The sequence below is a fragment of the Pararge aegeria genome, chromosome 15 (genome assembly GCF_905163445.1).
Source record: "Pararge aegeria chromosome 15, ilParAegt1.1, whole genome shotgun sequence".
NCBI lineage: Eukaryota > Metazoa > Arthropoda > Insecta > Lepidoptera > Nymphalidae > Pararge > Pararge aegeria.
In genome coordinates, this window is record NC_053194.1 from 16540942 (window position 1) to 16601889 (window position 60948).

Here is a 60948-nt window from a genome sequence, read left to right on the forward strand (position 1 = left end):
TATAAACAATTGACACCACATTCACTTTTCACTGCACTTCATCCTTGCCGAAAACATGTAAATGTATTATTGTATAGAAGCTGTCCACGCGGACGCATCGCTCACTTGCAGATGTCTCTTAAAATGTTCAAAGTTTGTATTAAACGTAAGCTTATAGAAAAGTCCTATTATAATATAAAGGACTACGTAAACGATAAAAAAGCTTGGGTGTAAAATATTGCTCTAACCAGGTTGCTCCTCTAATAATTTAAAATGACATTGTGAGATGGTGATAACAAAAAAAAACACCCGGCTAAGTTTGTTGTGGGCTTCTTCTTAGACCAGGACGTGTTTGGAACCCTCGTAGCTTTAATATAAAGGGCTACGTAAACGATAAAAAAGCTTGGGTGTAAAATATTGCTCTAACCAGGTTGCTCTTCTAATAATTTAAAATGACATTGTGAGATGGTGATAACAAAAAAAAAACACCCGGCTTAATTTGTTGTGGGCTTCTTCTTAGACCAGGACGCGTTTGGAACCCTCGTAGCTTTAGTTTTAAGTTTACGAATGTGGTTATCGCGATCATCTCACTACTGTGTAATGTACGCATCAAAAGTGCCACCTATGGGCCTACTTGAATAAAGATATTTTTGACTTTGACTTTAAGCCTTGAATGGAACGCCTCAGAGTGAGCTAACGCCACATACGTCATGTTTTTTCGTGCGTGCAGCCGGCTCCATCGATTTATAAGACGTTTTCACGTCAAAAATAGTTTGATTATGCGCTGTTACAACCAATTGGACAAAAGCAGGCATTACTTTCCGGGATTCCATGGTATTTTACAATGAATTCTTAACAATTATTTATTGTTAAGTCATATATCCTGAGGATATTTCGGTGACGGACTGAAAGGTACGTCGATCGATATCGTCGTATCGATCGTATCGTCGATTAATACGTCCGAAGTACAAAGATGGAATAAATCACAAATTACATCATACAGATTCTCCGGAGTATAGCAAATTAAGCTAGAAAATGTCATTTTATTTTTGTTTTCCGGTAATAACCGATTAGGTGCAACGAAGTTTCACGGGTCAGCTAGTTTTCATTATGTTACAACTAACATTAACCATGTTTCGATGAATCAATGGATCGTATGGAATTTTATGGGAATTATGCGTTAATTTAGCGATGCGATCCATCACGTTAATCCGGTACATGACGTGAAGATAGCATTCGGTTACAGTTAACATATAAGCTCTAAATGCGGTGTCACCTGCTACCGGATTCGCCACGGCTAGCATGGATATTTGACATTTTTCTCCCCAGGGAGAGGACAAAATCATCCACATTGGGGCATATATAATGGGGTATATGCATGTAATATATACGGCAACGCAAACATGGCTAGGTTAGTCCGTTATCATCTTATCTTCCTAACCACCTGATGAGATTGCAATCAAGGCAAAAATTATAGTAGATTTTTTTTTGTTTTTCATTCCACTAAAATTTTGTCCCAAAGGTACTAACAGTTTAAGGTTTTCTATAAAATAATATTATAACCAGCCCGTTATAATATTATTTTATAGAAAAAAAAGTTAATGTTTTTTTTTTTTGACAACTTCTGATGCGCTGTGATGGTTGGTTGGCTTTAATTTGGGAATTAATAATTTCTAAATTTTCTCTGGTCTGGTCTGGTGGGAAGCTTCGTGGCTAAAGACGCCGCCAAGCGTTCCGGTACTATGTCGCGTAGAAAGAAGTATTAAGGTTTAATATAACTGCCATACACCGTATAAGTAAGCCAGTTACTACCTTAAACTATAACATTATTAACTTCCGGGTAAGATTGCAGTCAAAGGCTAACTTGTAGTGGAATAAAAAAAGTACTTACCTAATTTTACATGTTTTATTTCGAGCCCTACAGAAACTTTCATCTTCAAAACGAATTCTAAGACCATTCAGATACCTTTAGCTCGCTGTTCAACAGATTCCATGATATTTGCACTATTCCCCCACAGAATAAGTGTCATAAGGCTACGCCCACGTACCTATTTACAGTCTAAAGAGAAAAAATCTCTACCTAGCCGATTGAATACCTGTCATTTTCCTGAATGGAATGCATTAAAACGTTCGGCGTATGAAAATTGAAATTTTAATGGACTTAAAAAATTTACTCGCACGCTAATGCGCGGGAGGTTCGTAGCTTCCATTAAGTAAGTTAGTTCAAAGAATTAAGAACCTACAAAATCCTCATTCAGCCATTATTGTATGCAGTGCATTGTGTCCAAAAACAGTGAAAACGCCCCGCGCATATTTCACTTTACATCCGCGGAATGTTGCTAGCTAACAAAGTTTTTTTCATTTTTTTCATTTCATTGTAAACGTTTAGAAAATTAGAGTTAAATATTTACTTTCAACTGCTAAATGGTATAAAGTGACTAACCGTTTGTTCGAGAAACAACTCTAAAGTGAAATGGTTTTTGATGCTTCAATATTAGTCGGTTCGGTGTTGCTTTAACGTGTAATCTATTACACGTTAAAGCAACAACACTGAAAAGGTTTCTCATGGCAAATTCAAGATGTCCTGCGACCGAATTTTCATTTAATTCGTTGGCGACGTAATACGAGAATAAAACGCGATGACAAATCTACATATTTACGAATCCCTGCAGAGTTGAGAAGTAAATTGAATAATACAAAACTCGGCGTCTAATTTTAACGGAGTAGTAGTAGAGGTAGTAGTAGAGCTTTTTTGTGACTGAGCTGGTTATAAGTATTTATGTGTATTATATTTATCAAATATTATCACCCACAAGCTACGCTTACTTTGGGGCTAGATGGCGATGTGTGTATCGTCGTAGTATATTGCACGCCTCATAAGCGAAGCGTTGAGATGGGTATTACTGTCAGTTTACGCACACCGAGTTCTCCAACTTTAAATGTCACTTTTCTTATTTATCTTCATTGCTTTTATAAGTGAATATAAATAGACAAATGTTAAGAAAAAACAATCATTTTAACACTCATGATATTTTTTAATCTCTTTTTATTATTTAAACGAATTAAAAAATTGTTTAAAGAAGTTCTGTCTTTGACGTCCGCGTGTCTGTATGTGCGGATCCCGTATCTTGTGGTAACGATAACGAGCGAAATACTTCACTTATCGAGTTGGTTTTTTTTATAGGCTTCAGTATTTTGAGGAATAGAAGCCTATTACTTTTCACGGCATAATTAGTTGTAGTTTAATTATTATTTACAAATAATAAATATCTTAATTTTATTGTAATGAATGAGATTAAGAGGCGTGGACTTTTGGATTTACCAACTATTTATTTATTTTATACACTATACAAGTCAAGTCAAGTCAAATATTTCTTTATTCAAATAGGCACATAGATGGCACTTTTCATGCGTTGATACATACAAAATGTGTGAGTGAGTAGTGATAACTACATTCGTAAAACTAAAGCTACGAGGGTACCAAACGCGCTCTGGTCTAAGAAGAAGCTCACAACAAGTTAGCTGGGTGTTCCTTTTGTTATGACCACTCACATTGTCATTTGAAAATATTTAAGAAGCCACCTGGTTAAAGCAATTGTTAACACCCAAGCTTTTTTATCGTTTACGTAAACCTTTATACTATAATAGGACTTTTCTATAAGCTTTCGCTTAATACAAACTTTTTAACTACAGTATAGTTATACTGCTAGTAAATTGGCTGGTCGGTTTGCATCCAGTCTACTTATAATCTGGAAAGATGGACATCTGAACCTTTTGAAATATTAGATAAACTTTTATCCGCGGGGCTCTGATCTTTTTTTATGAGCGACTTAACTAACCTAACGTTAAGAAACAAAAAAACGCGGAGTTTTTGTGGATTGTACTTGGATAAAAATAAAATATTATTTACATCATCACTAGCTTCTGCCCGCGACTTCGTCTGCGTGTACTTCAGAATTGGGTGTAAAGCTTCGTTCGTTAACAATTTTTTATTTTACCACGTGAACTATTTGAAAGATCGGTATGGAAACTACATGTCCTTTTCCATTGCATCGGTAACATGTATACCAAATGTCAAAGCTGTCTGCCCGCGGCTTAGCTCGTAAGCAATTTTCGATTTGCCTTCCGGAACTTCTTAAGCCGAATTCGAATTCCGGTTTCTTCTTTTTCTTTCTGGACAAAATGTAGCCTATGTTCTTTTCTATGTCAAAGGCTATGTATGCTAATTTTCATCTAAATCTATTCAGCCGTTTTTGCGTTTGCAAACATCCACACTTTCACATTTATAATATTGGTAGGATAGTAAGTCCTTTAACAGTAACAGAAATTATCAAACATACAAAAGCAAACGTCTCACCAAGTAAAATTTTTTTTTTAATAGTAATGATACATAGACCAAACAACCATCAGTGGCGTGAAGAGAATTATTCACCTCCCGTACGAGTTTAAAAAAAAATTGGGTAGGTAGTGCTTTTGTATATGTATGAAGTGCGCGCAACTGTCATCAACCTTAGGCGTATCTGAGATATTTACACCGGCAACCACGTGCTTCAGACTAGAACACAGCAATGCTGCTTGGAGACAGAAACGGAAGTAGCACTTCCCCGGAAGAGCTCCAAAAATTAAATTTAATAGTGTTATCCTACAGGGAAGAGTAATAATAAATAAAAATAATAAAATAAATATAATAATACAATACACGCATCGCCATCCAGCCCCAAACTAAGCGTAGCTTGTTTTATTTGTACTAAGATGACTGATGGATATTTTTATGAATAATATACATAAATACTTATAAAATAAAGATACCCAAACCCTGAAAAACATTCATGTTCGACACAAAAACATTTTCCAGTTTTGGGAATCGAAACCAACTCAGAAAGCAGGGTCGCTGCCAATCAGCCGTCAAAAATAAATAGAAGTAAAAAATAAAAGAGTAGGAAATGCCCAATTAAATTGAATTTGTCATTTGAAGATTTTGGATTCGGCAACGATGAAGTCAAATAGTTTTCCGAGTTAAATGACGTTTATACGACGAAGCCGTGGCCAGGCGATACCGTCCTTTTCCCCGGACTGTCCGTTTTCACAAACGCATCAATAAATCCATAATTTCCTTTGATCCAATAAAATCCGGCTTCGAAAGCTCCAACGGTTACCTACATTCGCCGAGTCGTAAAATATATTTCCAACGGTTTGTCTGATACCACCTTTGAAATGTACGTATGAAAGTTTTATGACTCTTTTAATATTTATGTGGGCGGGTAGATTTGCCAACGACTCTCTGCGAGTACATTTTTTTTTATATGCAGATGGGTAGGGGGGTTTGACAACCTACCCGGCACAGCGGTGACCGCTGTGGTTTTACTCGTAAGCTGGAGGTCCCGGGTTCGAATCCCGACACGCAGTGGCGTTCATTTCATACATGCACAAAAGCGCTGCATACCCAAATGATTTTATATAAGACGTATTGGAGGGGAATTTTTCCATTTTATGCCATGTACCGGCTTTATGCATACCCTGGTCGAAAACCCTGTGCACGCCACTGCCGACACGGCCAATATGAGAATTTGTAATTTCTACATTTTCTCTGGTCAGGTCTCGTGGGAGGCTTTACCCGTGGCTAGTTATCAACCCATCGATGAAGACATGGGAATTTATAATTCAGCCAGCGCGGTTTTCCTATTTGGCTGGAAGGCTTCCGCCGTTGCTTTTTACCGACAGAAACGTACCGCCAAGCGATTTTTCATTCCGTTTCGATACCATTTGTACACGGTATTTAGGGTTTATTTATTTATACTCTTTATTTGCACACCATAAGAATTGCAAAACAAAGATGCTAGACTAGCAGAGCAGAACTGAACAGAAACTTTTGTAGCGGTCTACAAAATTTTGTAGACTGCTTCTTCTCTTTTCGTTTGTCTATTCTTCTTTTGTTTCTTCAACTTGTAGTGCGCAAATAAAGAGTAAATAGATAAATAAATAAATACCAACAATCAAAGGCTACTTGGTCGTGGAATAAAAAAAACATTTACGTGCTCGCCGAGGTGTTAGGATGTATTTCCCTAACTCCGTTCTGGGCTTCGAGCAACGTAGCACTTTAGGTGCTACGTTGCTGTGGAAGAAAGACAGTCTTATTTAGTCGTGGGAAGTGGTCTGGAAAATTAAACGTCCATTTTGGTCGGTTCGTACCGCGGTCGGAACCTTTTATTTTTTTAAACAAAACAGCCGCATATCCGGTTCCAAACTTCGTTGTTACGGACAGTCTCACGTAGTTGTGCGACGAAGAACCTTTTTTATCAACTGACGCAAAAACGACGACGATGAGGACATATCTGTCTGTGTGTGCGTCTGTCTGTGGCATCGTAGAACCAGAACGGATGAGCCGATTTTGATTTTGTTTTTTGTTTGGAAGGTGAATGCTTCGGGACATAACACAGCTATGTTTGATTAAAATCGGGCAAAGATCGCCGCTGCCACAAAATAGCGGATAACATATTTTTTCACAACTCCTTTAATATGCGTATCAAATGAAAAGGGCTTGATTAGTAGAATTACTTATACTATACTGCACGTATATTTTTAGCTTATTAGCTTTTCTTCCTTCATAAGCATGCTTCTGGAGAAGGTTTAATCGTTAAAATAAGGAGTAAATAGATAAATGTGTGAGATAAATGGTATAATTCAAAAATTCAAAATTTTCAAAATTCAAAATTCAAAAAATTCAAAAATTCAAATTCAAAATTCATTTATTTCAAGTAGGCCTAATACAAGCACTTTTGAAACGTCAAGTCTGTCCGTGTGTAGTGACTCTACCACCGGTTCGGAAGGCAGATTCTACCGAGAAGAAGCCGGCAAGAAACTCAGCAGTTGCTCTTTTCCAACATCAAAAATTTACATTTTATATTTTAACATTCATTTTTCTATCTTGTGAGAGATGAAAGCGGAGCCGGATGCTTCCAAGCAACCTTGTCATTAAGAATAGCTTATAAAGAGTTAACTAGCGGACCTGCGCGACTTCGGCCGCGAATGAGTCGACTTAAAAAAATAGTCGTTATAAATGATTCCAAGATTCCAATATAAATAAATCCTAGCTTGATCAATTTATCGCCCCCGAAACCCCCTGTATACTAAATTTCATGAAAATCGTTGGAGCTGATTCCGAAATTCTAATTATATATATTACAATAGTATATATTAGTATATATTACAAGGGCACATGGCATATATTCATTTTATTCTCGTTTTAATGATAATATATATAAATATATGTCCTTAAAACGAGAATAAAATGACATTTTCTAAAAAATAAACCTTGCTAGATCGATTTATCGCCCCCCCAAACCCCCTGCATACTAAATTTCATGAAAATCGTTGGAGCCGATTCCGAGATACCATTTATATATATACAAGAATTGGTCGTTTAAAGATATAAGATTAGTATTCTTATGCTTTTTTTTCCAATTAAGTTTACATGACGCTTTGTCAATGCTATGTGCACTTGTAATTGACGTGCATATCAGTGGGTATTACTGTGTGTGTGTGTGTGTGTGTGTGCTATATTTTAAAACGCGTAATATTTATTTTGTTATTGCACTTAATAAATAAATAAAATAAATGCTTATACAACGTGAAAATGAAAACCGAAATAATACTTCAAATGTTGGCTTTAGAGGTACATTATTAACTGTCTCTGAGACTCATCAGTAAAACTGAAAAGCTTATAGTTTGTGAGTAAACCTGCCATAGTTTTTACAGAAAGAAATTTGATCCTAACATCACATGTATGAGTAAAATCAAGTGACTTTTGTCACTTTATTAGGTACGCGTCGCGTAGCGTAGGTACTGCGAACGTGTCGGTCTTTTATTTCCAATAGGGTTGTCATAACGCCCTTACAATGTTTTGAATTAGTTAAAAATGTTTCTTTTGGTTTAATATGTTTACAGTGTGATTCCTTATGTAATATACTAATGCACCCTTCAAGTGTGTTTCGTAATTCCGTTACACGTTGTATATCCGGCGTATCCGTTCCGCGGGCAGATTCTATTGTTTTTTATTAAAAATAACAACCACATATCCGCCTCCACCACACAACATCACACACCATAGCGACAACGATCACGCTTCCTGCTCCATCCGACCACAATAATAAAAAAAAAAAAACGAAAAATGTTTACAACTGGAAACTCCGTATCACACAGTGATATTATCGGTGATTAATAAATAACTCGTTCGAAATTCGAAATCCATTTTCCTAGTTATCACTTTTGAATCTATTCAGTATGTTTGTAGTGACTCTACTACTGCTTTGAAAGATAGATTTTACCGAAAAGAAACCAACAACTAACTCGGCAGATTGCTCTTTTCCAACATCGTGCATCACGGGTCTCATTTTTGGTTAAGATCCAACTTAATTAGTTAGATAATAATAATAATTATTATTATTATATAGCTTTAATGAAATTAATTGTAATCTGAATTTTTTTAATTATTTTTAAGTTAAGATTTGCATGCCTTTAAATGGGCAAAACATTGTTCTGTATAACTTTTTGTAACATCTATAATTTGACATGTTTTTTGCAAATAAATGATTATGAATAACAATTTATTAACCACAATAATTAAATTACAACATACTACAAGAGGACAGAGAAAAAGAAAATAAATATATAATAATTTAGGCGTATGTTGCTTCGTTGTGGTCAACGGGTCACCTACTCAGCTCTGTGCCGCAGCACAATGGCAGTAAATGCCAATGAATACTACAACGCCCTTATCTACTCGTGATCCGATAGGTTGGACATTGGACAACATAGTCGGGCCATGGCCCCTAAACGATTACACCATTATAACACATATTATTTCCACTTGGGCACTAGTGCTCTTGGTCATGACTTACGGTGCCGAAACGTGGACACTGACAGCGAGGCTAATTCACAAACTTCAAGTCGCTCAGCGTGCTTTGGAAAGAGCTATGCTTGGTATTTCTTTGAGGGATAAGATCCGTAACGAAGTGATTCGCCAAAGAACTAAAGTAACTGACATAGCCTTTCGTGTTAGCGTACTAAAGTGGCAGTGGGCTGGTCACGTTTGTCGGAGGACCGATGGACGTTGGAGTCGAAAGGTTCTCGAGTGGAGACCGCGTGTCGGTAAACGGAGTGTCGGACGCCCCCCTACTAGATGGAGCGACGACCTCCGAAAAGTGGCAGGCATCGACTGGATGAGGAAAGCCGAAAATAGGAAAAGTTGGCGCTGCTTGAAAGAGGCCTATGTTCAGCAGTGGACGCACAATGGCTGATGATGATGATGATGATGATGATGACTAGTGCTCTAAGAGTGGATAAAGCTGTGGAAGAAAGATACATTTTTATCCTTTCCCCGGGGTGATAATTGTCTCCTGCCCATTCATGCCGTGCTAGGACCGTGTGTGACGGCCGAGTGGCGCAGTTGGCAGCGACCCTGCTTTCTGATTCCAAGCTCGTGGGTTAGATTCCCACAACTGGATAATGTTTGTGTGATGAACATGAATGTTTTTCAGTGTCTGGGTGCTCATCTGTATATTATAAGTATTTATGTGTATTATATTCATAAAAAAATAATCATCAGCTATCTCAGTACCCATAACACAAGCTACGCTTACTTTGGGGTTAGATGGCGATCTGTGCATTGTCGCAGAAAAAAAAACAAAAAAATCCCATCCACTTTTCGCAACGCTTACCTGCACAATCGATACATTTACGCTGTCGCACAAACCAGATACTATAACCACTATTTGCTGTTCGTACCTCGTTATAACTTTGAAATTTCATGTTTCCAAACTATATTGCAAGCCAGGTTACCGCGTAATGTGTCCCTCTGGGATTACACCTTCATTAGGGCACGTTGTTACAACTTTACAAGATAGATTTTGTCACGCATTCGGTCTTAACCTTGTGTATTATAACCATCCATTATATATCACCTGATAGAAGCTCAAAGTTTCAAATTCATATCCTTAAATCATTAATTTTAGGTATGCCTTATACAGCATCATCATTATATCAACCCATTATCGGCAGGTACGGGTCCCACAATTAGAAGAGGTTAAAGCCGTAGTCACGCTGGCCAGTGCGGATTGATGAACTCCACACCACCTTTCAACAGTATTTAGTGATTCCGCCCACAACAGAGCACGGGTGGTTCCACCCACAATGAGAAAGATTAAGGCCGTAGTCCACCAAGCTGGCCCAGTGCGGAAAGGTGGACTCCACACATTATTTGAGAACATTATAAAGAACTCTCAGGTATGCAGGTTTAATCGCGATGTTTTCCTTCACCGTTGAAACCAGTGACATTTTAATTGCTTCAAGCGCACATAACTTACAATAGTTGGACTTGTGTTCTGGCATTCGAAATCGGCTCGCCGAAAGATTCGAAGTCCTACCGACTGAGCTATCACCGTCCATAAGCCTTATGAGCACCCTTGAATAGTCAAATTTAATGGCATCTGTCCACCAACTGGGAGGTGTACCAACGTTTACTGTTAAGGTCAACATTCCATCTCCTTGGAAACGTCGGTTCCGGCTCAGTTCTCTGAGCTATATACTCCGTCCATTGCCACCGCGTTAAGTTATAACAGTGAATCTGGCTCTTCTACGGATCTCCTCATTCCTCACGTAGATAGATACCCTTCGAGCATAGCCTTCTCAGACTCCCGCTGGGTCTTCCATCTTTCATAGCATTCTTATGAGAGCCATAGTTAGTGATCCCCGGCCAAAATTCATCCCTGACCACAAGCCCTGTTCAAAGATATAGAATTTGAAAAAATACTTAAAAATACTTAAAAAGAACCTGGCTTCGCCGTTCTCTGCCAATTGTATGGCAGTTATATTAAACCCTTAAATCTAAAGCCACGGCTGAACCTCCCACCAGACTGGGCCAAAGAAAATCCAGAAAACATTAAAAGCCAAATTGCCTCTGAAGATGATCAAACCCGGTTCTCCCATTTTCAAGACAAACGACTGCGCCAGATAGTCGAAATATATTTTAAAACCGAGAGTGTAGGTATTTGTGACAGACGTTTTTGCGGAGGATAGCGGGTCTTTGTATTGCGTTTGTAGAGCAAAATCCACTTTCTGTGATCAAATAAAACTTTCACAAACTGAATGAATGCACTGAACTAAAACATTGTTCTGCACAGAACAGCTCGATACAGCTATCGAGTTTCTTTGTTTTTTCTAACAGAACCCTTAGTACCTATTACACTCAGGTGCTGATACCTTGGTGGAAGGGGGAGGAGGTCAATGACCCCCGTCTCTGTAACCAAACGCATTGTTATTAGCGTTCTATAATATCTATACTAATCCTTCCTTAATATTATAACTGCAAAAGTGTTTTTTTTTGTCCTTAATATACGGAATTGTTTGAAGTGATAGCGGGTAGGAGCCCGACTTCACTTTCCGGGGGCCGAGTTCAAATCCCAGCACGCACCTCTAACTTTTCTAAATTATGTGTGTTTTAAGTAATTAAAATATCACTTGCTTCAACGGTGAAGGAAAACATCGTAAGGAAACCTGCATACCTGAGAGATCTACATAATATTCTCAAATGTGTGTGGAGTCCACCTTTCCGCACTGGGCCAGCGTGTTGGACTATGCTCGAAACCCTTGTCATTCTGAAAGGAGACCTGAGCCCTCCAGTTTGATGACTTCCTTGGCGCAGTGACGAGCGCTGTGGATTCAACTGGGAAGACCCGGGTTCGACGCAGGGGATCATTTCTGAAGTTTCTCTGGTTTGTTCTACTGGGAGCCATCTGCCGTTGCTAGTTACAACACTACCGACCAAGACGTACCGCTAAGCGATTCGGTCCGGTACGATGTCGCGTATAAACCGACTAGGTTTTAACTGCTATACCCCTAACTAGTTAGCCCGTTACCATCTTAGACTGCATCAGAACTTACCAGAATGTGTGATTGCAGTCAAGGGCTAACGTGTAGTGGAACATAAAAAAAAACTAAAACGTGGCTCGGTAGGGAATGGGTTAACAATGGTTATGATAATCTACGTATTTAACTACTGTTTCTAATGAGAGGCTTCGACTTTTGGCATTCTGATAAAGTCAGCCAAGCGATTTAGCGTTCCGGTACGAACCACTAGGCGATCACCGCTTCCTACGTAGTTCGTAATTCAATTAAAGTGGCAAATGCAATTGCTTGTACATTCAAAACAGGATCGAGTTAATTCCTCTCATCTAACCACAGACGTATCCTATGTAGCGTCTTTAATTGAATAAAAGACGCAAATCAAATAAGGTGCTCATAGGAAAGACTGCATTTTATTACGTCGTTAAGTTTAAGGCTCCTTACTGAACCGTTCGTGATTACTAATATCAAAGTACTGAGGTTGAACGAAGTAAATAAATACAATAAACTAAGACATTACACACATCGCCAGCTAGACCCATAGTAAGCGTAGCTTGTGTTATGGGTACTAAGATGACTGATGAATATTTTTTATTAATATAATAATCCTATCATATACATATAAACACTCAGACACTGAATAACATTCATGTTCATCACACAAACATTTTCCAGTTGTGAGAATCGAACCCACGGCCTTGGAAAAAAAAGAGGAAGCAGGGTCGCTGCCCGCAGCGCCAATCGGCGCGCGGCGGTCAAATTAAAACTAAAAAATAAATCTGCTTCCGAAACGGTGGTAGAACGGTGGTCACAACAAACAGATATATCTGACATTTCAAAAGTGCTTAGACTCAAAAAACTGCTTAGTAGCTGAACTTACTACTTGAAATAAATGAATTTTGAATTTTGCACTACGAAATATGATACATAATGTAACATCCGAGAAATAATACGAACTCTTGCGGTACCCATAAAGACATTGTTGTGGAATTAATATAAAAGTTTCTACGTAACCATGCTTAACTTGAAAATCGCAAGATTACGACAAACATATTAACTTAAAACTTGTGTTAAATGACGTTAAATAAGATTCTAGTGATTAAATATTATGTTGACCAAAATGTAGGTATCTATACTAATTTTTTTACATCAATAATTTATGGTGGTGGTCCACCAATCCGCACTGGGCCAGCGTGGTGGACTACGGCCTTAACCCCTTCTCTTTGTGGGAGAACCGTACTGGCTCGGTAATGGGTTAATATGATGACTAAGAGGATGATGATAAACGTAGCAGATGGCCCAACTAATGGTATGTGGAAAACCATGGTCTATAGGTAGAGCACAGTTCGCACGTCATGCAAGGAACACGTCCAGCAACATTCTGCCCTGTCCATCAACCTGATGTGCCTGTAATTAGGCAATAGTAGCAGCCCGTTCTCTGTTATAATAAATAATAAATATTCTACGACAAGACACACATCGCCATCTAGCCCCAAAGTAAACGTAGCTTGTGTTATGGGTACTAAGCTGATGATAGCTGATGAATATTTTTATGAATATAATACACATTAATACTTATAATATACATATAAACACCCAGACACTGAAAAACATTCATATATTTTTTTTATACATATTTTTATAATTTTTTATTAGTGTTTTTACCTACACTTGGAGGAATTATAAATTTAAAATGCATATAAAACATTTTCGGAACCGACAGGATTTGAACCTGCGACTCTCGGGCAATCGCAGCCTGAGCGTATTCACCATTTAAGCTACGGCTCTCCTACCATCGCTGCCGAAAATTAGTATATGCCTTTCACATCAGTCTTATAGCGACTGTAGCTTCATCTAGTAGGAAACGTTGCAGTTTCGATCTACTTTTTCAAAGGTCCATATTACAATGAGATACGTTTAAAACAAGAGACACGTTTGACACTTTGCTATTTTTTTATATTTTACATGCATTTTAAATTTATAAAACATTCATGTTCATCACACAAACATTTTTCACGTTGTGGGAATCGAACCCACAGCAGCAGAATTTATAATTTCTTCAATCTTTATAATTAACACCAAACAGATTTTCGGCAATGTGCCCTCAACGCACGTTTCGCTCCGAAAACGAACGACGTTGACTTAAAAATGAATCATTTTTAAATTTATAGAGTTTAGAGTAGAGTTACTATGCGCATCGGTCTTTTATCTTCAATAGGGTTGTCAAAAGTAAACACTCTTTTGTATGGAAAAATAAATATGCTTATTTTGATTTAATATTTTTACAGGGTGATTCCTTATGAAATATACTTATGCATCATTCAACATTATTTTTTAATTAGGTTACAAGTTGTATAAATGGATTAGAGTGACCAAATAGGGGGTAGGGGGTAGGGGGCCTTTATTCCGCCACTGGGTCTGCCTCAACGCACATCGCCGTTACTGCGAGATTCCAAAAGTATTAACGACGTTAATTAGGGCCTTGTCACGGAATTTGTGAAAGATGTAGTACCCACTTATGCTAAAAGTTATTATAATCAGAAAACTTCCCATCTCGTTGGCTTAGCTTTTAATTAGCCCCGCTTGTTAAGTTAGAACAAAGTTGGGCTGCAATCGCGCATCCGTGGATTTCAATTTCAATCGCGTGGTTAACTCGACCGCGCTATGCAAAGGAAGTTTTTTTTCCACTACAAGTTCGCCCTTGACTGCAATATCACCTGGTGGTAAGTGATGATGCAGTCTAAGATGGTATCGGGCTAACCTGTTAGGGAGTATGGTAGTCATATCCCTAATCGGTTTCTACGCGACATCGCACCGGAACACTAAATCGTAATCGTTTACAGAAAGTGCTATTTAAATATCTTAAAATAAAACTTAGGCACATTAGGTCCGAAAAGTCAGTGGTGCGTGCCGGGGCTCGAACTCGGTCTCCACGAAAGGAAAGCCGAAGCCTTACCCACTAGGCTATCACCACTTATAAATACTTAATTTAAAATAATTAAAACTATATTTAATTCCAACATTATGTTCATGACATTCTGCCAGTGGGTATTTTGATATAAATACGGGTGCATTTTCGATACACGTAATTCTTGTATGGGACTCTAAACGATGCAAAGTTACCTCACGGTGTCTTAGTCGTTATCATAAGATTCTAACCATACCTCATAAATAATCTGTTTAGAGCTGAAAGCGTTATAGAAAAAAAAACATACATACAGCCGCCATGTTGCTTCTATATAGGTTGGCGTGCTCCACGAGGCGGGGTCAAGATCAATTTCCTAACTCCGTCCTAATACTGAGAAAACCTTATCAAAACCCAATATTTAGCAAGTTTTGGGTGTACCCCTAAACCCAGGACTTCGTATATTCTAATTACTAAACAAACGAGAACGCATCGATGAGAAGTTATTCATTTTTTATACTAATAGAGATAACACCGATTTTTCCTAATAGTTTCTTAGCCGATTTGCTTGATTCTTTGTTCACTCGATAGTCGATAAAAGACATTTTCGTATTAATATTCCTTATAACAATCTATAATAGAAATAATGCTGATTTCTTTAAACAAATTGTTTCTATTGTATGCAAACGTGTAATATAACAAGAAAAGATTAGAAAAAGCTAAATGCTGCTTTTAAACTAACTTCAAAGCAGGTACAAATTTAAATAATTGTTGTGTTCTCGTATTTCAAAGTCTTAGACAGGGCAGTCACTTAATTTTAATTAAAAAAATACCCTCAGACAACCTGTTTTTAATTAAGAGATAGAATGGTTTTTATTTCATAAATTATAGACACAGCTTCTGTCTTAACTAAGAAAGTAAAATTAATTACCAGGTAAATAGGAACAATGTTATTAATTATAAATCATTGGCGTTTTAAACAATTCCTAGCGTGGGATACATAGTCAATCAATTACAATATTACAATTAATTTTAAAACAAAACCTAGTTTTATGCAATGTTTTGATATTATTCTATGACGAAGATAACACGTTACTATTCTTCATAATTAAAATATTATTTGACCTCTAATTACGAAAATTATAATTCAACTTTTGAGCAAAGCTCGCTTACCTGGGAAGGTATTCAAAATCATAATCGGAAAATGTTGAATGGAAAATGACACATTTCAGTCACAAATAGTGACTAAAACGTGTCGTTAAGCAATTTTTTTTTTAATTAAAGCATTGTTACTCCTAATACCGATACTTAAAATATCTATTGAGGTTAGAAAATATAACTTGATAAAAATATAACACATCTTCGTACATCTAACTAATCCATTTATTTTAAATTAAGAAATTAAAAGATTAAGAATCAATCGGCGAAACCCTTTTGAAAAGAATTGTAAGACAGCTTACGTTATACATTTTCGAGTAGCCGCAAACATAACTACCAATTTTTTTAACAATTAAACACATATTTTGAATAAAACCGCGACACATTTACTGACAAAAAAATTAAAAAATAGATCGAGACAGAAATTTGCCTTGTCCCATACATTCCGTGGGTCCAACGCCCGAAACGTTCGGGAGTCGGGAGGCTTTGCAGCCCTTAGGGTGCCAGAGTGTGGATTGTTTGCCGAGTGACCTTGAGACTCACCTACGACTCGGCACATGGTCGGTAATCGCCCGGCTCTGGAGAGCGCACGGCCATCTCTCCGTTCACTCTTGTCCCATCACAAGCACGAGATCACTGCACGTCACTCATATCAATTCTCTGTGGCGGGAGAGAGTTGCGTGCAAACTCTCCGCGGGCGCTCCATTCACTGAAAGGCCCGGGCGACGTGTATGGATTGCGCAGACTCGGACGTGCGTTCGGTGGAACGCTAGAGACCTCTACAATGCTCTCTCGGCCACGCATTTTGCCGGGTTGGGCTCATCTCAGAGGTCATAGGGTCGCCAAAAGCCTTCGCCACCACGGGTAAACAAGATTCGCGCCTCCCAGAAACCTTTCTTAACTTTTTCTATGACTATTGATGACCGTAGCTTGCCAGTATAAGCAAAATACTTTTATTTATTTACTAGCTGATGCCCGCGTTCTTCGTCCGCGATTATTGAGTATCGTTTTTACAAATACCGTGGGAACCGTTTGTTTTACTGAGAGAAAAAGTAGCCTATGTTACTCTCCCTCGTTTTAACTAACTTTACACCAAAACCAAGTTTATTGGCTGATTAGTCAGGTCGGAAAGTAAAAACAAACAAAGACAACTTTGAATTTATAATAAAAGTAAGGATTTTGTGACTTGTTACATACAAATTATGTTAACCTGTAAGTAAATCTGATTGCCCTGTAAGGTCAAGAGTCCTTTCAAAGACAACCACAAATAGTTAAACAAGACATTCGAGGCCGCCGCCATCTTCTTCTTTATTTCGGTACTGTTGACTGGAGCTCGTCATATTGAGAAAACGAACAACATAGGTACTGTAGGGTACTTATTTTTAGGCTTCCGTACCTGCTTAGCGCCCTACGAAACCACCGCTGTCCGTCTGTCCGCCCATCTATCCGACCGAATGACAGTAAGTATTTTATTAAATAATAATAATTGACGGATCAAACAAAGGGCCCACCATAAATTAAGTATTTTTTTACACCAACCATTTACTTTATTTATGTAGTAGAATTTGAACACACAGAGAAACAACAAAGTGATCATATATATATACAGGATTGAATAATGAATGTTATATTTTGAATGTTTCATGTTGCAAAAGAACTACTCGGTTGTATCTGCCTTCCTAACTGGTGATTGTAGATTCATCACAAAAAAACAGTATTGAAGTTTCAAACGTGCTTAATATGTGTTAAAATAATTTAATAATTAATTAATTCATTGTAGTTTGGAAAACTAAAAAACTAATAATCAAGCAGTTGTCTTTAAAATATACTCCTAGTTTATTGTCAGAAACTTAAAACAGTTTAGTAACCAGTTACCAGTTAACGATACTTTTCAGTGATTTCAGCGCGTCTTCCGACTCTCGGAAATGACGTTAAACATCGCGTCGGTACTCAATGCCTATTTACCTCTCCTCTGTAGCGATATTACTCGAAACACAGTCCCGCGCTCAGCGGAGCGCAGCGAAGCTGTGACGAAATTAAGTCTGTGTAGGAATTATGGAACTAAAGTTTAGGTAAACGGTCTTTGTAAACGGTCAAATATATCGAATATTTGTACTTATATATATTTGCCGAAATAGTAGATTATGTTGAAATTTGGTTGAACAAGGTGTTTTGAATTATATTTTACATACATATTCAAGCAAATAAATACTATTTCTGTTTCTATATATTTCTACAGTATCGTTTTAAGAACTCTTTTATTAACACTGCATTGTCTGCCCATTGGCAAAATAACCTCTAAAATGTTGCCCCCATTTAAAGCGCCAAGTTCGACATACGGCTATCTCTGGAACTTATAATGATATACTTAATATTTTTAGTATAAAACTACATGTTTAATAGTAGTTCTATCGCTATAGAACTACTACCGCGAAGGAAATGCCATGAAAATCGTACCCCAAAAAGCCAATTCGGAGATGACCCGTAGTAACAAACTGAGAATAGTAATTTTAGATGACACATTACTTTTTTATAATTTTTATAGCGTTTTTACCTACTCTTAGAAGAAATATAAATTTTATAATATTTAAAATGCATATAACAATTTTTGAAACCGACAGGATTTGAACCTGCGATTCTCTGGCAATCGAGGCCTGAGTCCAAAATTACCTTAGGAATCATATTATAAAAGCGTATACTCAATCCCACAAATGACTTCTGCACCTTTCGCAGACGATATGCAGATGTCACTAATTTATGACCATTTCTTGTAAGTCGACTGTTTATATCCACTTTTTGTTTATAAAGACTAATATGTTGTCTTACAAATACTATATTGTTATAAATGTATTGTGAGGCTACCGTAAGTATACCAATTTCTTTAAATTTTTCAAGGAGGGATTCACGTGATTTAAGTTTATATATTGACCGTACAGCTCTTTTCTGCAATATGAATATAGTTTCAATATCAGCAGCTTTGCCCCATAATAAGATCCCGTAAGACATCACACTATGAAAGTACGCGAAGTTAACAAGTCTTGCTGTTTCTACGTCAGTAATCTGTCTAATTTTCCTGACGGCGTAGGCAGCCGAGCTTAGTTTACCTGCTAGTGTATCTATATGGGTACCCCACTGAAGCTTACAATCCAAGGTCATGCCCAGAAAAACTGTGGAATCTTCCATTTTTAGTGATTCTCCATTTATTATTATATTTTTATTAACTTTCTTTACATTTGGTAAAATAAATTAAAAATAATATCAAAGTTAGATATAGTTTTGCGACTCGAACATAGTGTAGTAGTAAAAAAATATTTACTCTTTACTTGTTATAATCTTTTATTTCAGAGAAAATTGAGTAATATTTTTTTTAAATGTAACTTCTGGGACAAAAAGTAAACAAAATATAAAGTCCGCTGGTCTATCTATTCTCGTTCCATATACTCGTATATCCCATTCTTTTATGTTACCTAATTATTGATGGACCATACCACAGCGTACATGAGGGTAAATAGAAAACCATCGCCTATAAACAGAGCATGTAAGGTACACGTTATAAAAATAGCCGCCCTGTGCCGATTAATGTAAGGCCTAGGTGCTAAGCATCAGCTATAGCTAATAATTACAAAGGCAACCCTTCCCTTCAGATCGGAACACTAAAGCTTTATCGCGTCAGAAATAACCATAGAGAACTAGAGGTAGAACTTTCCCGGGCGAGATTAATGTTTATGTAATGAACATGAATGTTTTTCAGTGTTCGGGTGTTTCTCTGTGTATCTCTATATTATAAGTCTTTAAATCTAGTGATTATTTATATATTATTCATCAGTTATCTTAGTACCCATAACACAAGCTACGCTTCATTTGAGTATAGATGGCGATGTGTGTATTGTCGTAATACAAAAATATAACTAACCTGGGTCCTGATTTACTATGATAATATTTTATTTGTCGGTCCTTTCAAACAAAAAGATTAAAATTAGGCACTTAGGCAAACAATGGTTCATAAATCTTAACGCGCATTTTCTGTTTTCGACACTATGGTATAGACGTTTGTTATTTATGTAGAACTCCTAAAACGGCAACACTATTGAATTGACATGTAGCCATTTTTTTAATCTGTCATTCTTTTTTAATTTGATTCTTTGCCGTGTCGTTTCGGGTACGTTGAAATTATCCGTAAAAATCTTCGATAGTGATGCATATTGTGATCCTAGAAAGTTTCTAATAATATCTTTGAATATCTAGTGTTTTATAACAATGAGTATTTCCCTAATACAATGTATTTGTAGTGTAAATATCGGCCGCGGCAACTTGACATTTAGCACGCACAGAAGAATAACCTAATGTTTTTTGGAGTCGTGAAATAAAACGTGGTCTTTTGGATTTCAGCGAAGAGTGCCGTTATGAAGTACAATAAGCTGGTAACGTCCTCGAGGAGGAAAAACAGGAAGAGGCACTTTAGCGCGCCCTCACACATACGTAGAGTGCTAATGTCTTCTCCCCTTTCCAAGGAATTGAGACAGAAATTCAACGTCAAATCTATGCCAATCCGTAAAGACGACGAAGTACAGGTAACCAACATCCTTGAATATTTAACTTGTGAAATATTTTTCTTTGTCGAAACATAACCTTTGTGATGATGTTTGTTGAGTGCCTAGTTAAAACTTAGTTTATTTCACGATTAACACTTCATCCAAGAGTCCAGAGACCTTAAACATAATGTTCCTGAAATTTTGGATAGTCTGTAAAGTAATAAACACCATGAGGTTAATTTTCTAAGTATTTAAAAATACAAGTATAAGCAATCTTTCCCAAACACTAATTTGATAGATCAATGTACCTTTTAATTATGTAAAGAATTATCGATGAACTTACATTATAGTTGATGTACATCAGTACATCAACTATAATGAACTGACAAAATTGGAAACTTGCATTTCGAATGGTCAGACAGTTTTATTGTGCCACATTTTGACTGACAAACCAAATTTCGATAATAATCACAAGTTTATGGAGTTTTTGCAAGGTTTTATTAATTAAAAATAATGTCAGTGTGAAATAAAATGATGATGACAAACCATTCACAGACTGCAGATGTTAGTGGCAGCTTGGTGGAATGTGCAGGAGGTTTTCTCCAGCGCTTCTACTAGGTGGCCACTTTTCTGCACCATGGTTCAAAAATTGGCTCTGATTATTTTGCCTGACAATTACCTTTTGTATAACTACTAGATGATCATATTGTTTTGTTTGGTATCTTTGCTGTAATCGCACTGATAGGTTTTCATTGCTAAGAGTAGGCGCTATATAAGTTGGGTGGACATAAGTTAGTTATAAGTGGCGCAGACACCATTTTTAAGAATTCAATAGTAGTCTTAAAGTGATATTGTCCACAGTACATTTGTATCTCTGAGATGGAAATCACAGCAACGCACAGTAAGATTGAACTGTAAGACATTTGGTTGCAAATAAAAAACATTCATTTAAATTACCACCTATATAACTGTGACATGTATTTTTACAGTTTCAGTCTGAATTTAGATTTCTTCAAACCTGGATGTGTAAGGTTAACCACATAACTAACCATAATAAAAAAAAAAAAAAAAAGCTGCATTTATGATATTAATATTATTATCCTTTTGCCTCTATGTGGGATGGCTTGGTATTCTAAAGAGTTCTAAATTAGCTCAGGGTATCATTAGTTGATATCTGATTGTAGGACACTGCTAGTAAAAACACTTCTAATAAAAGCATTCTCCCAAGTTATTTAGCATTCATGCTCACTGTCATAGTTTCTGATATGGATTTATTGACATACCCCTCAAAAAAGGATTTCAATGTATAATTTTTTTGAGCTTCACTTACAAAGATTCCGTAATGACTATTAACTCAGTGGCATTGCCAGTCAGGTCTTGAATTTGAGCAAGCCAAGTTACTTATAGGACAAGCTTGTTTTGTCAAATAAAGAACAATATCAACTAAATTGGAAAAATACTACAATTTGAATTACAAGTAGATATATTTATTGTAAGGCAAGCCTAACTTTTCGGTTTTAATAGCAGTACAGCCACTGCGATTACTAGTGTAAGTTTCCATGTAAAACACCTTGATCAGCTAGTATATTTAAATTATATACATTATACACCTTTGAACAACATAAATGATGCTCATTATAAAATTAATCAAAGCAACAATGCCTTTACTCTGCTTTCAGGTTGTACGTGGTCATTACAAAGGTCAACAGGTTGGCAAAGTGGTCCAGGTGTACCGTAAGAAGTTTGTAGTGTACATTGAAAGGATCCAGAGGGAGAAAGCCAGTGGAGCCAGCGCATATGTCGGCATCCACCCCTCAAAGGTAATTATTGCTAAGAATTCTTCAATAATAGGAAAAATAAGTCTTTTACGTTGAACAGTAGCGTAATTGTATGATGTCACATATAAATCTAGTGGGAGTACTACAGGTTTTATAACTACAAACTTGTGTCTTCTGGCAGGCTAATACAGATTTTTAAGGTTATATATTTCTTCAGTTTTATCAGTACTCTGAAATACTACAGTATTCACTTTTAGACAGTTTTTTTGCATAACACAGATTATCCCCTCATTTTAGTGCTCTTAAAAAATGTTTTAGGGTGACGTCTACCTCAAGCTACTAGGATGCATGTAATATTTTATTTTGACACCTGTGTGGTGTCACAAACAATATGATGATAATACACTAACTTAGAATGTGTCATGTGACCATACCAAGGCAACGCCGAAGTTTGGCACTGATACAGTTTCTGCTGAACCATTTCCATGGCTCTGATCAACAAATAACTTAACCATATAACAAACTGAGTAACATAACACAAAATAATGTCCCAACATTTGTCCCCAGTGTGTTATCGTCAAGCTAAAGATGAACAAAGACCGTAAATCTATCTTGGACCGCAGAGCGAAGGGAAGATTGGCGGCTCTTGGCGGAGACAAGGGCAAATACACAGAGGAAACTGCCACCGCAATGGAGACCTCGTGAACATAGATTTAAGAATAATAAAAGTATAAAATTCTATGTGCTTTTGATTTCATAAGATCGAACAGACTGTACATTCTTATAAAAAACGGATTTTTATTATGGATATACATTAGTAGTCAACAGAAAATATTTTATAATTTATTATTGGATAGCAACAATGACTGAAGTTTTTTTTTTTTAATTTCATACCATTAGCGTGTCAGTCTTTTGCATGTAAGTGAGTAATAGCAGATTATCCAACAAGGCGGTACAGCAATGTATTACGTTACGGGCGCCGGGATAAATCCCAAGCAAACTATAGGTGCTACAGTTACTCCCGAGCGCAGTGAGTGCTATCTAGTGTGTGTTTTAGAGCTAGTTCAGACATGGCGGATTCCGCGCGGATACAAATCGCGCGGTTGAACCGCGCGGATCCTAATTACATTAGCGCCTTACAAATCGTTCATACCTGTCCGCACGGATTGACAATCCGCGCGGCTCAACCGAGAAAATGAATTCGCGCGGTCGCCGCTCGGTTTTATTTACTTGACGTACCTAGAGGGCGTTCAGTTGCTCCGCGGAAGCCGCGCGTATCGGACGGTGACAATGGATCGCTTCGACACCGAGCTATTCATCGATGAGGTGGAAAAAAGACCTGCTTTGTGGAACATCCAATGTGCAGAATATTCTAACAAAACGATTAAAAACGGAGCTTGGCAGGAGCTGGTGGAGATTTTTGGAGAAAATGAGGATTCTTTGGAAAAGAAGGTTCTTTTTGGTCAGTAGACATTTAATTATACATTTTACCAGGGTAGTTTACATGTTTTGTAATAGACAGTCCACCCCAAATAACTGAAATGTGTATAACGTTGTTTGGCGGTACGTAACGAGCGCGGGAAAACTATCACGTTACCACAGTAACGTATAGCTATTAACTGTAATATGTACAACCCACCAACGCGACGCGCCATCTTGAGTTTAGTTATTTGGCGCGAACTGTAACAATTTTAATTTCATATTTTCGTGTCTTGCCATTCTACACGACCCTCATTCACAAAGTAATTAGCATATTTGTCTCTAATGTTTAATGATGATGGTGTACCCCTTCCTGCATGTAATGTAATAAGATTACTCATTGGCGCAGTATGTAAAGTATCTTCATACTGTATACCATCTCTAGTTCTAACAAAATTGTGTAGCACGCAACAGGCCTTTATTATGTCTTCGGCAAAGTCTATATTCACGTTTATAGGCCTATGAAAAATGCGCCACTTGTTTGCCAGAATTCCGAAAGTGCATTCAATAAAACGTCGAGCTCTTGATAACCTGTAATTAAATATTTTTTTTTTCATATGATAGCCCTTTACCTGCATAGGGTCGCATTACATTTTCGGATAAACCAAACGCTTCATCGCCAACTATGACGTATGGCAATGGTTTAGGATCTGTTTCAGATATTGGTTTAGGTTTTGGTATGTGTAATGACTTTTCTATTAACCTTTTATAAAATGCTGAATTTTTAAAAATTGCAGAATCACTACTTTTTCCGTAAGATCCGATATCTATGAAAGTAAAACAATAGTTACTATCACAAAGTGCCAACAGTACTATGGAAAAAAAAGTTTTGTAATTATAATACAAAGAACCCGAATCTTTGGGTTTTGTAATCCTTATATGCTTGCCATCTATGGCGCCTATGCAATTGGGAAAATTTGCATATTTTTCAAAATCTTTAGCTATTTTCTTCCATATATCTTCGCTGGGTTCAGGCATGACGTTTTTTGTGACTTTTTCCCACAGAGTTTCACATACTTCACGGACAATTCCTGTGATTGTAGATTTGCCAAGACGAAAGTTGTAATGTAGTTCTCCAAAGGAACAACCAGTACCCAGATATCTGAAAAATAAAATATTAATCTGTATCGTTTTGAAAGTCTGCCGGGTCCGCTAGTTAAAGCATAATGAGTGTCTTGAATTACCTAACCGCTACTGTATTTATATTTGTTAAAGATAGTGATTTCTGTTCCAGGTGTATCATTACAAAAAAAATGGAAGAACATCCGTGATGCTTATAATAAGGAATTCAAGAAAGGCAAATCAATTCCTTCTGGTTCTGGTGCATGTAAAGGTTCAAAATACATGTATTTCGACCGGCTTTCTTTTCTTCAGAAGACGATAGAAAACAAAGAAACTATCACAAACATAGATGAAGCCAAAAATGAAGAAATTCGGAACATTGACCAAAAGCTAGATAATTTTGTAAATGCACGTGAAATACAACCGGTACCCAATAAAAGGAAGAAAACTAAAATTACTTCAGAAGAGCGATTGTCTAACATATTAGAAAATAGTATTGAATCAAGAGATAAAATACAAAGACAAATACAAGAAAGTATGTCAAAGCAAGATGATGATGATAAACTTTTTTGCATGTCATTGTATAAAGAGTTAAAGAAAGTTCCAGAAAATAAACGATTGGCTACTAAAATTGAATTGCTCCAGGTAATACAGAAAGGGCAGAAATTACCATCGCCTATTCATATCACGAGCCAGCAAAACACGCCTAATGCAGTATTTTGGCAAAACCAACAATATTCAAACCCACAAGGATATTTCACTGGATATTCTACAATAGTACCAGGAGAGTCTCCATCGCCTTTATCATGCAATAGCACTGACGATTCACAGTCTTCTATAGTACAAAATATATATTCTGACGTATAAAATAAATATCTTACCTTAATGTGATCACGAGTTTTTCTTCTGGGGACACGCTTGACCTCATATGGGTATCATTAGATTCAATTTGTTTACTCATCATTTCTAATAATTCATCAAATGAATTTATCGACATTCTCAAATAATTGAAGAATTTTGGTTCAAAACTTCTTAATTTTGGATATAAAGTCTGAAACTGACCATGAGTAAACCGATCGCGTAATATTGGATGCACCCAATACTGCCGTTTCTTCTTTCTTTCTTTTTTACGGAGCAACAAGTACACACATATTGCTTCTTCGACTTCCATGATTGGACTGTCACCCTATGCGAATAACGGCACTCCGCATGTACATCCGCGCCTGTCTGAACACTTGCGTTTAGAACCGCGCGATTTGCATCCGCGCGGAATCCGCCATGTCTGAACTAGCTCTTAGGGGCGCTCAAAACTAAGCCAGCTTAAACCTGGAGTTGAATACTCTTACTTTTCCCACCTCGTGACGCAAGAATATCAACTACTAATATAGTACTATATTGTTACTAGTAAATTCTTTACAATATATCTCTATGGTTCGCGCTTCACAGGCTCTGGTGAGTGACAGGGAAGCCATCATACATTAGAGAGAGAGAGAGCAATAGTGGAATGTACAGATTTTATTCAGATACGCCGTGCTCTATGCTCTTTATTAAAATCATAAATGCCACTCGCTAAGTAGGTACGTAGAATAATTGACGTACTTGATCTTTCGTTCGTGAAATGTCGTAAAGTAACGGTCCCAGTTAAAGTGATAGAGAACACTCACTTTCCCTGATTTACATAGATTATGTGACTACATCCAAAGTAAGGATCACATCTGTACAAAGAAATTATGAAATCGGATGAAAGATCACGCTTACCTGAAAGGCTGCTTTCTTCAGTAGTTTTTGATAAAGCTGAAAGACAACGGTGCGGTGCTGCTTTTTATCTTTATTATGGCTTATTAGACGCGGGGACAAGCTGTGTACAAAACCTAGCAGCAATGTTTTTAAACTGCACAAGCAATTCAGTAGACTTACATGGGCGATAACAGCACTAAAAAGACGCCCGATGATTTACGCAAGAACATCATTACTGGATGTTTATAGTGTCGCTGCTGCCCACATACATAGTATGAGCGATTAGAGCTTAATCCCACCATGCTGCTCGATTAACAATATCACTTGCTTTAACGAAGAAGAAAGACATCGTGAGGATACCTTATTTCCTGAAAGTTCTCCATTACGTTCTCAAAGGCATGTGACTTCTACCAATCCGCAATTGGCCGATTGGCGCAGTATGCATCGACCCTGCTTTCTGAGCTTAGGGCCGTGGGTTCGCTTCCCACAACTGGAAAATGTTTGTGTGATGAACATCAGTATTTTAGTTTATTAGTAGTGTCGGGGTGTTTGTATAAATATTATAAGTATTTATTATATTATTCATAAGTCATCTTGGTGCACATATGTTTGAGAATTACACAAGCTTTTCGGCTATGGCAGTACCGCCACTGCAATTACTAGTGTAAGATTCATGTACAACACCTTGATCAGCTAGTATGTTCTGTTTGTTCTCAAAGGCATGTAAAGATATTCATTAGTCATCTTGGTGCCCATAACACAATGCTTGCTTTGGGGCTACATGGCGATGTGTGTGTTGTCATAGTATAATTATATTTATTAGTGTTAAGGCCCAACCCCTATTCAAATCGAAGAGGAAGACCCGTGCCTGATATTGTACGGTGGTACGGAATCCTTTGTACGTAAATTCAACTCGCACTTAACACTTTTTTTTTAAACTCCTATCCCACATACATGCTCAAATAATAGTCTAGAGGAATAATACATAAATGAAAGAAACTTTTGTCCTTAAATTATTTATATTTACTTCTGAATTGCATATAAATTTGTGGACTTTCTGTTACAATAGTACTCTCGACTGATATCACTTGTATAAAACGCTAAAATATGTACGCTATTGTACCAGAGGGTCAGTGCTCCTAGTGCACATTTTCAAGTTAACAAACGTCATCGTAACGTTAGCGTTAATTCGCCCATTTTACACTGAATACAATACAATGACATTTAAAAAATTATGAGAACTTTGTAAGTAACTTATAATAATCATGCTAAATAATAACTGTTTGAACTATTATTATTCTTTACACAACTTACAAAACCATAAAAGGCAGCAACAGCAAAAAAGTTCTTATTGAAAAGCTACTTTTATTAAGACTATTTTTATTATTCCCGAGCTCTACGGGGTTTTGAAAATTTTCTAAGGTAGCATACATAGCCTACTTCAGCATCTATATAATTAACGTAACTTCGGCATCACGTTTGTTGACTTGATAAATCAAACTAGAAGCACAGTCAGCATTCACTCTGACAAACAGAAAATGCACACGCAATAATTTATAACTCTAAACTTATTTCACCTTTAGAAATTAACCTATTTAGAAATACCACCTATAATTAGGTACCTATTTAGTTGTCCTAAGGTTCGCACACACACACACTCAACCGAGCTTCGCAACAACATAAGGTCGTCCCGGATATATGAATCGTTAGATATCGTTGTAATTTTAAGATCGCATTTCTTTAAAATAAGTCTTATATAAAAATTATTTACTGCATTTTTGTTGTTGGGACTAAAATACACAAATGTCAAACGAGTGTACTCACTCACTTCAACCTTGAAGTTCACTCATTTGACATTTCGCTAATGCGAAATCAAAGTGGGAGCGTATCTAACGATTTACATTGTTGGGTCTTCCATAAATGACACAACAAAATCTATGGAGTATTCCCACACAACTGTGCAGTGACAGAATCATATGTTAATTGCATACGCAGTGGTAAGGCATTTTAACGTGTAAAAAATGTTATGACAGTGACGTGACATCCATCCGCTCACATCAGAATCACTGCCTGGTTGTGTGTGAATAGAGCTTTATTTTCGCAAGTTGGTGTATAAACAACTTTTTTTTAAAAAAAACGAACACTAGTGATGTAACAAAAGTAAAAGATACGTCTTATGTGCGTAGAATCGTGCAAAAACAGATTCAATTTTCAAAATGATTCTCTGTCCATCGAATCATATTAAACTAGACCTGCATGACCCTTACGATCTCGTTAAAATAAATCCAATAATTTTGTATAATGTTCTATAAGATATCGTGTAATATTGTCGCATAAAACACTATATAATAATATCATGTTTCTTCCACCTTACATTAAAATAAAACAGCATCAAATAGTATTCGTTCACTCACCAAAACAAAAAAGTTAAAATTTGAATTTTGGTTTCTATACCTATATTTTTATTTTTTTATTTCTTACGACTGGTTCTTAAACCTCCTTTATAAAAGACATTTTTTTTTTATTTTAACGGATCGTTCAACGGTTATGCGCGCCTAGACGCACTTTTATCTCTGCTTGAGCTAATTATTCTCCTATTATGTTAAATATAATCTATAACTCTCATGAATTATTTTTTACAAAAGGCAGCAAACAACGCATTTGGTATACAAATGTGTACAATTCCTTGCAAATTCATTACTACAATAGAATGATTGGTCCAGATTGATGATCATTGAAAAAGGCTTTTTTTTTTTAATTTTCATTTGTCCGAATACATGCGAAATATCCCCTAATTTAAACAAAAAACACAGGTCATATCAAAATAAACATTCTTATGAAGCTTTAACACTCTCCAATTTGAGAGCTGCTGAACTTATTGTTAGCACATATTTATTAATAATCATTTTCATGGTCTTAAAGTTGATGGAGGTGTACCAATATTAAAATACTTAAAAATAGAACCATTTTGGAAAATTCCAGTACACAAAGTTCATCTTAATTTGAATTCAGGTTTTATTCAACCTAAAAATATTTTTTATATCAACTGTTTACTAACAATAATTAATGGAAGAGTATGTAGTTCTGTTTTGTTGATTAAATAATTTAAATGACGTCTAAAAACTAGAAACGAGGGAAAATAATTATATTTGTATCAAATTGTACTCTCTTGCTCTATGTGTATATCTCTGTAACTACTTTTTTTCTTTGGTGTACGATTAAAGTGTTTTTTATTAATTCATTCATTCATATTTGTAAAGAAAATCATGTCATGAAAAGGCGACGGACATTTTGTCAATCGGCACCAGAAACACTACTATTTTGGGGCAAGATGACTTTTTATCTTTTTCTTGTCTCATTGTCCCATAACCAACGTTATTCGGGTTTTATTCTTCACAGACGGTTGTTCAATTTAATGCTTGGTTTTATGGCGTGTTTCTGTACCGACCGAGTACAATTTACTAGACACGCTTTAGACCGGTCAAATCGGCTAATTAATACGAGTGTAACGATTAATTATTTTACTCTGTGGTTTTAAATCGTTTATGGTATATTTTGGCCAACCTTCGACGTTCGAAAGGGAACGTCAAAGGTTGGCCAAAAAATTTAGATCACCTTGAAAGTTTTAGATTACTTCGTGATTTATATTGCACAATACTTTTTGGAATGAAAAATGATGAAACCTCGCTATTTTCCCCTATTCTTGGTTTTATTTTGCATTTTATGGTACACCGTCACTTTCTTCACAAAATAGTTTAAACAATCAGTTCGCCAGCCCTCAGTGTAATGATACTTTGTACTAAATATACAATAATTTCCTTTTGCAATAAATCCAATAGTCTAGAAAAGTTAAGAATTCTTTAGAACTAATCTTATACAAAAATCAAACTTAATTACCTATTGCTTAACGTTAACTGAGGCAAAACACCCCGTTTCAAATATAATAATATAACATTCTAAACACTGAATTAGGGAGTGACCCCATTTATTCGCAACTGTACGCATTTGGCCGCATTGTAACAGTTTTTTTTTTATGCGCACCGAGAAAATGGAGTTACTCCCTCATAATCAGAAACATATTATTAATAATATGATATTTTTTTGTTTACTTTTAAATATTTACATAGACTGTTATTTTATTTATATTCCATTAAAAAAAAAATCCAAATAAAATTATAGTCAAAACTCTAAGGAAAAAACGTTTTGATGTTTTTTCACAATCTGTTTAGTTTCGATGTTTTATTTCGCTTTCGTCATTTGTTTTTTTTCGCACGCCAAGTACAATAACAAACATAAAAGAAATTCCTGCACATATGTACCTATTAATACTATTTCTAGTTGTCTATAGAACTATTATTATTATAACTACAAATTGACAAATATAAGTAAAAAATACTTAGATTCTTAGATTGTTGTAACTACTATTGGTGTTAATAGAAGGAGAAAGAATATAGTGATACTAATTCAGCTGTACACAAATCTCTGAATAAAACTTAATTGACAGGTGTAAAATTAGTGCTCTTCTTAAAGTTTTAGTCTGTATAGCAAGCAAGCAAGCATAGCAAACAAGTCGTCATGACAATAACATACTTAGATTTTTTTCTTGTGACCCGACTTATCGGGAAAAGTTACGTCTAATTTTCTCTCTAATCTAAGCCTCTCTAATCAACAATGCCCGCCTCGAGCTAGCTTGTTGTAAGCGGAGGCCGAACATTGACTTAGTTCGGAAACTATCGCGCTTCACCTGTCAATTTAGTGTAGTCCAGAAATGTAAGTACAAAAAAGTAGCACCATTATGTACCGCGCAAGTCGACATGGCATACGAGGTCTGAGGCGAGGGGGGAATGTGTGTTCCATATCCACGCACTTTCCGCGACCTAGATGGCCGAGATCTATAAAGCGTACTTAATTTTTTCAGACTTAACCTAATGTTGTGAGACAATTTTTTCTCAGATACATAACTTTGTCTCGTTTTAACTGTTTCTTAGGCCTAACCAAATTCAAAGTACGTAGGACTCAGTTTTCTTAGTGCCGCATGAGTTCACCGCTTACGTATAAGTGTATTTTGTACCTATTCGATCGCGTTAAAGTTAACAACGATTTTTACGGAATCGATAAAGCGCTATCTACTTACAATCATAGGAAACATAATGGCCAATTTCCAATTATTTTAACTAGATGGCGCTATTTCGATACAAAATCCATACAAATCGTAGTTAATTTTTAATATATAGCGAATAGCTAGAATATCACACTCTAAGCACTCTGCTACCTGCTACCTGACGACACCCACTAATTGCCATGTCGAATTGTCGCGGATTAAACGAAGTATACGAAACTTGCAACAACAAAAAAAAAACACTCCCAACAAACAATATTATTATGTATAAAAGTTACTGTATATTATATAAACATAATAATATATTGTGCTATCCATAAATTAATGTCTACGATGTACTTACATTTGTAAAAATGAAACCTACATGAAGACAAGTTTTACAAACAAATAATATGTGGTTAAAATATGACTGGATGTAATGAGCTATTATATCGTGACAGGTAAAACGTTTTACAATTATTTTACGAACACAAAATCTAAGGCTACAAGTAAAAATTAGGTTAATGTTAAATCATTCGTGCACAATTCTCCTAAAAAACTAAATTCACAGTTAATAATCACCAATTTCCTTGTGGTTTAGTATTGTATTACCTGTAAATTAAGTTTAGTACAGAGGTAATGTCGAATCGAGTTTGCACCACTTGTCAAAAACGGTACTGTCATTTCTTGTCAGTTGCAATCTGATTAAAATTACGGCCCTTATTCTCTGTTACAGTCGAATCATTAGCACACTCCTAACCACTACTTGTGACGTTAAAAACACAGTATTTGAAGATATGTTAAAATGCTAATGCATTTCGCTATAGATTGTAGTGCCCTGGAGAATAAAGGCTCTGTTTTTAAAGTGACGGGACAACTGAGGTACGTTAAAAGATATTTGTATAGAAAATTAAACAACGTATTATACGCTTGTTGCAATACAACAAAAATATCAGGTCGGAACGAAAAGTAAATAACGTACTTTTCCTTTGTTATTACTTTACAGCAGCATTGTAAAACATTTTCAATTAACATGAAACAAACAATTATTAGTATTGGTATAAAACAAGTACGTCCCCAGACAACGTATTATGCGTCCAAATGATCCAAATAAGTAACCAAATAAATTATTAACGTATGCTCGAATTGTTAGCGGAAACAGTGACAGGGCGAGTCGTAGCGTATTGCATTTCAAAAATTCCCCATTCATTATCATCTGTACATCTGTAATTATAAAAAACTTTAGGATATGCATTGTTAGAGCTATAAAAAGCGTACCCTAAGTATTTATAACTCGTACTGGACATTTTCTTCATTTTATATCTATACTAATAATATAAAGAGATAAAGTTTGGGAGGTTGTAAGGAATAATCTCTGGATTTACTAAACCGATTTTGAAAATAATGTTTGTGTTGCATTTCCTATTTATCGACGAAGGCTATAGGCTATATTACAACACGCTAGGACAAACAGGAATGAAGCAACAATGAAAAATGTGACAAACACGGTAAAATTATTCCTTATGAGAACTTTCGATACGTGCGACGCGTAAACGATTGATGTGATGTGAGGATGTGATGAAATTGTTAAAGTTCTAAAAAAATTCTGCGACACGTTCATCTTTAAAGTTTGACTCATACGCGGACGAAGTAGCGGGAGACAATAGATGTAATGCGGGCCATAGCCTATTTTAGCGGTTTCCTGGATTTTAAATTGTGACTACAGATAGAGAAATTATTTTAACGCAATTTGAATTACACCCATATTTCCTATATGTAAGGCATTTGAAATGCAATGCATTGCGATCTTGCCAGTCACCGTGGGCGTGAGAGAATTATCACACACTTATAATGGTTTGGTTGATAATAAATAAATTGATTACAAAGTCAGTTTTATCACAAAATTTGAAATTGGTGTATGATTTAACAAGCGCAAAGCTGTTATAACAAAAGACATTAATGCCAATTCTGCTGTACATAAGTCTCTAAACAGATCTAAACCAACATTTTATTATTCCTCTAAAGTAAGTGACGATGCAGTCGAAAGTAGTAGCGGCATTGTACCGAAACAGTCGAAGGTGGTACGGTCGAAGCCTCTGATCAGACTAGACCAGAGAAAATTCAGAAATTATAAATTCCCAATCTGCCCTGCCGGGAATCGAACCCGGGTCCTGCAGTCATAAGACCACATCCCCATTGGAAAATCGTCAAAATATCAAAAAAAATAGTGATAACCTTTGTGATCTGTCAATTTAGTCTAGTTTAGAAATTTCTATACAGCTAAACTTACATTTATCTATGCCCATAGTTTTAGTTTACTTTGGTGTAGATTTTTCCAATTTCATTGTTACAACTTTTATAACGTTTTCACATTCATCACAAATCGAGGTAGTTAAAGGTAAGAACATATTCTTATTTCATAAAAGTTAATATCCTTATAATTTCATCAATTTATTTGTGAGCCTTAATACCTAGAAATGCTTATCTGTAGTATTTTAAGGCATTTAATTTAACCAGGTTAAACACCAAACGAGATGGTGTCCCATAATTTTGTTGGCAGTCCTTCACCGCGTAACTAACAGTTAATACCGCGTAAGTGCACTTTTGCAAATTTCTTGCGCGTGAGAATGTCAATGGTTGTTTCAAATAAGTATTTATTTTCGTTAGACTTCGTTTAGATGTCGACTGTGGTTAACTATTCGATCGCGTAGAAGTAAATGACAATTATGTACAAAATCGAAAGAGCCCAATCTAGTTTTGTAACTAGATGTAGTCACCATACTGTTTCCCAGTTACTGTAGTTACAATAATGTTTCCCAGTATTATTACTAGATGTAGTTCCCATACTGTTACCGAGTTACTGTAATTACAATACTGTTTTCCAGTATTATGACTTGATGTAATTACTTTTTTGTAAATTTAAAATGCATGCACATTCGGAACCGACAGGATTTGAACCTTCGACTCTGGCAATCGCAGCCTGAGCGCTTTCTCCAATTAACCTACGGCTCTCCTACCGTCGATGCCGAAATTAGTATTTGCCTTTTACATTAGTCTTATAGCGACTGTAGATGTAGTTACCATACTGTTTCCCTAGATGGCGCCCTTTTCGATTTCCTACAAATCGTACTGACGACTAATTCGATATCGAATTTCGTTTTCGAAATCTTTCAACATTTGTTAGAATGCTGTGCTGCGTCGACCTACAAATAATATTGTAAACCTTTCATAAGTTCTTGTTTATTTAAACGATTATGATTTATTACTTAAACGGGAATCATATCGGGCATCTATATTAACTAATATTATTAACTAACACTTGGGAGGCTTTAGGCATTTCGTTTCATTTGTTTTTAAGGCATTCTTTGTTTTATACAAGGTGTTTTTGAGACAGGTATTATTTAGCAGTAACCCAAACTTATTATCTCAGTAGATCTGGAGTCTGAATTTACGTGATTTTGTTCATTTTATTTGAAAAGCAATCAAATGTCCACTTACCGCGATGCTTCTCATAAGGAAAAAAAAGGATTGTATGGACTTGAATAATATTGTTTTATACCCCGATTGCTGATATAGTAAGCCCGCTTTAGAAAAAGACACCCTGTATATTAGGTACATATGATAAAAGAACAGTACAAACACGTACGGCAATTGTCGGTGTATGCCCAACAGCAAAAGCTATTTAGACTGGCTGGGTCACAGACAGACACGATTTTATCACCAAACCCCACGCACCAACTAGTTGGGCATACACATACAATATTCAGGCGAATATACATCGTTTCTTAAACTTAAGTTGACAGAGTGGTACTTATAATAATTAGAATTCAAAGCTTCTAACGGATATTCTCGTCGGTGTATGTCCGACAAGCTTCAGATCTATGCTGTAATATGCATTCATAATTATAAGTACCAAACACGACACTTCAAATAAAATATGTATTAAAATAATTGTTCTTGCTTCTGCAAAATATTGATGTCATTGCGAATAAAGTTATATATTAATGGAAGTTAATTCTTTTTTGTGAAAAACAGGTTAAACAGTTCCCATCTGATACAATAACATTGTCTCTATGCTTTGGCGCATGCGTTATGCGCTCTGTATGACGTGCACGCGTTACACGTGTTTCTGTGTGACGTGAGCACTTTACATCTGTTTATGTGATACATATACACGTTACATGTGTTTCTGCGTAACATGTACACGTTACTTGTGTTTCTGTGTGGCGTGCGTGCGCTACGCTCTCTGTGTGACGTCCGCACGCAAGTATTGTGTGTGTTATTTCTTCAGCGATCTGCGCGAACGGCTCGTTTTGCCGGTCGAAGTGGAAGGTGTTGGCACTATAGGGGTTGATTTATTTTCTGAAACAAATACAGTATATCTTTAATCGTGAAAAATAAGCGAACATAAATTTAACTAAATCATACATAGCGGTTATTTAGAATCTCAATGCTAATTTCTACCAATAAACACTATTGTTGTAATGCTGTGTTCCGGTCTGAAGGACGTGGTTTCCGGTGTAATTAAGGACAAATCAGTCTTAAAAACTACGCGTCAAATTGATGGACACAGGGCGGCATGCTGTAGGACGTAAGACGTACTAGGTCACATACAATTCATCGTTTAAAGGAAATTACATACAATTCTACAATAAACTACCAATTGACATCTTGGAGATGTCTCTTAAAAAGTTCAAAGTTTGTATTAAACGTAAGCTTATAGAAAAGTCCTATTATAGTATAAAGGACTACGTAATCGATAAAAAAGCTTTGGTGTAAATTATTGCTCTAACCAGGTTGCTCTTCTAATAATTTTAAATGACTGAGATGGTGATAACACAAAAAAAAAAACACCCGGCTAAGTTTGTTGTGGGCTTCTTCTTAGACCAGGACGCGTTTGGAACCCTCGTAGCTTTAGTTTTATGTTTATGAATGTGGTTATCGCCATAATCTCACTACCGTGTAATTATTATGTACGCATCAAAAGTGCCACCTATGGGGGCCTACTTGAATAAAGATATTTTTGACTTTGACTTTGACGTGCACCTTGCCTGCCCTGTGAGTATGTGGGGCCGCTTAGTCCGCCAATTATTACTAAAATAAGAACTTAATAGATTTCATGCCGGTAGTACGAGATGTGAATAGATTAATAATTTAAACCTCATTATAAAACACACAGCATATTAAGATTTTCTCAAAAGCAAGCAACGGATCTTTCTCCTCTGGTGCTGCAGAGTCTGAGAGAAAACCTGCTAGCATGTTTGCCTTCATTTTTTTTTAATGGTTTAAAAACAGTGACTGGGCGCTTTACGTCATACCATACCCATAACATAACAGAGTGCCTAGTGTTATTTTCTAACAATTCGATCATGTGAAAGTTAACCACGAATTGTGTTTTTTACAATTTGTATTAAGTTATAACTTTCTCTTTCTCTCTGCTCACACTCGCTCTCATTCGATTTCATACGAATCTAAATTACCTTTCATACGATCAATTAGGTACCCCACCGGCTAGCATGGGCAGGAAACAAAGACACGTTGACTGCTGCCTAACATTAACAAATACGGTACGCGAGTGCGGCAGGATAACACGCTAGGCGTGTTTTCAGCACTGGTGAAGCGTATTCGAAACAGGCGCTACGAGCATGCGGCCCCACACGCCTGGCGTGTTTAAACTTATCGCGACAGCTATGCGGCCTTTACGCAACAGGTGTGTTATTACATCACTCGTATTTTCTCATTTATTTATTGAATAACATGAAAACCCAACACTTGTCGCATTTCAATAGCAATTTGTATTTTTTTGTTGGATAAAATGGAATAAAACTTTAATGTAGTCAACACATTTTCTTTTTTTCATAAATAATTATTTTCTAAAGAGCTTTAAATATAGTGGCTTTACATCTGGTAGGTACACTATTTTACTATATTCAAAATCGCGGCAACGTTAACCTGTGTGTAACTTGTGAATGTCATTTACGAATCATGATAAATAAATAAGTAAAAAAACAGTATTAAATACCTACTTTCATACGAATGCGGATTGCCGACAAAGAAGCAAATTTTAAAATAATATGCATTTTAAATATAATAATCCTTCCAGTAAATATACAGGACCATTGTTAAATTTACTTTTAAATTCGAAACAATAGTAACTCATTACTGAGTAGTTTAATGGTACCGCTGGCCGCACCGATAAGGTTTATTCAAGACGATAGGAAAAATAAGGATGCGGATGCATCGTTTTGTAATTCTGTCGGTATAATGGAATGCAAACCGATATTTATAAAATAAATTATCGACGATACCCATACCAGTGAAAATAGGGCAGGCGAACTCAGGCGTACAAATATTAAAAAATATACAAATAGACGTCAAACTTATGTTGCGGATACCTTTATTGCAGAAAAACATTTTAGAGTATGCTAAAATATACGACGACGATCCTATATCGATATCAATATCTATTTCGCGTCCCTATAAAATCTTTTAAAACAATGCAATTATCTAGGTATTATTTAGTGATCGATGGTATTATACATCGATCACTAAATGTTTTTTATATGAACTTGTTAGTTATACGTGTGATGATCGATTCTCTCGATGGCATGGGACTTATTAAGAAATCTACACTCATGTATAATGATTAGAGAACTCACAATACAACGAATTTTAAGTAGGTATATTGTCTAATATATAATAAAACGTGATTGCGTTAACGTTTAACTAATATTTAATAAAACGTACTTGCGGTAACGTCTACGTATATACTGCTACGTATATACTGCTGGCCTTTACGCAACAAGAGTGTTAAATCCCCAAACAAGGTATAAAATCAACGTGTCCACCTGCTTAAGCACGGTGACGGGGCATAGAAGTTTACCCCCGTTTATTATAACACGAAAAAGAGAGTTAGATCCCGGAGAGTTAATCGAGCTTTGCGAGAATATAAAGAGAGAGAACTCTCTTGCCCATGCTAGCCTTTCTGATCGTAATAAAGAAGTGAGGATTACCCTTGGCAGCGCGTCTTCCTTTCCGCGGCGTAGATACAGGTGTTTCGACCTTAGTCGGTTTTGAGGGTGTCCGTTTTGATGGCGTTTTCGCCTTAGCCTTCTCCGTCAACGCTGTTGCCGTCTGGAAGCGTTCAGATTGCAGTAGGTTTTGTTATTAAAAACATATCTATTCACATTACTTTACTTGAAGCCCACAATTGAGCATGCTACTAATAAATTTGGTATGATTATCATAGTTCGTGTATCGCTTTCTTTTAGGTTTTTTTTATATTTTTAAAGGACGATAGCTTTTTCGTACACTTAACAAAAATATCATTATGAATCGATAATTATATTTTACAGAATATTGTCATGAATAACATATATTTTATTTTGCTGCAAAGAATTTTATTTGTTTTATTCCAGTACAAGTTAGCCCTTGACTGCAATCTCACCTTGTGGTAAGTGATGATGCAGTCTAGCATGGTAGCGGGATAACCTGTTAGGGAGTATGGTAGTCATACGCCTAATCGGTTTCTACGGATATCGCACCGGAACACTAAATCGCTTAGCAGTACGTCTTTGTCGGTAGAGTGGTAACTAGCCACGGCCAAAGCCTCCCACCGGACCAGTCCAGGGAAAATACATAGACTATTAGTAAAGTTACTTTGATTTTATTTATTTTTCAACCTTCTTAATGATTAGATTCGGCGGCCATTTTTCTTTCTTTTCATCATCATCATCATCTGTCTGCGCCTTTTCCCATCATCTGGGGTCGGCTCTCCTTGTCAGTTTCCTCCATTCAAGACGGTTTTGAGCAGTTTCCGCGTTGATATCATTTAGCTTCAGGTCATTTTGGACCGTCGTTAACCAGGTGGCGGGGGGTCTTCCGCGCCCACGCTTCGTCGTCGGTATGTCCAGGGCTACTCGTACCATGTGGTCTGCGGGTCGTCTGACAACGTGTCCATACCAGCGCAATCGTTTTTCCTGTAATTTATGAACGATGGGAGTGATTCCATAACTACCTCTAACATACTCGTTCTTGATTTTGTCGAGGCGGGTGACGCCCGCTGACCAGCGTAACATGCGCATCTCAGTGGTGTGTAACTTTGTGCTGTGCTTTTTGGTAGCGGCCCAGCATTCCGTACCATACAGTATGGCAGGGCGGATTGCAGTTTTGTATAGTTTCCCTTTGATCTTTAGGGGCATTCTTCTGTCACACATTACGCCTGTGAGCTGTCTCCACTTATTCCAGCCAGCTGTAGTACGATAAGTCACGTCATCGTCAATTTTACTATCGTTGCTTATTATGGATCCGAGGTATTTGAATTGCTTTACTGTGGGAATACGAGTATTATTAATATAGAATTTAATTTGGGCGGCGTCGGTTGTACCATCGAATATGCAGGACATGTGCTCAGTTTTTCCTCGGCTGATTCTAAGACCATTCTCTTCCAATGATGTTATCCAGAGATTTAATTGGCTTTGTAGCTCTGCAACAGTGTCAGATATGAGCACGACATCGTCTGCGTACAAGATGTTCCAGGGTACGGGTCTTTGACAGTCTTTCGTGAGATAATCCATGGTCACATTAAATAACAAAGGACTAAGTGCGGAGCCCTGATGTACTCCGACTTCAATTGCAAACCCATCACTAGTTCCAGCGGCGCTTACCACTTGAGTGGTAACATTGTTGTACATGTCCTGTATTAGACAAATGTATTGTTCGGGAACATTTTGTGCTCTCAGCGACTGCCATATCAAATTTCTGGGAACATGGTCAAAGGCCTTTTCTAAATCTATAAAGATCATGTGTAGGTTGGACTTGTTAATCTTCGCTTTTTCAAGCATGATTCGAATGGTTTGTATAGCATCGGATGTACCTTTGCCCGTGACAAAGCCGCACTGATTGGGAGTTAACTCAACGATGTCTCTTATTCTATTATTAAGGATTCTTTCCCAAATTTTGAACGTATGCGACATAAGTTTTATGGCCCTGTAGTTATTGCAGTCCCTGACATCTCCTTTGCCCTTATAAAAAGGTACTAAAAAGCTTTGTCGCCATGAGTTCGGAATAGGCTGACCAATAACTAGTTTATTAAATAGTTCAAGCAACCAGAGTTCTCCCAGTTCTCCTAATCGCTTCCAGATCTCGGCTGGAATTTCATCAGGGCCTACGGCTTTATTGTTCTTCATTTGTCTGATTGCCTTTTTGACTTCATCTATAACAATGCATGGGACAGGACCTTGAACTGGTGTAGGCTTCGCGCTTTCATGTTTTATGGGGTGGGACACGTTTAGAAGATGCCGGTAGTATTCCACCCACCTATCTCTTATGTGAACGTCTTCTGTTAATATTCTATTGTTGGGATCTTTAATGTATTTTATCGTGCTGTAATCCTTGGTATTGTTGTTTCTCGTCTTTGCAATTTAATGTATATCAACCTCTGACTCTGCCGTCTCCAGCTTTTCATAAAAATCACGATTGGATTCGCATTTAGCAATTGCAACCTGTCGTTTAGATGTTCTCTTTGCTTCCTTATATAGATCTAAGTCAGTCTGATCCTCCGTGGTCTGCCATCTCTTAAAGTGCTCCTTTTTGGTCTTCACTGCTTCTTTAACAGTGTCTTGCCACCAGTGAGTTTCTTTAAAGGGGCCTTTTCTGGGCTTTGTTCGCCCTAGGTGTTTTTCGGCGTTGGTTCTACAGAAAGGTTCAAACTCACCCCACATATCGTTTGCGTTGCGATCTATATTGTTCATGGAATCAAGTTTTTCAGCGACAGTTGTAGTAAGCATGTCGCCACTTGCCTCCTCTAGGCGCCTCCATCTTATTTTAGATGATATTGTTACGTTGGATTTTAGTGCTTTTGGTAACCTATAGGTTGCAACTAATAGTCGGTGTTGGGTGGTCATAGGTTCCCCTGGTATAACCTTGCAATCTTTATACCGTCCCAAATGGTTTCGCCTTGCAAGGCAAAAATCTATTTGTGTTGTGTGTCCGCCACTCTTGTAAGTTATGAGGTGAGTGTCTTTTTTTTTTTTTTAAAGAAAGTATTAATAAGAGCAAGATCACAGTCAGAGGCGAACTGTAGAATGCGGTCACCATCACGGTTGCGGTTTCCGTATCCAAACCCGCCGTGACATCTATCGAAATAGTTATTACTCGCTCCGATATGACCATTGAGATCACCCCCGATATGAATGGCTTCTTTTGGCGGTATTTCCGTTACAAGCTTGTGTATGTCTTCCCAAAAAGAATTTTTCTTTCTTTTAAACTATTAAATTATTAAATGTAAAAAAAATGTCGTAATACCAAATTTTGTAGTAACATACAGTTAAAGATAGAAACACATCAAACACCGACCAACTAGCACGAAGGGTTAATAAGGGTTAAAGTTCTATTACAATTGTATAATGCTTATAGTGGGTAATTCAAGTTATAGCCGCCGTCAATCAGTGGCGTGCACAGGGTTTTTGGCCAGGGTATGCATAAAGAAGGAAGATGCCGTAAAATGGAAAAATCCTTCGAATTTATGAATTAAACAAAAACTTTAGGGTAGGCAGTGCTTTTGTGCATGTACGAAGTGCACGCCGCTGCCGTCAATAAGTGATCCAAGAACTAACAGCCGATATTTTTATGTGTTAAAAACGGCTGTAAAGTAATGTAAAGATGTACATCACATACATATCTACATACATCTTATGTATGTAAATATGTTTTAAAAACATTTAGAACGAGTAAAACGTTACATAGTTTTTTATTTTATTACTGGTTTCTGTACTATTGTTTTTAAACATACTTTAAAAAAGTATAAGGAAGTGAAGTATAGTTATCATACAGCTATAATAATGCTTTAATTTATTAACCTTTCGTCCTAGTAGATTGCACACATATTTTATGCCAAATTTCGGGTATACCAGAAATTTTCATGCAAATTCATTAAAAAATTTACTATATTTTTTTTTAATGTATTTGGAATAGTGTTTCTATCACAACGAAAATTATATATATACCGATATTTGATACATTTATATATCATGCAATATTGACATGCTTAAGAAGTTTAGAAAAGATGAAACAAAAATAGAGAGAAGAAATCGCAAATCACAAGAAATTATAATAAAATAAATACAATAGGAAAGAACATTGATTGTTTTATAAAATAACCATAAAAACAACACAAAAAGCAAGCGATGATAAATGGGGGTGAATGATTCATCTACCCTTATTTACATAAACAAAGTCCTTGGTAAAGGGGTTACTAAAAAGCGACCTAAAATAATACCACGGTACTCAATATAGGGAAAAGGTTAAAATTAGCAGTCAAATTACATTTAAATGGAATGTGCCTGTAAACGTATGTGTTATTTAAACGTATTATTTTTTTTAAATATTATCTAATAAAAACACAGCCGACGGTTGTCACCGCGTAGTTTTTATGAAAACCTTGTAATTTCTCTAAAAGTACTGTTTCCAGAAAAAGTTGTGCAAAAATAGCTTTTCCCCAACATGAATTAGGCATTAACAGATCGGCATACCACTTTACCAACTAATCTAGTAGTGATGAAGAATAGTTAAAACTATTCTGAATGTACCTCAAAAACGACATAACCAAAATGGAAGAAATTTGAGTTTTTCCCATTGAAGAACAAGGTGTCAGTTAAATATCTCATTACATAAAGTTGTATTAAATACTTAAGGATAGTACTCATCCAAATTATTTAAATGAATGAATACACTTTTATTATACACCAAAGAAAAAAAGTAGTTACAGAGATATAAATATAGAGCAAGAGAGAGTACATTTTGGTGGCCTTATCGCTACATAGCGATTTCTTCCAGGCAACCAAAGGCGTGAAAGGAAAAAACACAGAAAAGAGGTAGGTGGTGTAATCAATAAGATTTAAAAAGAATTAATATTCTTTTTTTGGAAAAAATATGGTATGCATGTTAACATTTTTTTCATTTGACGCCTATTTTGTCATTCAAATGGGATTCCAAATTTTGGAAAAAAATAATAAAGCTTTGAGATAGTGGAAGATAAAGATAGTGGAATTAAATAAAGTCAAATGTCAAATTACATAACTTCATTCAACTAGGCATCCTGTATATAAATACAAGATTGTATATAATCCTGTATGTAAAAAGCGTTTCGAGACTACTGCTATATGATTTAGTTTTTTTTTTAATAAACAGTTAGCACTTGTCTGTGGTCCCACCTGAAGGTAAGTGAAGATGTAGTCCGAGATGGAAACATGATCACCTGGCAGCTTAGTTTCTTCACAGTACGATGTATGAAAACTCCCCCTGGACGGATCTAGTTAGTACCCATTTTACCAAATCGGGGTATTAAACCTACAACCTCACACTTACAAGGTTTTGTTACAATTTGATATTCATGTTTCTTCCTTCGACTGTACCAAAAACACTTTTTCACACGGATTTCTTCATTCTGATTAAAACTACCCAATTTTTAGTAGGTAATGGTGGTGAAATGCAATGGGTGATGTGAGATAAAAGAAAATAAAATTGTACCTCAACCCAATCATAACCGGCAATCACCGTAACTTTCATATATAGCATGCACAGTTTTATCATAAAAAGTACAGCCACTCGTTCATTTCACTCAAATCCATCCACTAACTAACGACTCATAACAATTCATGCCAGCACACCGCTTCAGTTTGGTTCGTCTGAAATTCTTAAATATATTAATTGATTCATTGACATCATTGATTTGGAACAGAATTTTACTTTCGAATGTTGATTAAAGTCACTCCAGTTGAGAGAAGAGATCTTTCATGAAAGAGACATGCAGTTTTAAATACAAAAATTGCTGTCTAAAACTCTCACTAACAGCACAGTATAAATAGATACAGTCAACGCTTTTGATCAAATGCCGACATTTTCTTGACAGCAGCATTTTTTATTATTCTTTTAATTGACTACAAGTTAGCCCGTGACTGCAATATTATCTGGTGATAGATGATCATGTCTTTTACATACCTTTATATAAATAATTATTGTTTGTACATACTTTTTTATGTACTACGTACATATGTTTTGTATTCCACTTCTTTAATGTTATATTTCATAGATTTTTTATTTTTTTATATATACTTGAAATAGAAAACAAAGATTCATCATCATCATCATCAATCACATCGACCCATCGACCCGGTAATGGGTCTCCTCCCACAATGAGGAAGGGTTAAGGCAGTAGTCCACCACACTGGCCTAGTGCAGATTGGTGGACTCCACACCTTTGAGAACATTATGTAGAACTCTCAGACAATACAGGTTTTTTCCCTCACGATGTTTTCCTTCACATATGAAGCAAGTGATAATTTAATTACTACGCACATAACTGAAGTGAAGTCGACCTACTACCAAATGCGCTATCACGACCGCTTCAAACAACCGTTTTAAACAAAGATTACAAATTTGCAATAAAAAGATGTAAACTCTTAAGTTTACCGTACAAAATCTACGCGAAAGAGATATATTTTTATAACAGCCATAATGAGCCATAATGAAACTACCGAGTTTCTTGCCGGCTCTTCTCGGTAGAATCCGCTTTCCGAAACGGTGGTAGAGTCACTACAAACATACATACTTAACGTTTCAAAAGTGATTATAAAGTAGGCCTACTTGAAATAAATGAATTTTGAATTATAATAATTACTATGGTGAAGTTAGCAAATGTGTCCCAAATCAATGACAACTGCCCTAATTGGCGGAGTTGAGGCAGAACCAAACGTCCGCGTGTACGGACAACACGTCAAACAGAGTGATAAGATGGGCGATAGATACGTACATGTCTATATATCCGTCGGACTATGCCTACCTTGCTACTCGCCCCACTGGGCGTACTACCTGCGCCTTTGTGCCGCGCCTGCACCTCCGGGGGGGGCGCTTTGGTGACGCTTTTCGGACTGCGTTTTGGCGTCGTTCGCGCCTTTTTGCTTGGCGTTGCCTCGCTTTTCTGTTGGAGACGCAAATCAATAGGGTATTTGACAGTATTAAAATTATCCCATACTGGTATGTATGTAAATTGATAAACGACTAAGACACCGGAAGGTATCTTTGCATCGTTTGAGTCCATGTAGGACTGAAGTGTACCGATAATGCAGTAGTATTTATATCAAAATAACCACCAACCCAATGTCATGAACATTGGTTGTTAATCAAATATAATTTTAATTGTTTCCTGAAAACTAAATATTGGATAGAAGCAGGCGTTACTTTGCGGAAATCCATAATATATTATGAAAAATTAAGCTTGATTTCCTATACTCCGCAAACAGCAGAAGAATCTGTGTGGTGTAATTTATAATTTCTCTTATCTTCAATCCGTATACTCCACACCAAACAGATACTTCGAGGATCTGTTAAGTATTTGTTTGGTGTGGAGAGATCCTTCAAAGAGCACCATGCCAATTCACTTGCTGTTTGCGGAGTATAGCAAATCAAGCTTCATTTTCATAATATCTTGAAATTATCTAGTAACTAATTAATAATTATTGTAAAATACTAATCAATTTAATAAAATATCTGGCAAATATGAATTTATAGTTATCAAAAGTTTGGTTATTTACCCACTATGTAAAATTACTGTAACAAAATACCTTATTGTACACTACAGAAACTTATTATTGTGACATAAAAATACTTAACTTAAATCTAGGTATGCACAAAAAGGCGGTTTTATCGCCAAAGTGCAAAATTGAATAATTAATAGGTAAAGTATAATTTTTCAATTACCAACGCTAAATGATGGACTGTTACGACACAAGTTGTTAAATAATAGAAATAACCTCATTACTAGGAAAGCAAAGGAAAATTTCAGCGTAAAATCCTCACGATGTTTAAAACGCCCTCACAATGGAATTGGTGCATATAAAAAAAAATATGTGTGTAATCTGGATAAGTATTACCGTTTAATTATTTGTGTGTATGTAATGATAGGAAAACCGAAAAATCCTAAGGTTGCCTAGAAGAGGACCGCCGCTACGTGATAAGGCTGCCTTTGGTATCCTTCTTTAATTTTTTTTTTTCCTGTTGTCTCTTATTTTTGTGGTGTAGAAATAAATAAATAGATATAAAAATTTGTGTAGACAACTTTATAATTGTGAATTCTAGACTTATGTCGAGCATTCCTTGTGTTCTCTTCTTCTTCTCATCTTTAAATTAAGACGATGTAGTGATATCACTTACCGCAGTCTCGCTAGCGTCTCTATCGGCTTTTGGTGAGGACTTGGAGCTGTTCCGTTTGCGGGTGGCTTTCTTCTCCAGTTGCGACTCGTCTGTGTACAGCGATAGGTCCACTGAGACAGACGTACAGTTGAATTTACACTTTTATATACATAGGGCAACCAAGTGGCTTACATCCTTGCAATTTTATTTTTTATTTATATATATGTTTACTTAATACTTAAAATTTGTACAAAAAAAACAACATACATACACTAATTAAGTAGCCGCTTATAAATGATTAAAAAAACACATACTGTTAATAAAGTCAAAGTCAAAGTCAAAGTCAAAAATATCTTTATTCAAGTAGGCCCACAGGTGGCACTTTTGATGCGTACATAAGAATTACACGGTAGTGAGATGATGGCGATAACCACATTCGTAAACTTAAAACTCAAGCTACGAGGGTTCCAATGGGAAAACGTATGAAGTATCTTTACGTAGAACAATTGAAAATTCTATGACGACCTCCATGGCGCAACGGTGAGCGCTGTGAATTTAAGCAGGGTCCCGGGTTCGATTTTACGTTAGGTGCAATTTGGGAATTAATAATTTCTGAATCTTCTCTAGTGGGAGGCTCTGGCCGTTGCTAGTTACCACCCTACCGACAAAGACGTGCCGCTAAGCGATTTAGTGTAAACTGATTAGGGATATGACTACCATACTCCCTAACAGGTCAGCCCGCTAACATCTCAGACTGCATCATCACTTACCTCAAGGTGAGATTTCAGACAAGGTCTAAGTTTTAGAGGAATTACAAAAAAAATCTACAGGATGCTCCTCCGTGAGCTGCAGATGGCTGGCACAACTCTGTTAGACAACATCAAATTAGTCACTGGAAGCAATCAGCCCAGGACTCTTGGAACTCCCTACGAAAGACCTATGTCCAGCAGATGTTTCGATCAAGGTGATGATGATTTCTTAAATATAGTTCAACGGGTACATACCACGATAATATTTACGATAAAGAACACGAAAGCGGTTAGTCAGATTTTGCCCGTGCTATCCAACTTGACATCTCGTACCTACGCATTCCCGTCGTGACCACGCTCCATGCAACTGGGTCGGAATATCGACATATCCAAAATATTATCGTGGTATGTACCCGTTGAACTATATTTGAGAAATGTTGATACCACAACCACGAAAATCTTAGTTTAAAATCTTTGCTGATGATGATGATGATGAAGGTGATGAAACTACACTCTACATACATCCATCAGGGTGCTCCTCCGTGAGCTGCAGATGGTTGGCTCCGCTCTGCTCTGCGCGTAACGCACGCTGCAGTATCGACTGAACGCGCGCGCGCTCGCCCGCCCGCAACACTTGCGCGCCGCCGCTCGCGCGGTTAAGCGAGAGCGTTGTTAGAACGCACTCCATATCTAGAAAGATAATAAATCAATCAATCAAAAGCCTATACCTGCACGGCTAGCCAGGGCAGGAGACAATAATATCCCCGAGGAAAAGATAACATTTTTTCGTCTCCCACAACTTTATCAACTCCACTCACGCGTGGAACACAAGTGGAAATAATATCCAAATAATATATTTGTAAAAATAAACAGGGTTAAACTTCTATTCCCGTTAATTATAACCTCTATATATATATATATGTGCTAAGCGGCTGGACCGATTTGAATTAATTTGGCACCCTGGATGGTGTACATTCAGAAATCAGCCTGACATATGGCGCTGGGGTCCACTAGTATATATATAACGATACACACATCTAAACCCAACTAGATCACTGATCAATATTTTTAGGTATAAAATACATATATACTTTTAATAAACTGATAAACACCCAGATAAGAAAAACATTCATGTTCATCACACAAACATTTAGGACTTAGAAAGCAGGGTCACTCTCTGCCCACTGCGCTATTCGGCCGTCTGATTGTGCTGCAACCATGGATTTCTTCCAACTGATATAGGTTTTTTTTTGTGTATTTCTACTAATTTTCTAGCATCATTTAGCTAATATGGCAAAACGTGGCATTAATAATTACCGTTCCAAAACTTTTGATCAATATTTTTATATTCTTCAACGGATTTCTATGACCAACAAAAAAAAATTATAATTTTTCATATTTTACTTATAAATTTTACCTGTAACATCGTAGAAATCTGGTTTGTAGGTTTCCCCAGAAGTGTCAGCCTTGTCCTGTGAAAGCCAGCGTATCTTAATCTTACGTGTGGAGCGGTACACATTCTGCACTGCCTGGCACACGTAGAACCCTCCCTCTGCGTTACGAACTGCCAGATATTCGTTTCTGAGAACAAAGTCTATCATAAATGGCTGACATACAGACATATACACATAATAAAACAATCATAGGTGTACTTTAACTATGCAAGACTAAAATTGACAGTTTAGAACACAATGAGTGATGTGACAGGACTTTTGCCCCCAAAATTCAATGAATAGTAACTGAAATTGTCTGATATAAACTCAATTTTAATCAGCCAAAATAAACTTTACATCAAATAATCTAAAATGATCTTTTGATCTGTTTTACATGTTTAAAAACAACTCCATAGCTAAGGAAAATTAGTCTGCCAACGTGACAGAAACATAAGTCAGTCAGTTTTTTGTAACACTGTTGAACAAAGCATAGTATAAAGCGTTCATTATCGTCATTCAACGCACTCTAGGACAGCAACACTCTATTCCATGAAAGGTGGACAGCATTGTTCCGTAAATTGTTGAGGTACTCTGAGAATTTTGAATGACCTTTACTTAAATATTTGCAGATAACCACTATAGTACAGTATAATAATATGATGTCTTATAATTTTTAATGTCATCTTTCTACTTCCTACTAACAAGATGTAAAAATTAATAAATGGGGTATGACTGGTGCAAATTAAGAATTCATTTATTTTATACAAAAAAAAAATTATAGATGTTATTTCTGTAAAATTACATTACACTGTGGAACCAAATGCCTACGTGTGATTTACAATGTCGGGTCAGTGACCGCACGATAGAGTAGTGGTTCGCGCGCGTTTGCAGATGTTACATTATATTACAGAGTAGTAACAAATAGAGTATGTATCTATTTAAAATATTGAATATTTAATATTTACAAACTATCGTGTTTTAAAAAAAGTTGCAGAACGAAAGTTGTTAGTTTTAATGTAAACTACCATAGGCTGAGAACTTTCGTGTATTTTTAATTCAACCCTGCATAGTTCTCACATAGTCTATAATTCTACGACGATACAACTACTAGTTAGCAACTGTCAAAAAGTTAGACCATAGAGAGACTGGAAAAAGAAATCTTACTTGTAGAAAACAATTAGCTTATCATCATTTGCCTTGGTCGGCGTGGAACGGCCGGCCGAAGCCGACAATTTAGTAGCCATTGCTATTTCTGGAGTCGGAGACTGGTAAAGTTGCACCTGAAAAAGACACATAATACATAAAGTAGTAAGTAGTAAGACTATTTGGTGTGTCTATATTATTTTTTTAAAAATTAGTAAATTAAATATGGAAAAAAAATATTTCTCTGCACACACACACAAAGAAAATATCTTCTAATATTATTTCGCCCTACCTTCGCACAGGTATAAGTCAGAAAAAGATATTTTAGTTAATGTGATGTTATTTTAATTTATGTTTTAGAAAATATTATTTTTTGCTACGTACAATAACTAATTAGGCTTTAATTTATAAATTAAATTAAGTTAATGCCTAATTAAAAAAGACCTTTGAAAAATAATCTAAACAATGGTGAAAACTGCATCAAATTCAAAAATGTTTTATTCGACCTTATCACAGACACTTATGAAGCGTTGTGTGAAGTTGATAACTGCATTCGTATACTTTAAACTAAAGCTAGGAGGGTTCCAAACGCGCCCTGGTCAAAGATGAGCCAAGAACAAACTGAGCCAGCCATCAAAATTGGCGGCGCGCCTAAAACTTTATTTTAGAGAAAAAGAGATCTATCAACTTACATGTAACATTTTTCTATTTAGTGTTTTTTTTCTTGTCGAACTATGGTGGTTATAAAAGTACGTTTTAACATTATTTTTTGAATAATAAAAACACTACACTCTTAAAAATAATTTCCTTTTTATATTTTTATTTACTCTAGTGGAGTGATTTTTTTCTAATTTAAAAAATATAAAGTACATTCAAAAAACGAATATGTAATGAAAAGATCGTTCGCAAAATAAGACTAGTAAGAAAAAATCGAGTAGGTATTTTGAGACTCATCTTGTATTGCTAAGTTAAAGATTTTATAATCTAAAATGAAGAGACTTTCAGTATGATAACTTTGTTATTATGTTATTTTGATGACCTGACTTATAAGCGGAAGCGGGAATTTGTGAATTTATAATTTCTGATTTTATTCCGGTCTGACAAAGACGTACCGCAAATCGATTTAGCGGTCTGGGATGACGCCGCAACCTGGGTTAATATAACTGCCATATACCTAACAGGTCTACTACCACGTAACCTGATAGGTTAGATTGCAGTCAAGGGCTAATCTATAGTGGGAAAAAAGCATAGAATTAGTCCAAAAATTTGTCACTTCACTACTTCTATATTTCCGTACAATCATTATTCATCACTTACGAGCTATCAGCTAACATTGAAGTTAAGTGATACCAACCTTCGACAAAAAACAATATACAGGTTCATACCTACTGAGCGACTATTTATGACTCAATAATGTTTTATATTACGTGCAGTGCCAAAATGTACCTTAATGCCCTAACAACAGAGCGACATAAATCTCAGTACGATGTGTAAATCGGCATCGTAAAACATCGTAAAGTAAATGCGTAAAGACTAATCGGCTAGTAGGTATAATATTTAGGGTCTGAGCTTAGTGGAGACATGATATACAACGTGTAACAGAATTACCAAATAATATTAAAGGATAAATAAGTATATTTCATAAGGAATCACCCTGTAAAAAAAAAAACAAAAGAAGCATATTTATTTTTTCATACAAACGAATTCAAAACATTTTAAGTGTTTAGCTATGACAACCCTATTGATTATAAAAGAATGACACACGCATTGTACTAACGCTACACGACGCGTACCTGTTACAGTTACAGGAGTCACATAATTCTAATTTTGCAAGTGATGTTAGAGCTGTATCTGATTTCTTTTAGTGGAAACTATTGCAGTGGTTTACTCAAAAACTATTAGGTTTTCGGTTTAACAGATAAGTCTCAGAGACAGTACATAATATACCTCCACAGCCCGTGAAACATTATTTTGGCTTTCATTTACACGTTGTACATACCATAAATTATCCATAAAAAAAATAAGAATTTAGGTCCTTTGTGCACTAGATGGCTCAGCCGCACTTCTTTGTCGGTAGGGTGGTAACTAGCCACGGCCAAACCCTCCCACCTGACCAGACTACAGAAAATTATAAATTCCCAAATCGAAACTGCCAGGCATTGAACGCGGGAACTCCTGCTTAAATTCAGTAAGGCGGTTGTTTATATCCACTTTTTTTGTTTATAAAGAGGAATGTTTTGCCTTAAAAATACTATATTGTATAATACAATAAAAATATTATTAAAAATAAAAATATTTTGTATTTACTTACCTTTATTTCATTAGGTGTTAGTATAATTTTTTTTTTAATTTCAGGTAAAATAAATAAATATATTACGACAATAAACACATCACCCCAAAGTAGGCATAGCTTATGTTATGGGTACTAATATAACAGTTGAATATTTTATGAATAATATACACAAAAACTGACAATATACAGATTACCGACTTATATGAAATGATGAGTTAATGTTGTCAGCAACCTCTGCAATACTATATCTACTTTTGGACTATGTTTAAAACCTTATTAAAACTGATGTTATTTATTTACCTTTGTTCTATTCCTTTTAGTTTTAGCATCTGAAGTCCCAGCATCATCAGCCAGCTTTTTAGATGGAGTTGCCCCATCAAGCTTCTCTGACAGCTGCCGTCTTTTCCTCATAGGAGGTGTCACTGTAGCCAACTTTAAAGTGGACTTCGGAGTTAATTTCACTGCAGCTTTGGATAGTATTTTAGTCTCTGGTTTCTTTTCTTCTACTTGTTCATCTTTTTGTGGTGTCTCTGGCTCTTCCTGTTTAGGTGGTTCAACTTTGTCTGGTTCAGTTTTTTCAATTTTCTGAGGTTGTGGGTCACTTTTTACCGGTTCTTCAATAACTTCAACTTTCTTTTCTTCTTTTTCTACAGAAGCCTCTGGTTTTGCACTTTCCTCTGCTTGCTTCTGTGGAGAAGGTGGCTTTTCCTGACTCTGATTTTCGTTAGCTGACTCAGGGACTGGTTTACTATCACTTTGTGATGGTGCAACATCTGCAGTAGGTGCTGGTTTGGGCTCAATGGGTTTTGAGGGAGATTTTTCTGGAGGCTCATTTGCTGTAGCCACTTTGGGTTGTACGGGGCCATCTGTTTGACTGACAGGTAAAGTTGCTTCAGGCTTCTGTGGGGTGCTGGGAGTGCTCACTGGTTTTTCGGGAGGCTTAGGTGTGCTTGGTGAAGTTTTAGCAATGTCCTGTTTTTCCTGCTTGGGTTCAGGGTTCTGTGGTTTGAGTGTGGCGGGTGCATTGGAACCAGACTTAGGAGAATCTACAGTGCCATTTGCCTGGCCAGTGGAATCAGGCTCTTTCTTTTCTGGGGTCCTTGTGAGAGCGAGTGGCTGTGACACTGGGAGCTTGTCCTGAACTAAACTAAGCGGCGCGCTGGTGCTGGCGCCCTTGCTGGGGCTGGCGGCAGTGTTCACGGGCGTGGCAGGGTGGGTGGCCAGGGAGAGGTTGCCGTGGTGGCTCATGTTCTGCGCCATCTGCGCCATGTTGGCAGAGACGGGAGCCATGGACGGCACGGCGTGCGAGGGCGGCGGCGCGCTCGGAGCGTGCTGCGACAAGTTCTGCACGTTGATGCTGTTGGGGAGGTGCAGCGAGTTCTGAGCGCCCTGAGGAAGGCCTACCGCGTGGTTGGCGGTGGCGACGTTTCCTTTCGCGGGACTCGCCTGCCCGCCGTGCTGCGGCACCCCTGGTTGGGGTAGCACTGGTTTTAAAGCAGAGTTCATATCAACTAAAACTCAATCGCTTCGCCTCGCCGCGACGAAAGCTGAAACATAAAGGTAAGCTTATCGTATTTACGCTGTTGTTTTCAACAGTTGGAGCGCCGAGGTGTCTTTGACCCAAAACAATTCATACATAATCTTGTCTATGTATAGGCGTACGCGCGCAAGACTGCCGCCGAGGCGACTCGGCCCGCTATTTGGGACTTTTCTTCTTCAATCGACGCTAAAGGAATAAAAAATTAAGTTCAAAAGTTACCACTAGCGGAATCGTCGATGAAAGCTCATGAAATTGGTGTGTTGCAAGAGCGGTGGAGATAGCCGCAAAAAATATGCGTTGCTATAGCTAAGAAACTTCCGCAAGACGAGACCCCGCCGTCGGCACTGATTGGAATGATGCAGTCATCAAACGACGCGCACGGACACTTGACCTCACTCGCGGCACAGTAATTCCATGGTTAACGCTTTTTATCACGAATTAGCACACACCGAATTCACTAAAAGTCATAGAAATCTTTCAACAAGTAATAAATGCACAGTAGTTTAGAGATGGCGTCGGCCTAACGCGCATGCGCCACCCTCTTTTTTCTCTCCTCCAATGAAATAATAGATTTGCACGATGTTGGAACGAGTTTCTCCGAAGTGACCCGACAATATTTTTTATCTTCCTCTTGCTCAGAGACAATTTTCATACCATTCCTACAGCTATCTTACTTTATTGACAGTTGCGTACAATAAAAAAAATTCGATTTCGAACTTTTAGAGGGATATTTTTTCTAGGACATTTGAATTCTTATTGTATAAATATAGAATACAAAAATATTTCTGTTATTTTAGTGCCATTTTTACATTCATATGCTGCCTCGTTAAATCCAGTTTACAATATTTAAGAAAGTTTGAAGTCCCGAAGTTCCCGAACTTTTGTCCTGGCTTTATAAAATGATTAGTGAAGTAAAACACTATAAACCTCATGTTTCGTTTACTATGTTATGGAGGCGTTACCATAACGAAATTATAAAATTTTGTCACAATATTGTTACAAAATCTAGCAAATGTTTATACATGATCTGAACATCAGTAGGAGCGGTACAGACATGTAGGTATTATAGTATTTGTAATCTTGTACATATTCATTATTGTTTTAAAATTATTTTGTAACTGCGGTATAGCAGCAATATCACTCTATGTAATGAAGTAATAATAATAACGTCCTAAAGAGTATTCCTAACAGAAGCAGTTTACAAGGCTGCATAAAATTTGTAATTCATTTCAGGGTTTATCATTTTATAACAAATCACCGGATTAAATCTTTGTCTCTCAATAAGTTCAAAGTTTATATAAAACGTAACCTTATAGACAACCCTATTATAAAATTAAAGATTACATGTATGATAAAAATGATTGGGTATGAATTGTTATAACTTCATAGCTCCAGATTTTATTTACTCGACTGTGAGATGGTGATTACAAAAAGAAAACCTGACTAAGTTTGTTGTGGGCACTTCTTAGACCAGGGCGCGTTTGGAACACTGCTAGCTTTAAGTTAACGAATGCAGTTATCACCATTACTAACATTAGTGTTACATGTTAAATCTATGAAGAATTTATAAGTGCCTGCGATAAGGTCTACATGAATAAAACATTTTTGAATTTGAATTTTTGAATTTAGAAGAATATTCTTCGAGTTGAATCGTTACAACCTCTACGTTTTTATAGTAATCGACATTTTTGTATTTAAACAAGTTAATAATAGCACAAAGTTAAAAAGATATGTTAATCTCACGGACGTAAACCGTGAATAAATTTTATTGTTAAGTGCATAAAACAAAAATACTTATACTTTCAAGCTCATAAAGAACTTAATAGCAAATTTGAATTATATAACAATGCAAAATATGGTTCAAGCGTGGTTTCACAAATGGTAATATTATAGATGGACGGTGGATCAGGACGGTTGTCTCGATCATTTTTTTATTTGCTCTGAGGTTAATACTTTAAATAATAATCTGTGATTCAGTTATTTTCTACCATACCGTGCAAAAAAGGTGTGATATTCGTCTGTGTTATTTGAAAATTTGATTTGGATCTGTCTTTGTGAAGCGTGATTTTATTTTTCTGTTTTTAACTTTCTATTTCGGTCAATATTTGTAGTGATATTTCTATATATTTGGATACGATTTTCCACTTAACGAGAGCCGGCTAAGCTATTTTACAAGTCGAGCTAGCCTGCTTTAGACTGCTACGTCGAAAATGGCAAGTACATACAGTTATAGTATCTTAATTGCTAAGATCAGCAATTTTTCGTTCTACGGTCAGCTTTACTATAATTCTATGTATTTCAGGATGTCCTTACGAGGCCTGCTGAAGAGTTTGGCAATGACGAGACGCTGGAACACCTTTGGGCGGCCAGGGCTATGGAGCATAGTGATATTTACTTTAACGTGAGTTACTTGATTATGTGTATATTCTTTAGATTAGCTGCTGCCACTGTCTCGAGATCGTGCAGTCGCGAGGCATGCAGGTTGAGAATTAGAAAAGTGCATTGAATAAGCTGCATTTTGCACATAAAAAATGTAACTTAAACGGGGTAAATAGCGCCATATCACTATAGTAGAAAAATTCTATTATAATGTTAAGGATTACTTAAAATTCAAAATTCAAAATTTATTTATTTCAAGTAGGCCTAATATAAGCACTTTTGAAACGTCAAGTCTGTCTGTTTGTAGTGATTCTACCACTGGTTCGGAAGGCAGATTCTACCGAGAAGAAGACGGCAAGAAACTCAGCAGTTGCTCTTTTCCAACATCAACAATTTACATTTTGCATTTTAACATTCATTTTTCTATCTTGTGTGAGCTGAAAGCGGAGCCGGAAGCTTCCAAGCAACCTTGTCATTAAAAAATTCATCAATTGTATTGTAACCTCGCTGTAATAAGTGTGTTTTAACAAATTCTTTAAACTTGTGCATTGGCAGGTCCAAAATCACCTTAGGAATCATATTATAAAAGCGTATACTCAATCCCACAAATGATCCCTGTACCTTAAGCAGACGATATGCAGATGACACTAATTTATGACCATTTCTTGTAAGTCGACTGTTTATGTCCACTTTTTGTTTATAAATACTAATATGTTGTCTTACAAATACTATATTGTTATAAATATATTGTGAAGCTACAGTAAGTATGCCTATTTCTTTAAACTTCTCACGGAGGGATTCGCGTGATTTAAGTTTATATATTGACCGTACAGCTCTTTTCTGCAATATAAATATAGTAACTTAAACTTAAACGCTCTAACTGCTCTTACTTCATAGCTTAATATACATTTACTGTGATGGTAGTAACAAATAAAAATAACCTGGCTAAGTTTGTTGTGAGCTCTTCTTAGACCAGGGTGCTGGAACCCTCATAGCTTTAGGTTTAAGTTGGCGAACAAAGTTATCAACATCCCCTTATAATTATGTAAACATATATGTATGAACGCTTCATAAGTGCCTGCCTACATGAATAAATAAATTTTGAATTTGTTAAAAATGGTGTGTACACCATTTATAATGGTACAGTACCTATAGCTATATTGTGGACTCATAAAATTCATGGGCTGTTCTAGTCATTGTCATTAAAGGACCAATGACTTGCATTCACTAAATAGTTCTTAATAGTATGAGATTTGCATACTTTTAAGTACTGCAAACTTGCAATTGTAGAACCAATTTTGAGCATAAAAAATTGCAATCAAAAGGTTAATCATGAGGATATAAATTAATAAAGTTGAAGATCTAAAATAAACAAGTGTAATTAATATTTTTTTGAATGAACTACATGGTAGCAATCACCTGATGGAAAGTGATAATGCTAAGATGGTAGTGAGTAATCTATTTTGAGGGTTGGCAGTTATATCAATTGGCAATTGCGCCCTGGATACAGAAGCATTGGCCGACCACCAGCTAGATGGAGGGAAGATATTGTAAAGGCAGCAGGGCAGAACTGGATGCAGCTAACCAGCAAATCCAGCAGTAGACCAACATGGTGTGCAAATGAAGGCCTTAGTCCAGCAGTGGACTGCAATAGGCTGATGATGATGAGTTATATTGAAACCATAGCGCAAGTCTTTATTGGCAGGGTGGTAACTGGCCACAGCCGAAGCCTCTTACCTGACAGGAGTAAATTCAGTAAATATCAAAATATAACTTTTGAATGTACCACTTTTAAATGAGGAACAGGAGAACTACTATGTTTCAATAAATAAATTGTATGAGCAATAAATTGAGAAAACAAATGGTACCAGAAAAACTTAAGTTTCCTTTGGATGATGATCCAACATTTTTTTTTTGCGTGCTTAACTAATCTGCAGTCAGTCTCAATGCTAAAACCACAACAATATTAAACAATTAACTTTATCTGCAATAGAGTTATACAAATGTGGAATGCCTTGCCTGAAGATGTAGTGACTGCAGAATCACTGAATCAGTTTAAGAATAGACTGGATAAACATCAAAAAGACAAAGAGCGCAAGTAATGATATAGACGCATCAGCGAAAGCTGCTTAGTCTATTATATAATAATAATAATAATAATAATAATATGAGTTATGTCAAAGTGTCAGTTTGCGAAAGTGTTTGTTTATTTGTTTGCTTGTTTGCATGTCCTTCCTTTACACCCTCAATAGCAACCAATAATCAAGATATTTTTGGCATTGAGTAAGTTAAAAGGATAGATCATTGGCAATCTACCCTCTATGCACGTTTCGCTCCGAAACCGGAGCATCCTCAGGAGATGTTGACATTGTTGATTATTTATTGTAAAAGAGGGTTACATTACCTCCCACCTCCTCACATTACCTTACCACATCTGTTTGGTGTGGAGTATAAAGATTGAAGAAATTATAAATTACGAAAGATTGAAGAAATTAAAAATACTCCTGCTTTTCGCTGAGTACAACTAATTAAGCTTAATTTTCATAATATACCATGATGTTCTGCAAAGTAACAGCTGCTTCGATCCAATATTATCATTTCAGGTTCTATGCTCAGTAGACACAAGATGGCTACGATTGACGCCCCATGATGACCTTATCTACAATCACTTCAGACAAGATTTCCCAGACTTAGACGTATCATACATAAAAGAAGGTGAAATCAAGAACAATACAAACAAAGCGAAATGGCGTGTGTACTGCGAAAAGTTTAAAAACATTGTCGAAGACTACAGTTTCGGTACACTAATGCGTGCAGACACCAAGGGTGATTATTCAGAGCGAAACACAATTTTAGTGCCACGTGTGCAGTTTTATGCGATAGAAATCGCTAGAAATAGAGAAGGGCTGAATAATGAAGTTAAAAAGAATTATAAATGCGCGTCCAAAGCTCACATGGACGCACAGAATAATGCGGCGGAAATCGCTGCGTGAAATTGCAATTTAATATGATCAGAAGCCTTGATTTTTTGCTTTTACTTTTAAGCACCTGTCACTTCATTTTGGATCATTTTAATAGTCTACAGTTTGTATGGACATATCAAACTGAAAGGTCTATGAACATTATGGAAAACAAAAAAGAATTGTATGAGACGAAGCTGATAGTGTCAGGTTTCTGAAATATAAGCTATCAAATGTTTACTGTTGGTCTATAAAAAAAAAAAAGTGGAGTCCTAAGGAATGAATTACCTCAAACGCCTTCAAAATGTAGGACAACACTGTAAATATTTAGACAGTTGGTTACTTTTTGATCCTGACTTGAAACTTATTTCAGAGCCAACTTCTAACAATTCAGTTTCAAGTTTTACTAAGACCACTTAAACTTGATAGCTTATTTTCTTATAAATCTGATTCTGTAGAATATTTTATCTCATAATATTTTTTTTATTATGGCCACCTACTGATTAATATACATTTTTAATGTTGCTCCCATTCCATACAAAAATATTTTAACTCCTTTCTTTCCAATCGGCCTACTTACAGATGTATTATAAACTTTATATTTTTCTGAATTAAAAAAGTTATCTTACTTTAAACTTAAAATTAAGGTCATAACCTGATATGATATTAAGCCCAACACTATTTAAGAGGGTTTTTCTTTTTATTATCATCTCACATTGCCATTAGGGTTTTGTAAGCTACATCTTTATGTATGGTATAGGCTATCTATACAAATGTATGAAGCTTCATATTTTATTTTAAAATTATATAATTTCTGTGTTATAGTTTTTTTGCCTGCTGTTGATACAAACATTCAATGGATTTCAGAAAAATTGCCTAAATGTTCTCAAAAAAAAACTGGCTTCCGTTAGTATCACATTGAAACATACAAACTTTTCAGCTTTATAATATTAAGTATAGATAGTTAGATGTGTATTCAATACTTTTTGCCCGTTTTCACTAACGACGAACAAGGGATTGCATATTCTGAAAAGATTCCTAGACATACATCAACCGTCCACAAATAGTTATCACCTAAAGAGTTGGTGAATCGTTTTTTTTTTCTAAAGACGTCGCCTATACATTAGGCATTCTATTTAAGCGATGCCTAGTTATAAGTGAAATCGGGCATTATACAACGTGTAACCTAATTACGAAATAATATTGAAGGATGCATATATATATTTCATATGGTATCACTATTTAAAATATGAATTTAAAAGAAGCATATTTATTTTTCCATACAAACTAATTTAAAACATTCTAAGTGTTTACTTATGACAACCCTATTGGAGATAAAAGACCGTCACGCGTATAGTATGGCAGTGGTTTACACAAAAACTAAGGGGCTAACTAATAGGTTTTCCGTTTCACAGATCAAGTCTAAGACGTACGTAATTTACTGTGGAGTATTATTTCGGTTTACGTTTACACGTTGTATACATTTGCTTAGCTCTAAGTAAGGATTATTAATCTGGGTCTGCTATGAGCTAGAAAGGCATGTCCTGTTTAAATACAATTGTTATTGATATAATCTCCTGTTCAAGAACAAAATTATCTGTTGTACGTGTCGAGTCGAGTCCTCGAGCATCCTTTC

At 36.3% G+C, this 60948-nt stretch overlaps 5 protein-coding genes across 6 annotated transcripts; 3 read left to right on the plus strand and 2 right to left on the minus strand.

The window, feature by feature from the left end:
* Positions 1–20017: 20017 nt before the first annotated feature.
* On the plus strand, positions 20018–22989 carry LOC120630031 (60S ribosomal protein L26). Its single transcript, XM_039899152.1, has 4 exons — positions 20018–20099; positions 20330–20511; positions 22152–22292; positions 22818–22989. Exons 2-4 carry the CDS (start codon positions 20344–20346, stop codon positions 22953–22955), a joined length of 447 nt encoding a protein of 148 aa, XP_039755086.1. The 5' UTR covers positions 20018–20099; positions 20330–20343; the 3' UTR covers positions 22956–22989.
* Positions 22990–23516: 527 nt separating this feature from the next.
* Positions 23517–25682, plus strand: LOC120629936. The gene is made up of 2 exons (XM_039899025.1): positions 23517–23712; positions 24964–25682. The coding sequence occupies exons 1-2, from the start codon at positions 23541–23543 to the stop codon at positions 25656–25658; spliced, it is 867 nt and encodes a 288-aa protein (XP_039754959.1). The 5' UTR covers positions 23517–23540; the 3' UTR covers positions 25659–25682.
* Positions 23708–26086, minus strand: LOC120629935 (protein ANTAGONIST OF LIKE HETEROCHROMATIN PROTEIN 1-like). The gene is made up of 3 exons (XM_039899024.1): positions 25673–26086; positions 24433–24831; positions 23708–24260 (listed from the first exon to the last, which is right to left on the minus strand). Exons 1-3 carry the CDS (start codon positions 25960–25962, stop codon positions 23948–23950), a joined length of 1002 nt encoding a protein of 333 aa, XP_039754958.1. The 5' UTR covers positions 25963–26086; the 3' UTR covers positions 23708–23947.
* A 9356-nt stretch (positions 26087–35442) lies between these two features.
* Positions 35443–54537, minus strand: LOC120629990 (proteoglycan 4-like). Of its 2 annotated transcripts, none has more exons than XM_039899103.1 (9): positions 54193–54537; positions 52734–53980; positions 50162–50277; positions 48982–49145; positions 48087–48254; positions 46837–46946; positions 45437–45604; positions 38640–38760; positions 35443–35988 (listed from the first exon to the last, which is right to left on the minus strand). In XM_039899103.1, exons 2-9 carry the CDS (start codon positions 53937–53939, stop codon positions 35906–35908), a joined length of 2136 nt encoding a protein of 711 aa, XP_039755037.1. In that variant the 5' UTR covers positions 53940–53980; positions 54193–54537; the 3' UTR covers positions 35443–35905. The 2 variants fall into 2 exon arrangements, with proteins under 2 accessions (XP_039755037.1, XP_039755038.1); XM_039899104.1 differs by having other exon boundaries at positions 45467–45604; positions 54193–54536.
* Positions 54538–55981: 1444 nt separating this feature from the next.
* Positions 55982–59406, plus strand: LOC120629759 (protein PBDC1). Its single transcript, XM_039898785.1, has 3 exons — positions 55982–56186; positions 56276–56374; positions 58956–59406. Exons 1-3 carry the CDS (start codon positions 56184–56186, stop codon positions 59343–59345), a joined length of 492 nt encoding a protein of 163 aa, XP_039754719.1. The 5' UTR covers positions 55982–56183; the 3' UTR covers positions 59346–59406.
* The last annotated feature ends 1542 nt before the right edge of the window (positions 59407–60948 follow it).

Bases quoted from the DNA above. Each gene is read 5' to 3' on its own strand.
- LOC120630031 (XM_039899152.1), top strand. From the start codon at position 20,344: ATGAAGTACAATAAGCTGGTAACGTCCTCGAGGAGGAAAAACAGGAAG. The intron at 20,512-22,151 runs GTAACCAACATC...CTCTGCTTTCAG, and splicing joins GTAAAGACGACGAAGTACAG to GTTGTACGTGGTCATTACAA. The intron at 22,293-22,817 runs GTAATTATTGCT...ATTTGTCCCCAG, and splicing joins TCGGCATCCACCCCTCAAAG to TGTGTTATCGTCAAGCTAAA.
- LOC120629936 (XM_039899025.1), top strand. From the start codon at position 23,541: ATGGATCGCTTCGACACCGAGCTATTCATCGATGAGGTGGAAAAAAGA. The intron at 23,713-24,963 runs GTCAGTAGACAT...TTTCTGTTCCAG, and splicing joins GGAAAAGAAGGTTCTTTTTG to GTGTATCATTACAAAAAAAA.
- LOC120629935 (XM_039899024.1), bottom strand. From the start codon at position 25,962: ATGGAAGTCGAAGAAGCAATATGTGTGTACTTGTTGCTCCGTAAAAAA. The intron at 24,832-25,672 runs GTAAGATATTTA...TTTATTTTTCAG, and splicing joins AAACTCGTGATCACATTAAG to ATATCTGGGTACTGGTTGTT. The intron at 24,261-24,432 runs GTTAATAGAAAA...ATTTAATTACAG, and splicing joins AATTCAGCATTTTATAAAAG to GTTATCAAGAGCTCGACGTT.
- LOC120629990 (XM_039899103.1), bottom strand. From the start codon at position 53,939: ATGAACTCTGCTTTAAAACCAGTGCTACCCCAACCAGGGGTGCCGCAG. The intron at 50,278-52,733 runs GTAAATAAATAA...TGTCTTTTTCAG, and splicing joins CTAAAAGGAATAGAACAAAG to GTGCAACTTTACCAGTCTCC. The intron at 35,989-38,639 runs GTAATCCTCACT...TATTTGTTTCAG, and splicing joins AGGAAGACGCGCTGCCAAGG to AAAATAAATCAACCCCTATA.
- LOC120629759 (XM_039898785.1), top strand. The intron at 56,375-58,955 runs GTGAGTTACTTG...TTATCATTTCAG, and splicing joins ATAGTGATATTTACTTTAAC to GTTCTATGCTCAGTAGACAC.